This window comes from Sprattus sprattus, assembly GCF_963457725.1.
Source record: "Sprattus sprattus genome assembly, chromosome: 17".
NCBI classification, from domain to species: domain Eukaryota; kingdom Metazoa; phylum Chordata; class Actinopteri; order Clupeiformes; family Clupeidae; genus Sprattus; species Sprattus sprattus.
In genome coordinates this window covers 29,395,244-29,467,332 of record NC_137915.1, presented here as the reverse complement: position 1 = coordinate 29,467,332, position 72,089 = coordinate 29,395,244, and the positions used below count along the sequence as shown (strand labels likewise).

The window sequence follows — 72,089 nt, the reverse complement described above, 5'->3', positions numbered from 1 at the left end:
ATTTGGGAGTCTCCACAAGCCACTACTGAGGAGTTCAAATCAGCAATAACATGTTTAGCTTGATCAGTCACAGCTGTATCTATAGCATCTGCATTTAGAGCATACATCTCTTCTGGAGACCCCTCTGTTGGAGGTACTGACTCATTGGGGCCAGTAGATGATGAAGCTCCTGTCAGAAGAATGTCTGGGCAAGAGGGTAGGCTTGGCTCCTCGGGGTTGGCAGTCCCACTGTCAGTCGGCACTCTTCTCACTTCATCTCCTTCCGTGAGCTCTTCTGGCTGAGGTGAAGGTAAGCGCTTCTGGAGGGCTCCATCCACCAATAAGTATGGGGGTACAGTACTACAGTCTAGCAACCCACTATTAAAGTCAGACACCAGTTTTGCAGTCTCTTCACAATGGGCAATCTTCAAGTCCACTACCGTCCCACTGCGCCTGACCTGTACCTCCTCAGCCTGGAACAGAATGTGGTCTTGGATTATAGTGGTCCGTGGAGTTGCAGAGTCAACAAAGGTGCTGGTGGTCTGCTGCTGTGACGTGGCCTTCACCACTGGCTCAAGGCGCTCAGGAGTCTTCATCTCAGTAGATGAAGCAGAAGATGTGGATGTTGAAGCAGAAGATGTGGATGTTGTGGTTGAGGTCGAGAGGGTGTAGTGTGTACCAGTGCCAGACTCCGAATGAGTTGGGCCATTTGACACACCATTAGAGGTGCTGTGGATGGGCATATGGCCTTGGCCAAGAGTTGGTTCGGTTTGAACTTCTGAGCTGATCATCACCCGTGTGTTGGCATGTTGATAGCGGAAGCGGCGAGCCTGGTATGCCATGGTTGGAGCCATATGTGGGTTCATCATGCGTCTGTAGTCCACCAAGTGTAACTGGGTGTGAGGCATGATGTAGCCTGGGGCATCCACATATGGAGAAGGAGGAAACGGGGGTACCACCATGCCATATCCTGTGTAGGTACAAACACATACAAATTCATTCCAAAAAAAGGCACAGGACATTTTGGCAACTACTAAAAAACAGAACACATCAAATGACATGAAGATAGTTCAAGGTACCTACCCATCCCAGGAAAACCACAGTAGGGGTTGTAGGGCATCTGCCATTGATAAGGCAGGTAAGGCTGTGGAGGTTGCCCATAAGGCGGTGGAGGTTGCGCATAGGGCTGTGGAGGTTGCGCATAGGGCTGTGCAGGTTGCACATAGAAGAAAGGCCGAGTGCGCTGGTGCGGATCCTCTGCATGAGGTCCCCCATACGGCCCAGGGGCAGGATGTCGAGGTGCTTGAGCAGGTGGAGCTGTAGCAGCCATAACTTGGCAGAAAGAGAACAACAAGTCCAATTTAATGTATTATTTAATTTAAATTATGACCACTCAAAATTCAGAACACCAAGAACAAAAAAACAGACCATGAAAAAATATTTAACTAGACACAGTAAGTTTCACAAATGCTAAAACATCATGGAAAATGCTGAAACATGCTAGAGGCCATGATTTATTTTAAAGTCAATGGTTTGCAAAGGCTGAAGAGACACCACGCTTAAGAACAACAGCACTTACTTGCAAAGCAGATGTCAGCAGTTATGGAGACAAACAACTTCTGGTGGTTTACTCTGGTTTTAAACATTTGGTAAAGGTGTATAAAGAACCTGATTCGTTCTCAAAAATATGTAAATTAGGACCCCCGTCCAATCACACCAATCTGCAGGTAGGCAAGACTCTGATCAGCTGCCAATGGTTGCCAATTAGTTAACCCAAACAATACGGTGGTCATTTGCCAATTTTGTAATTCCAAATCTCTCGCAAACAACTTCGTAATCATCAGTATTTTAATTCAGGAAGAGTCCCTAATGAGCCCAAATAAATGATAATCAAATACAAATTCATAATGATTTAATAATACACTTGGCAGATATATTGAATCATCAATTAGTTAAATTAAATTAACAACAGTCCACTACATATATATGAGAGGTTTATTCTTTCCGGCCTGCTCTTCATGCGGAAAGCCATTTGTGGAGAATTTTACTGCATGGCATAAGAGCATGTCAGACAATGTTGAGGAGAAACAAATGAATTATACTGCACTGTGTCCCACTCCTGAAACCACCATTCGCTGAACACACCTGATTGAAATCAGTGGGATTATAATCATCTTGATGACCTAAATCTGGGGCGTTCAGCTGCTCAAATGTGCCACTGATTTAATCAGTCAGGTATGCAGAGGAGTGGCAGGGGAAGGGTTGAGAACCACACTAGCCTCTCCCTCAACATCCAAGACACAGGACCCCCAATATTCCCTGGGCACAGCACTGCCGCTGCCCACAGCTCCTGCTCCTAGAACATGTGTGCTCACTGCTCCTAAGTACTGGATAGGTCAACTGCAGAGATTGTATCTCACTGCACACTGAAAGTGTGAGCCATTTAAAGATAATTTAACTTTAACCTTGCCGTTATCCTGACACATATCTACACGCCATGACAGCACCACAATGTTTATAGAAAAATTCTACTATTTTGCTACCTAACCAGCTTTAAATATGTTAAATATCTTCATGGTGTAGTTCAAGAACAAGGGAGAAAAACCATATGCACAAGTGACAAATGTAATGGGAGTTCCACATGCCAAAACACATGTCTGCTGCAGACACACAACTGGCCTCATCACTCAGGGGTTACGGGTGATTGTGGAAGTCTTCTCTTTAGACCAAGGAGATAAATAGAAGAACACATACCCATGCATAGTTTCAATTGAGAAACACAAAAGGTGGAGCGATGTTCAACACATGTCTGCTGCAGACACACAACTTTACAACAAATTTATAGGACTCCAATCTGTGAGAATTGCAAATATTTTAATGCCATCTTCACTGCAGAGCATTACAGCCAGAGAAATTCAAGAAGACAACAATCAAATAAATCAAAACAACATAAATGTTGAACCAGTCATAATTACCTCATCATGACCTTACACCAAAATCAAATCTCTAGTACAGTGCAAATGATACATACATTCTGTGATGGCACATCAAACTCAAAGATAATTATATATTATTCTGTGCATTTTCAGTGACTACTGCAAACCTCAGTGTAAATTCACCCGTTACCACCAAATCTTTTGTGCATTAATGTGGATTTAACATCCTGTTCCTCCAGTTTGTGGTCCCTAAAAGATGAGAATGGAGTTATTTGCATTTTCTTCTCATTTCTCACATATTAAGGTCATATTCTCTCTGCTGTGTATTTTACCATTCCCATGTGAAACTAAAGCCTCTTCATCTCCTCTCCCTCGTCCTCCTCTTCATCATCGTTGTCTTCAGGGTTTGGTATTTTTAAGTTCTGGCTCAGTTGGGGCTTAGCCAGACATCTCCTTTGGACCCTTTTCACTGAAAATTGTAATAGAAAAAATAAATTGCACACGGGTTTTGTAGGACAGAATCAAGGCTAAATGAGAGGGTACAAAATAAAGCAGGAGTTCCACATAGGCCCTGAGGTAATTAAGCTACTGGGAATGCGGAGATGTGTGTGAGGCACAGAGTATGCCTAAAGTAGGTTTGTGACCGTATGTGTGTGACTGTATTAGTGCAGCATGCCTAAATTATGTGTGTGACTGTATATGTGCAGTATGCCTAAAGTGTGTGTGTGACTATTAGTGCAGTATGCCTAAAGTATGTGTGTGACTGTATTAATGCAGTATGCCTAAAGTATGTGTGTGACAGTAAGTGCAGCACAGAGTATGCCTAAAGTAGCCCACATTCACTTCAATCTAACAGATAAGGCTCTTTGAATAACTTTAACATTTTAAGACCATATTTAATAAAAATGGGATATCAAACAAAAATAACAAGTCATGGTTTTAGTGACTCACTCAGAAAGAAACAGTACCTTGTCTCTGTGGCAAAGGTTGAAATTTTGGGGCTTTAACCAAACCCTTTCCACCTCCAATCTCCCGACAGTACTGATGCAGGCCCTCAGCTTCTCTCCACTGCTTCTCTGAAGGGAGAGACCATAAAGTACAAAGGGTACATATGCCAAATCTTCTAAAAATGCAAGAATACACACTGTTCGTTTAAAGGTGGAAGAGTTCCCATTACCAATCCATATGAATTGATGATTAAACATTACTCTTGAGGACCATGAAAAATAAGGTGACATTTACTGAATAACGATGGAATATGTGTATATATATGTATAGACCACTTTAAAGTACAAAGGGTACATATGCCAAATCTTCTAAAAATGCAAGAATACACACTGTTCGTTTAAAGGTGGAAGAGTTCCCATTACCAATCCATATGAATTGATGATTAAACATTACTCTTGAGGACCATGAAAAATAAGGTGACATTTACTGAATAACGATGGAATATGTGTATATATATGTATAGACCACTTTAAATCCACAGAGGGCAAGAGGGCTGGAGAGAGAAGTCAAGAGGTCAGTAATGAAATGGTTACCCCTGCATGGTCTATGCTGCTCCTCTTTGGGCTCATGCCTGTGGCTCCTCTCGGTCATAGCTGCCAATGCTTCACAGCACTTGTGCCTAGGGTAGTCCCATGATTGACTCTCTGACGGTTCTTGCTGATCCATTTTCCCTCTGCAATACAACCTCCTAGATTTTGGTTTTGCTTGGTGTTGAACACTTGTGGACTTTAAGGTTGTTCGACAGGTAGGGAGCTTCTTCGTACTCTTCCTCAAACAGGACTTGCAGCCTTGTTCTACTTCCTCTTCAGCTATGGCTCCCTCATCAGTGTCAGCCTGGTCATCACAGCAATACGCTCCAGAGACGCATGCCTCTGCTGTAGATACCCTAAGCCCACACGTGTTACATGTATGCTTCCTGTGGCACGTAGAGACACTCTCAATCAGTGTTAGTTTTTGTGCTTCCATCGCAGACACATGTGCCTGCAATCCCCGAGTGTACACATGACCTGGAAACAGATCCATTTCATCAAGGTCGGTGGAAAACATCTCATCCCTGGAGGAAAGCTCATCTAGAGAGGGGCTAAGAACACTGAACCTCTCATGTGCCAGCTGGGGGGCACGGTAGCTATAATAGAAGGGATTCCCAGGTGACAGTGGAGAGACAGAGGGAGCTTTAACAGCACTGTCCTTCTGAATGACTCCAGCAGAAAGCACCTTGCCAAAAGGCAGCCGGACGCTTGCGGCCCTCAGTTCACTCTGAGGGGCTGCCCTGTTGGTGTCTTCTGGACCTTGTCTTGTGCATTCTTCAGGCCCTTGGCTGGAGTCAAGGTGGGAATGAAACCCTCGAAATAAAGAGTTCTTTGTTTCTCCACAACAAACTTGATGATCTTGGGCATGGTCAGATGTAAAGTCTTGCTCGGTATGGTAATGATGAAAATGTGCATTATTGTCATTATCCTCCTCCTCATCATCAAGAAGCACACTCTTCTCATGAACAGATGACGTGTCAAGAGGTGGCTCGCCATCGGAATCCACTGACCAGCCCTCCCTCTGTCTTTGACTGCCATCTGGTTCACACACAGCTGTGCTGGCGTCACTGAACAAAGCGCCAGGAGAAGCTTGGTGGACCCGAATGCGTGTTGGCTCTTGTTTATTAGCCTCCTTTAGCTCCTCTTTCTTTGGCTCTTTTCTTGGGGAACAGACTCCAGACGCCTGAGAAATGACACCAGAGTCTAGTTCCCGTTCCGAGGAGGCCTCACTTGCACGGAGTTTATCCAGGCACTCAATCAGTTTGTTCAAAGCATCACTGGGGTCCGTCTGAGCACCCGAGCAGGTAGTCTCCTTTGACACATTACCATGGTGATGGTGGCGACGGACAGCGTCATATGCAGCAGGATTGAAGTGAGGGTCACACATTTTTCTGTAGTCAAGAAGATGCATTGGCGCATGAGGCATACCATATCCTGGATACTGCATATGGGAGTAGGGAGAGAAGGATGCACGTCCAAAGGCCAAACCTGGTGAAACTAATAACAACAATGTTTTAGTGCCAAAATTCAAAGTCAAAGCATGCCACTAGTCTATCCTGCAGTATTAATATTAAACTTCGGAAGTGGTAACCAAACCTGATCCTGGTAAGCTGTAGTGGTTGTAAGGGTTGTTGTTTGCCTGCCACTGGTACATGTAATAGGGTTGAGAGGGCGGTTGTACATAGAAAAATGGTCTTGGGTGACTGACAGGTCGTTGGGATTGACCGTTTGCCATTGATTGTGAAGATTGATTCGCTTCTGTAAAAAGAAAGTGTGTTGGAATAACAATTTAAACAGTAGCCCATTTCGATTAACATGCCCACATATCATTAAAAAAAAAACATTCGAAATATGTCAAATGTGACTTGAGACTAGAAAATGAGGTACACTTGGACTTGGCAAGCAGCCACGTGTAACCTTGATAGTGGAAATTTCAAATTGAACTTAAATCATATCCGGCTGTAAAGCATTACCGTTCATGTTTTAGTTTCGCCGCAGGTACCATACACTGGGGTCTGCGAAGTTCAGAGAAAGCGGAGCGGAACGGCGATGTTTATATTGATTAAAATACACATAAATATCAGTCTGTTACCACCTTATCATGGTTAGTACAACAAGCCGTGTAAGCTTGATAATAAAACACGGCGCGCCGATATATTAGCTAGAGTTTCAAAACACACAGGGCAATCAGTGACTTTTATAATGCACACCTGTTTCCTGATTGTTCCATGATTAGCACGGCAGTCTTCAGGCGATTTGTTCCCCGCACGATTTTTTTTTATTTAAAAAACGTACTTTTATAAATGGACATTTTAGTGTTATCCACGGAAATATCCTATGGAATCCTTACACGCACAAAAACATATCAATAGGCATATGCAAAATTAAATTACAGATGTATTTTCCAGTAGAGGGCAGGCAATCCTCGATGATGTGCAAACAAATCTTGGGCGCATGCCCAGTATCCTCGTTTAGCCCCTGTTGTCTTGTAAGGCGCTTGCGCGGTTAATCGAGGCTTCTTTCTAGTCGCCTCTCGCCGTAATTGTGTAAATTCGGCTTCCGGAGCTCATACTTTGTCTAACGGCTGGAAGGAACCCAATCACCTACATTTATGGAAACATCTCTTACAGTAAGGGAAATGCCTTTGCAGATAATCAGATAACTAAGTGTACGGTTGATCTATGCAATCGGTGGCTTGAATCACTTGCAAGCCATCAATGTAACGGTTTCCGCCTAGCTGGGGTATCTATCTAGCTATCTATCAAGGTAGCTATCGATCTCCAGCGGTAGCGTCGTAAGTGCAGACAGCTGGCTAGTAACAGCCAGCTATGCTAGCTAATGCTAAAGCATTATCTTAATTCACCCCACGTTCATGCAAGTTAACGTAAATTGTTCAGTTAGCATGACTGCTAACATATGGTTACCTTATTATTTACCTTACTAAATAACAAACCGTTGAAAATGTACTATTAGTAAGTTGCCTTAACAGGCTTTGATCATAAGTTGTAGTTTATTGATGTTACGTCTGCTGGCTAGGTGTATGCGTGGGTGTATGTTAAGTCCTGTCTGTCCGAATAGGGGAGACCCGGAAGGAAAGCAGCAGCAGCCGCCGCATCTGCTGATCTGTCTCTGTAACGCTAGGTCCTATTGAAATATAGCTGGACATTTGTTGTGGTGGAAAATACAGCGGCCGACACCCGACAAAAAAACATCAGAGAAATTGGATAGCTAAAGATTATTAGCGAAAGGTAACGTTTAAAATATTCACCAATACATGTCTAGCCAGCTGGCTGAGGCCTTTCCGACTATCCATGTTTGGGGGAAGGGGTGGGGGTACTGGATGTTTTTGGTGGTGGGTGAAAATGGGGCAGTGACCAGCTAAATAGAAAATGTTAGCTAGCTAGCTAGCTACTTAGCTGAAGAAGCACCCACTAGTAGATTGCTAGCTAGAAGGCTAACTATGGTATGTGGACGAAAGCGTTTTCAGGACACCTGACCGTATAGCTAGCCAATTAGCTTCCTGATGATGTTCATCTTGGGTACATTGTGTTCTTTTGAAGGCAATATACAGAATAAATCACTTATTTTGTGTCAACGATATGACATAATCTAACATTGGATGCCTGGACAAGGTGGCATCCTTGACAATATTGGCTAGCTAGGTAATGCTAACGTTAGCTTAATACTTTGATTCAGCTAGATAGCTATGTTATGCTGGTCAGTTATTTTAGCTACTCACCTAATGCGACCTAGCCCGCTAAAAACATCAGCTGGACTGTTACATTTTGAGACCACCTAAATATTCCACGACAGTTTTAACCATAATGTTAGATAATATCACGTTGCCGAGACCGATAACTCATCATTTAAGAGCGAAATGGAGTCGTCTCGTCTCTATGCAACACACTCGCCTGCTTCTCAAATGTAGGCCTACCTGATCGTAAACATAATCACTATGGACATATTCAGATGAGTCGTGATTAACTATGCATCCGTTGTTCGCCATAATGTTAGCTACCTCTCACTTTCATTGTGAGAAATGCTTTTGTATTTCATGAGTCGTGCTTTAAGTATATTTGCCATCGTAGCTAGCTAACGGTCACACTGGTACCAGCTTGCTTGGCTTGATACTGCCGATAGACGCAAAGATGAGAGACCTTAATCACCTAGCGGGAAACAAAACACCGTATACAACAGCTTTCTTAGGCTCAATTTGTGGTCGGCCTTTTTAGTGGACGACGCAACGGTCATTGGTGAAACATTGGATGTTAACAATTCGCAGCTCTTAGCATAGCATTTGACGCATGCTGTAGAGATGTGGGCAGTCGCCTAGATTCGTGGCGGTATTTAAAACCGGAAGCCTGCAAATTATATGTAGCCTACTACTGACTTGCACTGCAGTACCTTAACCCTTGTATGGTATTCGGGTCTGTGGGACCCGTTTTCCATTTTGATCAAAACAAAAATAATACTTCTAATCATTTTTTTAAACTAATTGGCTTTGGCTCATTTTATGCGAAGAACAGATATCAGTCTATATTTTCATTGAGCGCACACCGTAACCCCCCCCCCCCCCCCCTACACATTTGTGTTACATAGAGGGTATTCGGGTCCACTGGACCCGGGGCAAATAAAAGTGTGGAAATTGTAGGTCCTGTGTACCTAAAGTCAGTTTTCCGCCTGTCTGGGTCTGCTGTAAGTGTGTGTGTGTGTGTGTGTGTGTGTGTGTGTGTGTGTGTGTGTGTGTGTGTTTGCCCCGCGTGTGAGTGTGCCTGCAAGGGTTTGTGTGTGTGTGTGCACGCACACTTGTGTGTGTTTGTGTGTATGTGGACCTTGTTTGTATGTAGGCTAAGTATGTGTTTGTGATTGAGTGAGTGTGTGAGTAAGTTAGAGTAAGAGTTTTGTGTTTCTGCCGCTGATGCCATTTAGGGGCCCCTGCCCCTGTAGACATTAAATACCATCTAAACTTGCAAAATATGGTATAAAGATCTGGGCTGCCTCTGTGATGCGACTTCCTCATATGGTTGAACTTACAAATCTACATAGGGTAACCTGATTAGGACACCCTGAGAAAAATCAAGGAATGAGAGTTGTCCTGGACATGGCTCAGGGACTCAGTGGACACATCACATGCTAATTTTTTTTACATCCTACAAGCTGGGACAGGAGCTGACCAACTGCTGCCTACAAAGAACAGGCCTGTCAGATCTTCTAAATGTATGTACACGGCTGACGCGTCCCTGGTATCCTATGTGCCAAAGAAACGCAAGAATGTTGTACTAATGAGTACACTGCACACGGATGGGAGCATCTCTGGCCTGGAGCATCAAAAAACAGAGATCATCGTGGATTATAATGCCACAAAAGGTGGGGTGGACAACATGGACAAGCTGGTGTCTGCCTACAGCTGCAAAAGGAGGACCCTACACTGGCCACTGCCGTTTTTATTTGACATATTGGACATCTTGGCGTACAATGCCTTTGTCACCTGGATGGCACTGAACCCGGATTGGAAGAGAGGGAAGCTCCAGAGGATAAGCCTTTTTCTCAAGGAAGTGGGAAAGACACTGGGGAAACCTTCAAATCCTGAGAAGACAACATGTTCAAAGAATCTCAGCCTCTGAAGCCACCATCAGGAGGATTCAGGAGGACGATGCTGGTGCCCCAACCACCCATATTGAGCTATGTAAACTGACCTGTTTTCAAATTAAATTCACATAAATCAAAAAGTTATGAAAACCCTTGCTTCATTTGTATATTTGTTGAATTTTGTCCACTGATATATCGATTATAATTGATTTTCTTGATTTTTGTTAAAAAAAACTAAAAAAACGGGTAGCACTTAAATTCATAAATGTGATATAACAAAGCTAAAGGGCCAATATTAACCATATTTGCTGTTCATACTGGTTGCAATTGAGATGAAGTAAACATCTGTTGAGTATTTTACCCAAAAAATTGTTTGATTGTACTGAATTAAACACCCAAAAATCAAGCGGGTCCACCAGACCCGCAATACCTTCTGTGTAACAAAAAAACGAATACCATACAAGGGTTAAACGAGATAATTTAGTTAAGGTCAGGTAAGCCTCAAAAGTTACGCAAAACACATTGGTTAGAGAACCCACTTTCCCACCCTTGTATCAGTGTTCTTGTAATATTTCTTATATGCTGAGTAAGTGTAGATATATTAAAGGCTTGAAATAACCTGAATATAAAAAGATTAACATCTGGCAGATTATATGTTCCCGCGTCTCATTTAATAATGAAAGGAAATAGGTACTTGGTCAGTCCTCAGTCAGTTGGCTGCACCAGCGTCATGCAGTATGCTCTCAAGTGAAGAGTGTTAGGTTGAGATGCAGGTGCCAGTACTCCGTTGGAACAGACCAGCAGTGGCTCCGTGAATGGCTATATGATAAAACTGAATCATGGTGGGAGGCATAATGGCCATAGGAGGATGCCTCATTCTTGTTTTAATGCCCTCTTTCAAAGCACACTCTAGGGCCATTAACAACCTGACGGGTAAACTAGTAGGCTTTTACTAATGATGGTGTGCATTAGTGTGTCATGTACTGCCATACACTCAGGCTCATGCTGGCTAGCTGGCAGGATGGTTTGGCTGAAGGCTCAAACGGCAAGATCCATTGATGTAGGGGGTGGGAGCCTAGCAGATGACCTGCCAACAGCCAAGGACTGTTGAGTATGCACTTTTCTTATGCGGAAGGGAACCCGGATACGTACAGAGTTAACAGTGAGAACGAGATGGGAACAGAGGCAGATCGAGGGCAAGGCTGGAGAAAGGAGGGTTGAAGTGGTCCAAACCCAAAGATCTATTCAGAGTTTTATGAAGTGCATTGCCATGTGTTAGAAAATCAATGGTTTGAGGGGTTTTATTCTCTGTGATATTAAATGTGACTAGCAGAATTGAAATGATTCAAACATGTCACTTTTCAGACATCCTCCATATATTGCTCTGATCTATTAACAAAGAAGCAGAACATTTGATATGTTACTCGAGACCGTGTTGCTAAACTGGTTTTCTGATTGTCCTCTTTGCATGTCCTTTTTCTCCCAGGATCCTGAACGTGTAGACGCACTGATGTAGCAGCATCCCTTCTCCTACTCTCTACCTCCATCTCCTCTGCCCTCTCACCTTCAAGGAAGACAACAGGCCAGATAGCAAGCCGGTCCAGACGGTTTGTTCTGAGCGTGGGAATTATTGCATCGATTAGCACTGCCCTGACTGCTCGCTTTCACTCTGCTCTCTGGCCAAACTGCATCATAGCTGACACGGCAACTGAGGAGGACTGGCACTCCTTCTATTTTTCAATTATTATTATTCCTGTTTTTTGGGCGGGGGAGCAGAACTCTATGCACCTGATGAAGATGTTGACTGAAACTAAACTGGGGGATTAAGTACAGTCCACTGAATGTCTTCACCTTCCTGTCTTTCTGTAGAATTTCCAGCGGACACTTGAAATCCTGCATCATTTTTCACCTTCTTGACCAACTGTGTCAGTGCTGGGGCTTGTCAGATTTGCAGTGTTTGCCCCCCCCCCCCCCCCCCCCCCCAATCAGATCCCCCATTTTTTTGAATCTTTTTTTCCTGTGGGGCTTGGGGTCCGGTTAGGTCCGGCACGCGCTAGACACCTGAAGCTGGGGCGCGGCTCATGGGACACGAGCATGTCGGATCTGGGAGAGCGCCGGCCAGTAAACACAGACTACGCTGTCTCCGTGCTGGAGCAGCTCAAGTTCTTCTACGAACACAAGCTCCTCACTGACATCACACTGCTGGTGGAGGACAATGAGTTCCCCTGCCACAAAATGGTGCTGGCCACCTGTAGTTCCTACTTCAGGTGAGACTGCTGTGGAACTGGAGCTGTGTGAGGGTGTGTGAGACTGCTGTGGAACTGAGTGAGTGTGTGGGAGACTGCTGTGGAACTAAGTGAGTGTGTTTGTGTGCTGGCCACCTGTAGTTCCTACTTCAGGTGAGACTGCTGTGGAACTGGAACTGTGTGAGTGTGCTTGTGTGTTTGCATGCCACCTTTAGTTCCTACTTCAGGTGAGACTGCTGTGGAACTGTGTGAGTTTGTTTGTTTGCATGTAAGGCAGTGAATGAAATACTCCTTGTCTGTGTGCCTGATGAGTCATTCAAAATAATCTCAGATCAAACATCTTGTGTTCATCCTCCTGGATTGGGGCTTTGCCTTTTTAGGCCATAGTGCCATTCACCTTACTTTTGACTTACCATGATCCACTTTGAGCTTTGCCAATATTGTCCATTTGCAATGGTTCTCAAACTGATGGGCTAACATTTTGCCTATGAATGATCCAACAAGGTTTGGCATTCCTCCAAGGAACTTCTTTCCTTCCATCTGCATTACAGTCTAACCACGCAAACTTTCTCAGCTCACACACACACACACACACACACACACACACACAAAGCATTTTGAAATTGCTCCTCACATTCTGATTTAGAAGAAAACTCACAAAATATAATGGGTTTGGGACTCCTACTTTTTTGGCAAAGAGTAATTCATAAAGTCCCTTAGTGCTAAAAAAGTAGCACCTCAGTCTGAGAGAGCTGAAAATTGGCCAGAGGACTCCTAACTCACTAAGACCAACTCCCAAACAAACAGAACACGTCAGTTTCTATCCTTCCACGTTGCAATGTTTTGGAATGCAGATGCACAATTGATCTCTCAATTGCAAGGGAATAATTATAGAGCTTTTTCGTGATGCAATAGGCCTACGTCACCACCCAACCGAAACAACCCACTCAATTCTGAATTGAACGTTTTATTGAACAAATAAACTAGCTCCTGTCTACGCACAGGTGTCATCATATTTTGAAAACTTTGCCTTCGGTCTGTCTGCGATGTTTTTCATAATTATTTAATTTGCAGCTTGTCAATTATTTATGGTTCTTTGCGGTAGGCTATGCAGCGACCTCCTTCTTACCGGCACAGAACTGTCACTCATCAAGCTAGGTCATTGCAAGCAAGCTCGTGCATGAGACTTTACATCAGCCATAGCAACAGAGTCTTTCTCTTAGCTCAGCAGTTTCCACAGAGTCTTTCTCTTATTTAGGAGTTCAAGCTTCTCCTTGGTGAAATTTGGCCTCAGAAGCTTTGTGAAATAGAATTTACAAGAAAACTTTTAATCAAAAGCTTTAGTAGGGCACGATGAAGATTTTTTCCTGAGCCCATTGCTCCTGTCCTCTTGTCACTCTTAGTTCATCCCCTCAGTTTCCTCTCCTCTCCTCCATTTGTCATCTTATTGCGTTCCCTTTTCAATGCATTGGTTCTTCCTTTTTCCATTCTCAAATGAACACATCTCACTATATGTGCTTAAAAGATGAGCAGGAGGGGTCTGGGAGTGGGGATGTCTGACAAATATGCGTGTGTACTGCCCATGGACGTCAGGGATGCGTGGGCATTTGCAAACTTCAGCAGGGCTCTCTGCTGTCTGGTTAGAGTGCGTGTGCGTGTGTGTGTGCGCATTTCAACTGCAGACTATTTATAAAAACATGTAGCCTGGATACCAGCCTGAACTCCGCCCACAAAATGTTTGGTCTGGGAGATTCAGTCTGGACTTGAGCTAGTTGGGAGAGATTCAAGGCGTCGGAAAAGTAATCTGACCAATCAAATTGTAAGGGCGGGCTTTATACGTTGATGGACAGATGACCAACCAACGCTTGAGTTGATTAGATAGATAGATTATACATCGAACAAAGATGGCGCCTCTCGGGAGCTTAGTGGGACATATTTTATATGATTTAAGCTATCTACACGACTTTTTTTTTGTCTACATTGACTCGGTTAGTTGTGTATGTGCAACACGAATGTTGCCGAGGATTGTAGGTCTTAACTGATGCGCTCTAGACCATTATTGATAGCTTATTGCTAATGTTTAGACAAAAAAAACATTGAAACAAATAGTAGCTAGCTATAGCCTTGCTGCTAATATGTACGTGAGCAGGCATATCTCACAGATATTGACAGCGCATTCATTTTGAAAGAGGAACAGAGAAACGCGATCAAGGCATTTGTCGATCGAAAATATGTTTTTGCCGTCCTTCTTACGGGATCCGGTAAAAGTTTTAATGTATCAGATGGTCATACTATGTTGCTCTGATTAGTTGTAAGTATCCAATTGAGTGAAGAGGCATTTTTTTTCCTGGTTCGTTGAAATACGCCCCATAATCACAGCCCAATGGCTCAGCATCAGACTCATATTCTGACTAGAATTATGAGTATGACATCGTCAGGCTAAAAAACACGTCCACCTCCGTTAAATCTCCTGTTGAATGTGAAACCAACGCATGAGCTAGAGGTGTGAATCTTCAATGACCTAAGGGGGAATGGTTCGATTATAAAGCGATTTCTCATCCGTGTGTTTTCAAGATTTGAACAATGTTTTCCCTTTAAACCCTTTAGTTAACGGCTGCTATAAATTAGCAGAAATATAACTTGTTGAAAGATTACCCAGCAGTAATGTCTAAACACTATAGATTTTGAACTGCATTGTGATTACAAATTCCATAAAAATTAAATAGTTTGCACATTGCACAAATTCTGTACTTATAATCGGCCTACAGGATAAATGGTTACTATCCTATGTATCAAAAAATATACAAAAATATATATAACAGCTGTTGCTCATAAGATCGGATATGGTTATCCATATCACACGGTCGTATAAACACAAAATTCTGTATACATTCTTCATTCATTATTACAACTAAACACCACAGTGAAAATAGTTCTTTAAATTCTTTATACTGGCATGCATATTCCTTAACTCATTTTAATTTATTTATTTCAATTATTTTACGTTATTTTAAAAGATGAAACGAGTTCCCCAACCATAATGAGAGCCCACTGATTTGCAGTTTGGGTGATTTGGGAGACATATATATTTTGTTTTTGGTGGGAAATATTTAAGCGCCACCGTGTTATGTGTCCAGGAGACCTGATGTAGGCAAGTGGTGCTGATCAGAGAAATGTTTGCGAAATCCTCATGTCTGTCCTGCAGTGTGTACAGTCCAATTCTGCGAGCAAACAGTGTTTTATTTTAATTTGGTTTTGATTTTCACGTTTCCAGAGCCATGTTCATGAGTGGCCTGAGCGAGAGCAAGCAGACTCACGTCCACCTGCGCAACGTGGACCCCGGCACCCTGCAGACCATCATCACCTACGCTTACACGGGCAACCTGGTCATCAACGACAGCACGGTGGAGCCCCTCTACGAGACTGCATGTTTCCTCCAGGTTAGTGAGCACCTCCCCTGGAACACTCCCCTGCTATGAGAGTCTGTTTCCTCCAGGTTAGTGAGCACCTCCCCTGGAACACTCCCCCTCTATGAGAGTCTGTTTCCTCCAGGTTAGTGAGCACCTCCCCTGGAACACTCCCCTGCTATGAGAGTCTGTTTCCTCCAGGTTAGTGAGCACCTCCCCTGGAACACTCCCCTGCTATGAGAGTCTGTTTCCTCCAGGTTAGTGAGCACCTCCCCTGGAACACTCCCCCTCTATGAGAGTCTGTTTCCTCCAGGTTAGTCAGTACCTCCCCTGGAACACTCCCCCTCTATGAGAGTCTGTTTCCTCCAGGTTAGTGAGCACCTCCCCTGGAACACTCCCCCTCTATGAGAGTCTGTTTCCTCCAGGTTAGTCAGTACCTCCCCTGGAACACTCCCCTGCTATGAGAGTCTGTTTCCTCCAGGTTAGTGAGCACCTCCCCTGGAACACTCCCCCTCTATGAGAGTCTGTTTCCTCCAGGTTAGTGAGCAGCTCCCCTGGAACACTCCCCCTCTAAGAGAGTCTGTTTCCTCCAGGTTAGTCAGCACCTCCCCTGGAACACTCCCCCTCTATGAGAGTCTGTTTCCTCCAGGTTAGTCAGCACCTCCCCTGGAACACTCCCCCTCTATGAGAGTCTGTTTCTTCCAGGTTAGTCAGCACCTCCCCTGGTACACTCCCCCACCCATCTCCAACAAGTGCCCCTCTGGAGTATTATTCCCCCCCCCCAGATCAGCACAGGCCGAACCCGGGCATGTCAAAGCTTCTGGGATGAAAGAGTGAGTTCTACTGAATCTAAACCCCCTAGGAGATGGGGAAGCTCTGCTTCAGACCCTGGTTTGGTCCTAGTTTTTAAATGAGAATATTAATTGTTAGTATATGACCTTTTAACAGTACAATTGTTTACTGATTTTGTCTGTAGTCAAATCCAAATAGTTATTGTGTGGGGGTGTCTGAAGTGCCAGTTTTTACCCAGGAAAGCATAGCTGGAGATTTTCCCCAAAGCGAAGCTGTAGCCACTCACACTCAGCAGTCTGTAACTCCCCATGGTGTTCAGCTGAGCTTGACGGCCTGACACATTTAAAGTGAAAGTGAAAGGGAAAGTCCTCTCTGGCAGAGGTGGTGTAGACACACACACTCTGAAATTAATCTCTGCATTTAACCCATCCAGGGAAGTGACACACACACACACAGTGAAGTGAAGTAACACTAACCCGGAGCAGTGGGCTGCCATTGGCGGCGCCCGGGGAGCAGTGATCGGGGTTAGGTACCTTGCTCAAGGGCACTTCAGCCGTGGATGTGGGCATGGAAGAGCAGTGGTCTACCACTTCCCCCGCCCACATTTTTCCTACTGGTCGGGGATCGAACCGGCCGGCCTGAAACCCTAACCAGTAGGCCACGGCTGCCAATGCCAATGCCAGGGGCTCCCGGGTGAATCGGTGGGTGGGATGCATCCATCTTTCTACCAGTGCTCAGCAAACCTGATGTTTTTTCCTTTCCCCTCTCTGCGGTCTCTCTCTCAGGTGGAGGACGTTCTGCTGCAGTGCCGAGACTACCTGGTGAAGAAGATCAATGCTGATAACTGTGTGCGCATGCTGAGCATCGGCGACATGTTCAGCTGCAGCGAACTCAAGCAGAGCGCCAAGCGCATGGTGGAACACAAGTTCCCGGTGGTCTACCGGCAGGACGCCTTCCTGCAGCTGTCGCACGAGCTGCTGCTGGACGTGCTGAGCAGCGACAACCTCAACGTGGAGAAGGAGGAGACCGTGCGGGAGGCGGCCATGCTGTGGCTGGAATACAACATGGAGGCACGCTCACAGCACCTGTCGTCAGTGCTCAGCCAGATCCGCATCGACGCGCTCTCCGAGGTGACCCAGCGCGCCTGGTTCCAGGGCCTGCCGCCCAACGACAAATCTGTGGTGGTCCAGGGACTCTACAAGTCCATGCCCAAGTTCTTCAAGCCGCGCCTGGGCATGACCAAGGAGGAGATGCTGATCTTCATGGAGGCGGAGCAGCCCAGCAGCAGCGAGGTGATGGTGGGGTCCCAGTATGCTGTGGTGTGCTACAGCTCACAGGCTGAGAAGGTGTACAAGCTGCGCAGTCCACCGGGAGACCTGCAGAAGGTTGGCACGCTGGTCACCTCGGACAACGACGTGTACATCGCCGGGGGTCAGGTGCCCCTGAAGAGCCCGCTGGCGGCGGCGGGCAGCAGCCACAGCCACCATGGCAAGGCGGGCAAACTGCAGGCAGCCTACCGTGCCACCGACAGCTTCTTCTGGTTCGACGCTCAGCAGAATGCCTGGGTGGTGAAAACGCCCATGCTGTGTGCCCGGACCAGACCCGCCCTGGTCTACTGCGAGGGCCACATCTACGCCATCGGCGGGGACAGCGTGGGCGGCGAGCTGAACCGGCGCACGGTGGAGCGCTACGACCGCGAGCGAGACGAGTGGACCATGGTGAGTCCTCTGCCCTGTGCCTGGAGCTGGAGCGCAGCGGTGGCGGCCCGCGAGCGGATTTACGTCATGAGCCACGACCTCACCTACTGTTACTTCCCCCGCGCCGACGCCTGGGCTGAGATGGCCTCTCGCCGCACCAGCCGCTGCTTCGCCTCCGCCGCCGCCCTGGGCGACCAGATCTTCTACGTGGGCGGCCTGCACGTGGTGAGCAACTCGGGCACACGGCCGCAGGCCAGCACGCTGGACGGCTCCGCCGTGACCGTGGAGGTGTACGACGTCGGCAAGAACGAGTGGCGGGCTGCGGCTAGCATCCCGGCACGGCGCTACTCAGATCCGTGCGTGCGGGCCGTGGTACTCTTCAACCAGCTGTGCATCTTCATGCGGGAGACGCATCTCAACGACCGCGCCAAGTACGCGCTCTACCAGTACGATAGCGAGCGAGACTGCTGGTGTCTGCGGCAGCCTGTGTCTGAGCGCGTGCTCTGGGACCTGGGCAAGGACTTCCGCTGCGCCGTGGGCAAGCTCTACCCGTCCTGTCTGGAGGAGTCGCCATGGAAACCCCCTACGTACCTGTTCTCGCCCGACGGCGCAGAAGAGATAGAGATCGATGGGGAGATCGTCTCGCTACCACACGTATAGCTCCAGCGCACACCTCCCCTGATGAACGTGCTTCCCAACAGACACCAAACCCAACCTCTCCTCCACCCTGATAAATGAGTTGGACTGTGCCTCAGGTTGAGGAGGGAGTAGGTACATGGACAGGCCAATACATACATGAATCTTTGGGGGAGCACTTTGGAACAAAAAGAGTGCAAAGGGGAGGCTCTGTTTCATCCGATAACCAGGGTGTATTTTCCGTTTTAGCCAAGCTCTAAAAGGAAACTTTTCTTTGGTGACACGCATACCAAAATGGGACTCCCCTGCCCCCTGATCAGCCCCAAGTATGCAGACCCCCCCCCCCCCCCCCCCCCCCACCCCTCGAGCCACCAGCTCGACCCAGCCCAACTGACCTCCTCCAAGCTCTGGTAATGCTTCTCATGTATCACACCACTTTAACCTGTTTCATCAAAACTCTGCCTTGAGTCAACGAAAAGAAAAACAAAACAACTTGTAATCTCTTAAAGTACTAGTCGTCTCAAAGATAGAAAATGAAACATTTGTTTTTTCTTTGTCAAGTATTATTCCATGTCTGATACTCTCTCTCTTCATGATGTGATAATCTAAAGATAACGATGACTATTATGATAATGACAATGATGCACTTAGTGGCAAACCTCCTCTGAATGACTCTCCTCTCCTTATGGCAACTGTACCAAAACCTCTCCTCCTTCTCTTCTCGCCCTCCTGTTCCACTGAGCTGCAGATGAATCTCTCCTATGCTAACCATGTGTAAGAACAGGGGGTGTGTGTGTCTGTGTGTCTGTGTGTGTGTTAGGAGATGTAGTCTGTCTGGGGTGTTTAAAGGTGGCTGCTGGTCCAGTCCCCCTACTGTCGTTCCCACTCCGGGCCCATCCTCTTCACACCTAGCTGTCCCACCGTAGTCTCTGCCCTCTGCTTTGTCACTGTCTTCTCTCCAAATTGGTCCCCCATCACACATTTGCTGGAGTTCTATCGCTTTTTTTTTTTCTCCACCTTGTTCCTCTTGGGGAGAGTGTGGGTCTCTTCCACACAAGTATGCACCTCCCTGCTCTTCTCTGTTTGACAGCCAAAAAATACACTTGGGCTCATGCATTTTCATTTCAAAGCTGCTGAAATATTATATATATATATTATATATATATATAATTTTTCCATATTTTACAATGAAGAAAAACTGTTAGTGTTGGGAAAATAACCAGGTCTATTTTGTATTAGTCTTTTTTTATTATAAAAAAGTAGTGTGATTTGTGTTTAGACATCCATTTCCCTTTTTTTTTTGGAGTGAAAATATTGAGGAATCTTGCTGCTGATTGGGTCATGAAGAGGCAATGCCCAAAAGCTGTTGCTACGGCGATCGTCCCAGCAACCACTAGCAGTAGCGGGAGAGGTCAGGGAGGAGAGGAGCTTCCTCTTACCTTTATAAAACAGGAGCACGGGTGCTTCATGTCAAACCTTACTAGCATGTTAAGCTGCATCATGTTCCTTTGGCACTGTATTTTGAATGAACATTAATTTATTAAAAAAACATTCATAAATGTGGTCCAGCCTAGTGTCTTTTTTTTTTCGTTAGAATGGTCTGATAATTTGACATTTAAAGTGATAAATACATTCTAATCCTCATCACCGTCAGTCAGCCATGCTGATTATCTGCACTGAAGCATGGGTAATGAATAGTACACAAAGAAGGCAAAGGTATGTCCCTGGCCGACAGGCAGTGTTTTTGCTATTCAGTGGTGGCAGCAAAACAAGCAGCCGCTCACAAAAGCCAGCTAGCAATTCCCCTCCGGCTAATTCATCTCAGTCATGGGAACGGCCACTCGGTTCATCTGGTCAGACTATAGCGCGGCATTGTTGTTGACTGGCACGTGGGCGAGATGTTTTTGTCTGGTCATGTCTGCTCAGTGTCCCACCACCCCCTCTATGCCGGCCTCCGGTTGGGATGACCTACATTTTAACGGAGAGAAGCCAGCCTAGCACTCGTCTGGAATCAAAGAGGAGCGATGACAAACAAAACCAACCCTCTGCAGAACATCTTTTATTTTCATCTTCAATATGAAGATCTATTTTTAAATGTCAGTTTCTCCCCCTATAATTTAGAAATGAAGATGCATCACAAGATTAATAGTTCTTGTTTAATACAGCAGTATAATTACCGTAATTATTTTTTCATCTCTGACTTCAAAAGCATTTTTCAGGAAAATAGGTTGAGAATTATACAACTCTTGCTGGAATAGGAATACATTCATATTTATATACACATGTACATATTTCTATGAGATAAAACAACTAATGCAGATAAGATATCAATATCAATACTGATATTGTCACTAGTCCAGGGAGAACACGATAAAAAGTAAGGAGAGCACTGGGTGTCATCAATTAAATTAAAAGAAAAAACATAACCCTAAGACATCCTCCCAATATGTCAATCTAGGTCTATTCAGCATTCTCACCAAAACAGTTTAGTGCTCCAGCTTCAGTGGGTGTGTTGCAAACCCCTGCAATTCAAAAATGCAAATATAAGAGGTCAATGCATGACATGTCTGAACACTTAGTCTAAGAGGTTCACTGTTTTACACTTTATCCTTCATTAAAGCACAATATTCTGTACAGTAGGCAGAAGATGGGGGAAACATATAAGGGTTAACCCTCTCAGGCACGTGCTAATGCATACACTTGAATGAAAACCAATCTACGGCAGACACCAAAGGTCAAAACTCAACAGCATCAAACAAACCAAAATTTGTTTTCCAAGCTTCCAAAAGGACAATCTATTAGGACAGACTGACTGCAGTGAACACTCAGAACAGACTGAGATCACATCAAGTTGAAGAGACAGCTATTTCAAAGATTGGCATTTTCATGAAAGATGGTTAGATAAATAACTAATTATAACCTAGGATTGAGATCTTATTACTGGGTGAGATCAAGGTTCAACACGACTGAGGATCCATAAACACTGACAATGAGGTGTCTTGAGAACATCCTCTTTTTTCAACAGGTAATACCTGGAGGGAGGGAGCTCCATGAAGCCCCATGCCATCCTTGATTGTGCAATGCTGTCTTAAACTAAGAATGACATCTCTTCCAATGGCCACACTGGAAAGGCCATCCTTGGAGAAGCTACTACGTGCTAGTACTGACCAAAGCCTCAAGGGCCTCAACTGTAGTGAGATGAGACTTCAGTCAACATGCTAGTGCTGTCCAAAGCCCCAAGAGCCTCAACTGTAGTGAGATGAGACCTAAGTCAGCCTCTGTAGCAGGATCTACAAAAGGGCAAGGGAATGTCTCTTAAAACTGAACAGAATTTTCAGCAGCAGAAAATACCCCATTCAATTCAAAAGATGGAAAAACAAAGACAGCTGGTTTCAGACCTACAGCAGTGTTCACTCCCTGCCTCAACAGCCTTGACAACCGCGCGCTCTCACACACACTCATGCGCGCGCTCACACACACACACACACACACACACACACACACACACACACACACACACACACACACAAACACAACATACTTCCAGAACACTTAGACTTTGATCGTTCATGATCCATTGAGGTGGGAAAATAACAGAAATCTCAGGGAGGAAGTCATCAGGAAGATAGCCATTGGTGTACAATGCTTCAACAGTTCTGGTTAGTGGTAAAGAATGGAGAGATACAGATTGGAGATAAAAAAGGACTTAAGTGTGGAGATAGTATTTTTTTCTTGTCTTGATGGTGAGGTCCAGGGCTAACAGTACCTGATATCAAGTTCATCCTAAAGCCCAAGTTCAAGTGAGCAATGGATAGCATGCCAATGCAGCCAATGGCTGGAATACCAATAATCTGTGGTTGGACATCAGTGTTTCTTGACCCATGAATCTGTGGTTGGACATCAGTGCTTCCTGACCCATGAATCTGTGGTTGGACATCAGTGCTTCCTGACCCATGAATCTGTGGTAGTACATCAGTGCTTCCTGACCCATGAGTCAACCAAGGACGTGTGTCAGGAAAGGTGACTAGTGCCCCTGGATTGTCTCTGGGTCTGGGTCTGGGTCTGGTTACAGTTCATGAAGAGGTGTGGGTGTCACTCATTGGTAGCTGGAGTCTCGGGACAGGCTGGGGAAGCCTCAGCAGCAGGCTGGGCCAGGGTGGAGAACCACGATGACATGGCTGACTTGGCACTGGTCAGGGCGTCCCCCACAGACTGACCTGAGGGCAAGGACAAAACCATTAGATGAATCCTGAGAGAAGGATTTTTAAAAATAGAACAGAACAATGTTTAAGAATTTAAGTATCAATAAAATACATTCACATAAAAGTACACAATTTGTAGTACCATACAATCTAAAAGCAATCTCCAGAGAGGTGGGATGTTGTGTCTTTGGGTTAACCATGTCTCTTCCACTCACCTACAGCCTTCCCCGTCTGAACCACGCTCCGGCTGGTGGTCATTACAGCGTTGCCAATCTTTTTCCCACGCTCACTATTTTGCACAGAGCTGGAATACCACAAGGAAAAGAGAGTAAGCGACCACTACCAAGTCTCCAAAAACACACCCACTCTCTCTCACACACACACACACACACACACTCTCTCTCACACACACACACACTCTCTCTCTCACACAAACACAATGACACATAAGTACACCCACTCTCTCACACACACACAGTGAAACATTTCAATCCCTTCCTGGTATGAAGTCTCCCTGTCATTAATTACAGTTTGAGCTGCAATATTACAAATATGATATTAAATATTTAATTAAATGCTGAGAAGCATTAATCTCTCAGATAGCAAAGTAATACACATTTCTTTTTAATCTATTTCTATTTATTTATTTTAAGACTCTCAGTGACTTCCACCTCAATATTCATTTTGTTCATTTATTTCTGGTAAATAAACAAATATGATGGAGAAATCCAACATGAGACCCATAAGGGCATTATTCACCATTCAGTTACAGCCACTGACTTTAGGGGTTTAGCTCAAAAAGGCTATTTAGAAATGCTTCTTGGGATATATACTCGGTCAACAAGGTCCTGGTAAGTATGGCATATTTCTTAGGGTATCAGAAACAAGCATTATTCAAATTTGAATACATTTCTGTAAAAGTGTCTGTAGTTTGATAAATATGATCTCAATGTCTGTAGTTGGTTAAATATGATCTCAATGGGACCGCCCCTTCTGGAAAAGCGACTTCGTTTGTTTGAGAAATATGATCCGAATGGCTGTAATATTTGGGAGTTCTCACTTGACATGAAATGTTACACTCTAATCTTGAAAGTGGAAGCCACCCCTAGTTCACTTTACATGAAACGTTACACTATAATCTTGAAAGTGGAAGACATTCAAGGCTCATTTATGCTCCCTTCACATGTGAAAATAAATATGTCTATTTCAAACGATGTGTCCTTGGCGTGGATGTTAAGCTATACATCCACTAGAGGGCCGCTCCACTTTTACTTCGCTACCATCCAACTCATGTTTGATTCCCGTCCATTTTTTATAATTTCTTTGTTTGGCGTGGATGTTAAGCTATACATCCACTAGAGGGCCGCTCCACTTTTACTTCGCTACCATCCAACTCACGTTTGATTCCCATCCATTTTTTATAATTTCTTTGTTTTGTCTTGCTTGAACTGTTTGCTACACTGCCCCCACGATTTGCGATGGTACTGGTCCGTATCCGTAAGCTTTCAGAAGACAAATACGGACGAAATGAACGCAGAGTCCGGACAGAAGGCTCCGTCCATATACATATACATATACATATACATATACAACACTGAGCATAAATTAGCCTTCACAATATTTATCTAGTCAGTGCATATTCGCAATTTGCAATTTGCTTCGATTCGTCTTTTTTGCTTGAATAGGATTTCCAAACAACCTTCATGGTTGTTGATTCATCCTCAAAAATCAATAGATTTTTGTATTTGACTACTTGGGGCATATGAGGCTATAAAACTGTGTTGCAAACAAGTCTGCTAATACTGGCACAATGCACTTAAAAATGAAAACAATGAGAATGAGCTTAACATCAGTCAAACTACCATGATTGCCACACTGAAATATAATGACTCATTTGTCAGACCATGCCGTTTGTGGAAAGTAGCATGTGACAAAACTGACCTGATAGATTTTTTTGTTTAAGCAAATGAAAATTGAGAGAAATACAAAGCTCATTGCCTTACACATAGTCTTTCCCACAAACATTATCACATTTTATACAGAGTTCTTCATCCTAAGATGTTGAGTCTGTTTCCTGGGAGCACCCAAAGACCTGATACTGATGACTCCAGGTACAGGTCACACTCTAGCCTCTAGAATACCAAGTGGAGAGAAGAGGTCTGCTCTCTGCCTGACAGCAGTGGCCAAGGAGCCATGCCTATGAAACCTGATCAGAGGGCTCTTTGTAACACAATTCCCCTCCTCTGTTTTGACACTCAATACCAGCATTGTTGGTCTCATATCCAATGCTACACACTTTCCACTGAGGGCAACCCAGTGCTGTTGACTGTAGCCATTTCAATTCAAAGGAAGCCAGATTGCCCTTTTCCTGCCTTTTCTGCTCCTTGGCGTTGCCAGGGGGAGTGTTTACTTGCCTTGAGAAGGGATACAGGAAGTGACTGGGGGGGGGGGGGGGGGGGGGGGGGGGGGGCAATGCAGACCGACACAAAGAGTGCAAAAACACACCACCCTCTTTCTTTCTCTGTGTCAGTCATCATCCTACCAAGACTATGGGCATGTACTGATGGTTATAGAGAAAGAGATTATAGAGACAGGGCGACACAAAGTGTGCTTAATATTAGGCATGATTGCTAGTCCAAATACAGAACAATACATTTGATCTATTTGAGAGCTAGATGGAGCTAGACCACGTCTGTTTATTTGTTTACCAAGGCATTACGACAAAGTTCACAGGGTGCCTGACACCCCAGCCAGCACAGGAAGTCAGAGGCCAATATATCAGCAACAAGCAGCCCTGCTGGTGTTCTCACCATAAAGCTATCAATAGATGAGCCCGGATGAAGACACCCTTGCATGAACCCCCATCACACACACACACACACACACACACACACACACACACACACACACACACACACACACACACACACACACACACACACACACACACACACACACACACACACACACACACACGCAGCTGCTCACACACAAGGGGAGCAAATATTCCCTGTGTAATCCTAGAGGCTTTCATTTTAAGGATGGGGCACAGGCAGAAATCCTATACCAGCCCAGATCACCTTCCCACTCTTAACTTCCTGGACTGAAACCAAGTGCACACACACATGTGCACAGACAGATGGACAGATATGCAAGACCTTTTTCTTTTTTTTCTTACTGAACTCTTTTTTTTTTTTTTTAAAGATCTAAGTCCATGAGTATGAGGAAGCCCAGGCTGATTCCTTCTCCATCATGGTCAACAGCAGCACAGCGCTATGTACAGGTGGACATGAAGTCTGGAAGGCTGCAATGTGCTGAAAGTGTGAGTGAATAGCCAGCAGACATTCTAGACGGACCATGTTGACACAGAAAGAGGCACCCAACGGATTATATTCTTCGAATCCATCAAGAGCGTTTTAGAAAGAGGGATTGGGTTGGGAGAGACAATGGCGTATGATGTTTAGGAAAATTTCATATCATAACATAAATGAAGAGTTTTTTTTGCAGAATCTACATAAACACTATTAATTGACCACCTTTGACTTATGGCAAGTTAGATATGTTTTACTTCCTTTGACTGCCACATGGTGGCAGCAAGTGGTCAGCTTTCTCCTTCAACAGGCACTCTTATTTCCTCCACCGTGTCGTGTCCTGTCTGTCTGTCTGTCTGTCTGTCTGTCTGTCTGTCTGTCTGTCTGTCTGTCTGTCTGTCTGTCTGTCTGTCTGTCTGTCTGTCTGTCTGTCTGTCTGTCTGTCTGTCTGTCTGTCTGTCTGTCTGTCTGTCTGTCTGTCAGCAGGATTACACAAAACTCCTGGCCCAATTTTCATGAATCCTGATATTAAAGGTGTAGAATGGGCTACGGAAGAACACAAGACATTTTGGAGTGGATCTAAATCATCGGAGGAACCTCAAATTATTTTTTGCTTTTGTTAACATTGTGAGAGGGCATTTGGCCGTGGTGGAGGTCTGCACTGTCCTATTGGTCCTTCCAGTTAATGTGGTGCATCTGCCTGCAGCTCTTCATATTTACAGAATCGCATTAACGGATCACGATACTCGTTTGAAGGATCTATATTAAATTTTTCCGTTTACGATCAAGGTCTTAATTCTCCAAGGAATAGCCAGGAAGGGGACGGACATGGGCTAGAACTGGGTCAAAGCGCTAAACCTATGCTAGTGACTCCAGCTGATCCAGTAGCAGGAGTATTCACTGAGAGACTAAAGCTATGCTAGTGACTCCAGCTGATCCAGTAGCAGGAGTACTCACTGAGAGACTAAAGCTATGCTAGTGACTACAGGTGATCTAGTAGCAGGAGTACTCACTGAGAGACTAAAGCTATGCTAGTGACTACAGGTGTTCTAGTAGCGGGAGTACTCACTGTGAGACTAAAGCTATGCTAGTGACTACAGGTGTTCTAGTAGCGGGAGTACTCACTGAGAGACTTAAGCTATGCTAGTGACTTCAGGTGATCTAGTAGCGGGAGTACTCACTCTGTGAGGCTAAAGCTATGCTAGTGACTACAGGTGATGTGGTAGCGGGAGTACTCACTGTGAGACTAAAGCTATGCTAGTGACTATAAGTGATGCAGTAGCAGGAGTACTCACTGTGAGAGGCGCAGCTTCATGTCAGTCACACTGTACTGGCCAAAGCAAGGATGGCTATGGGAGCAAGAGACACAGATAATGGTGAAGGCAGTGGAAGGCGTCACAGACACAAAAAGCAAATTATTCTGTTTGTAAACAGTACTAAACACCACTCTGAACTCTAGCAGGTGTACAAACAAATGTTACTTTTAATAATAGTTTTGCCCCTCCACCTAGGCCCCAGCCTTACCCAGGGGTGATCTCAGCCATGGCCGGGTGCTTGTTGCTGTACCACACTCGGAAGTTATGCGTGATCTTCCAGGCAGAGACGAATGGAGCTCCATAATCAGCCAACATCTTCTCATTATCTAGACAGGGCAGAGGGCCAAGCTTCATTACACACACTAGCCCCTTATACATGCGTCAATGTAAAGCTGTTACATCGCTTCTACCACGATAGAAACTCGCGAACGTGTTACAATTGCCTCATGTATAAGGGGTCTAGATGTAAACCGTTAGTTTTTCCGCTGATCGTCTGAAGCTTTCGAGAGAGGTGGTTTACCACGTTCGTTCGGCTTAGAAAAGGGCGTGTCAAATCAGGCCGATGTGTCATGGGGGAGGCCGTGCGTGACTGGGGGGAGACGGTGACAGGAGGCTAGAAAGTTAGAGGCTAGAAAGTTCACTCCATCATCTCTTTGAAATTCCTTATTCCATGAGTGGTAGGCTACAATGTGACTGGCTGTTTTAAAATATAACTAATAGCCTAACGAAACAAAATAACCCAGGAAGTTTCATCTTCGAGACGTTAAGGCTTCTTCCAATACTGACAGCTGACTCATAGCTTGCAGGTTTGCGGGAGACGCGACATTTGAGGGATGTCACTTAATTTAAACCTTTTTTGCTTCCGTTAGTGTGTGTGTGTGTGTGTGTGTGTGTGTGTGTGTGTGTGTGTGTGTGCTAGAGACAGAGAGGACTCAGTAAAACATCGGAAACACCGTGTCTCGTAAGCCTTAAGCTATCAATCACCCCCACAATGAAATATGCCATTACAGTCGCGACAAACTTCTTGGCATTGTGGTGCGCCCAAAACGCAAGCTATAAACATAGCCATCCTAATGTAACCAAAATATACCTCTGCTGATATGCCTAACCTTCGTTCTATTTAGAATTTGTCTTAGCACTATGCAGGAATAAAATAGCATCTACAGTGTCAGGATTCAGGCGAGAGCGCCTGGCTTCTATAACGCGCCCTGCTGCACTGAAGGAGCGCTCACTCGCAGCACTTGTTGCTGGAACGCATATAATTCGTTTTGCAAGGTGCTGTAGTCGTGGGAACGACTGGCCTGGTTTCTCCCAAAAGGAAAGTAGATTTTCCTCTGCTGATCCCGCGTCTATATGGAAGTTTGTAGAGAGATTGCCGGGGAGTAAAATGCTCCCTTTCCTTTACGTCTGCTGCTGGCTAGTAATACAGACAGCCGGAAAGGTTAATAAACGGAATGAAATAGCTACACATTACACACGCTATGTTTTAATAAAAACCCTGGTTACTCACATACTGGTTAACACTGTTTGTTACAGCACATAAATGTTTGTCGCTACATCCAAACTGCGTCACCGTTGTCCCTCCCTGTGCTCCAGCCTCACCATTTTGCTTGCAATGTGAATCATTTAATTTAAATATGCTTATTGGCATTTGTTGCACCTTAATCATTTTCTACAAACATGATATGCTATGTATGGTGTAGTAGACTGAGACTCTATTCACTACTGCACAAAAACTAGACACGTTTGAAAAACTAGACGTTTGCAATGAAGTAGGTTAAACAACTTTCGCCAATATCTCCGTAAGGGAGATGGGTTATGTGCTCAAATTTCCTGGGATCAAAGAAGACGTTATTATTCATGTGCAAACTAAAAATCACGTCTCAGGATTGCTGCGCATGCAAGTTATTTCGGGTGTCTCAACTGTAACTAATACCACTGTCATATAATTATGAGTCCAGTAAAAGACGGAGCAAACACAGTTTTCTACCGTTGTTGAAACACATCCACGCGTAGACTCGTTTTCTTTCCATCCGAGAGTGGTTATTCAAAGAAAATATTAAGAACTATATGCTGATAGAAAGAAGGGAACTTTAAGCCACTACACTGCCTGTGCCCGATGCGGATCCACGTTGATGTTGTTAGTAAACAAACCAGGTGGGAGCACATCTCCGTGGTCTTTGCGCATGCCCGAGGCAATGTAACAGCTTCACATTTTGCACATGTATACAGGTAACGACAAGAGCCGTTTCCCTTGAAAATCTTCACACCTACACGCGAATACGATACGATAAACTGATCTGATCTCAGTGGCACATGTATAAGGCCCTACTCATTCATTAAGATGACCAATTAATCAGCTAATATCAGTGAAACATGTATTTCCACAGCATTTGCCAGAACAGCTAACAGCTATGTCAGTGTGAGCTATGACTGTACAGCTGTGTGCGTGTGTGTTTGTGTGTGTGTGTGTGTGTGTCTGTGTGCCTTTGTGTGTGTGTCTGTGTCTGTGTGTCTGTGTGTCTGTGTGTCTGTGTGTCTGTGTGTCTGTGTGTCTGTGTGTCTGTGTGTCTGTGTGTCTGTGTGTCTGTGTGTCTGTGTGTCTGTGTGTCTGTGTGTCTGTGTGTCTGTGTGTCTGTGTCTGTGTGTCTGTGTGTCTGTGTGTCTGTGTGCGCAAGGTACCATCATCCTGAAGTGTGGGGCAGAAAAGTGAGAGAAAGGGTGTGTTCCATTCTCTCTAGTTTAGTGATTTGTTAATAAGTTAATGAATAGCAGTTTAGAGCAGCGGGTACAAATACCAATGCTCTCTGAAAGTTAATAGCCAACATTTCAAGCCATTCTAAGCCTTATGTAGACAGCACTACAACAAAAACAGCTAAATGCAGTTAAATTAGTGAAATACATTTACATCTGCTTTAAATGTACTTAATAGGTCTGTGTGTGTCTGTGTGTCTGTGTGTCTGTGTGTCTGTCTGTCTGTCTGTCTGTCTGTCTGTCTGTCTTTTAGTACCCTGCTGTAGCGTGGAAGACAGCAGTGAGAGCACATAAAGGTTGAACTGTGCTCTGATCCACTCATCGCCCCCCTCCCAGCCGGTGCCGTCCAGGAAGACGTCCTCACGGTTCTCCGTCACATGCTTGACCAGGTAGTCTGCGAAGCGCAGGTCAGCTGTGGTCAGGCTCAGCAGCCGCCGCAGCTCAGGGTCCTGGATCTGGATCCGGGCCTCCTCCACCTGGACACACACATCATGGGCTCAAATCAGTGTCAAAACAAGCATCTGCTGCACAACAATATAACTGGTGTATATAGACTAAACACTTAAAATAGTAGACAAGCCAGGGAGATGGAGAGATAGAGAAATGAGGGAAAGCTGAAGGACCAAAGCAAGGAGAAGAGCGATGTTGGGCAGTGAGAATGTGAAGAGATGAGAAGGGAGGAGAAGAAAATGACCTTTGGAGTAAGGAGAAGAGCGGTGTTGGCCAGTAAGTCAGTGGGAATGTGAAGAGATGAGAAGGGAGGAGAAGAAAATGACCTTTGGAGTAAGGAGAAGAGCGGTGTTGGCCAGTAAGTCAGTGGGAATGTGAAGAGATGAGAAGGGAGGAGAAGAAAATGACCTTTGGAGTAAGGAGAAGAGCGGTGTTGGCCAGTAAGTCAGTGGGAATGTGAAGAGATGAGAAGGGAGGAGAAGAAAATGACCTTTGGAGTAAGGAGAAGAGCGGTGTTGGGCAGTAAGTCAGTGGGAATGTGAAGAGATGAGATGGAAAGAGAAGAGAATGACTCACGTCTACTATGGCATCACTCAGGTGCCTCTGCTGACGGAAGAGGATGTTGGTTGCCCCGGCAACAAAGCCACGCACTGTCACATCTGACAGCAGGTGGTGCTGCTGCAGGGCCATGTACGGCATACACAGGTAACCCTGGCAACACATTTCAGAGTAAACTATTTAGAGTAAACAATTGCAATATCTGAAATATCTGAAATAGCATATACTACAGTGACAAGTTGTGTAACCTTTGTGAATCAAGTTATTAAACCACAAAAAGCAAAGAAGTTGTTGTATTTGTTAATGGATGGTAATCTGTACACTGTGTTCCGAGTGTTTAATATTGTATCACATGTAAAAACACTTCCAATGCACTGGTTGAATTTCATTTCCCAATACTCCAAATACCTGTTCACATAAGTGATAACCTTGGCAGCCTGAATTGTGTATACCGTCTACCAGAATGTGTGGATGGCTCAGAGTTTGATCGAGCACGCAAGTATGTGCCCCCCTACCTTAGTAAAGATGGCGAGAGGCAGGCCATATTGGTCCTCCTCCAAGCCAGACACCAGCCCCTGGGTGAGGACGCCCTGACCGCCTGCATTGGACTGAGGCTGCACCGTGATGGGCTGGCCTGAGGCGGGCTCAAAGGCCTCACTATCCTGCTCCCCTTGGCATGGTCCTGACCCCGACCCTCCACCGGCCTCCTCCTCCTCCTCCTTCTGCTGCTGCACCTCCTCCAGCACGCTGGGGTCCAGGGTCTCCCAGTCGCTCTCAGAGGAGTCCGGCGAGGCGCGCTGGGGGGGCTTGAGGAGGTGGCCGTCCTCCCTGAGGGGGCTGCAGGGAGGGGACAGGGCTTTTGGGGTATCAGTGGCCCCCTCCAGCTCACGGGTGGCATTGGCAATGTCTGTGACAGACACAGACACAAACTCCTCAGCGCCTGGCACACTTTCGATGACCGGGCTCAGCTCTTCAGACACGCTGCTCCTGGGCTTGTAGTGGGAGGAGTCAGCGAGGCCATGCTCCATCATGCCTGAGGCAAAACACAAAGAAGGCCAGACTGTGAGTGAGGGAAAACACATCGCTGTCTCCTTTTCTGCACTTTAAAATAAGAGCAATCTTCTACAAGCTAAGGGTTAAAGATTCTGCCCCGACCCAGCCACAATGACATATGACAAGACTAGTGCTGTCAGTTTAACGCGTTATTAACGGTGTTAACGCAAGCCCATTTTAACGGCGTAAATGTTTTTATTGCGCGATTAACGCGTTAAAAAAAAAAAGACTTTTAGACTAACGTTCTTTTTGCTCTCCCAAACTGTGTAGTAGGCTAACGTTACTGTAAAACTGACTAAACTGATTGTAAAGGACTGTAAAGGTTGTAGGGTAGATGTGGTAGTGTCGCCCTGGTGTGTCGGTAAGAACACAGTCAGAATGCAGTCTCAAGGATCTCTATCTTTGTCTTTATCTGTTTGTGTTGTGTTTATGTTCGTGGTCTATCAAAAGAAATAAGGTACAAATAATACATTAGTATAAACTAGGGCTGTAACGATATTGTATCGAACCGAGAAATCACGACACTCTGGGCCAAGAACCTGCATCGCGATGCGAGGAGGCAGAACCGCGACATGCCCTCAGCGGTCACTTGATACAAAAAGTTTGGTTCGCTAGTAAAGGCAGCTGCTTGCTTCAGCGTTGGGGTTAATTGTTGCGCAAAATTTACTCAGTGCAGTTCATGCTCCCAAAGGTTGCGCGTGTTGTCATGAGCCTGCCATTTGCTTGGCAGATAGAAAGCTGTTTCCCTAACAGAAAGTCTGAAGTTTGAAGTTCTTTTCAAACCTTTGCTTGGGTAGCACTGCTAAACTGAGCAGACATGCAGACTACATTTTAGTAATCTCATCACGTAACATTCGTTTTCTAAAAACAATCACAAAGTATTGCATGTTTTACTGTGGTAGAAAATATGTTAGCTTAATGCTAACGTATATGGGAAATCCTACAGAGACCGCGCTAGGTATTAGCATCAATTAATTCACGTTAATGTTTTTGTATGAGCCTGACATTTGCTCTGCAGATAGATAACAGGTTCCGAAGTTTGCTGAATGTTTTTCAACAGCATTGCTTTGAGTTATAAAAACCTCAATATTTGGTTATAAATTGTTTCTTCATTTTTTTATAGCTCATACTTATTCTAATGTGAATTAGAAAATATATTTTAAAAATCGCGAGGTAAAAAAATTAAATAATAATAATAATAATAATAATATCGTGGGGTGTATCGAACCGTGGGTCAAGAATCGTGATACGAATCGAATCGTGAGGTAGGTGTATCGTTATAGCCCTAGTATAAACATATCTCTGACACACACAGCAAATAAGTTATGACAGTAAATAGTGGTGATTACACTATCAGATTATACCGCCATCTAGTGGTCATTTAAATTCGCTTTAGTAATCTAATTATAGCTTAACTGCCATTAACGGGCATTCTCACGGTAGGAATAGAAAACCAAATTTCTCACACATAATAATACAAGAAACCTTACACATATTACACATGTCTAGACCAGACATCTCCACATACAATAACACCTAATCTTAACTGCTAACTAAACTAACGTTATTAAACTATAGAATTACACATTATACATTATATAATAGGAAATAAAACACAGACTTACAGTTCGTCAGTGACGCACAAACATGTCCGGAATATGAAACAGATCTTACTTTTACTAATTAAACTGTACAGCCAAACGAACACCGTGCAGACTCTTCAGGTTTTTTGCCGCAAACTAATTCAAAACACAGGAGGTTGCTGGGCAACGGATTTCTGCGCATGCACAATCTGCTTAAGTCTCTGGCCTTTCTGACGGTTACGTTTGAGTGAATGGTGACCGCAATACGGCGAAATGGATGATAAAAAGCTTCTGAATAGAAAGTTTACGTTTAAAAGTTGTGTTGTGCAAAAAAAGCGAGCTTCACTGTTGTCTGAAAATGTCAACAGGCAGCTGGCTGAAAGCACAGAAGTAGTAGGCTTACCTTTTATTGGTAACCTAACTGTTACGGTTAATTGTTTTTGAAATAAGAGGCCTGACTTCTATGTTCACAGCAAACTTGAAAAAAAGAAAATATTAAGTCATGGTTTAACTGCACTATAGGCTGAGTCCTTGTTTACCTGAAAAGTGCATTTTATAATTTTATTTTGTACCCTGTTTGGCAATGTTGTTTTTCAATAAAATAAAACATTGCATAAAGCAAGCCAATCCACTTTTCCATGTTGATAAAAAAATGATTGAAGGGAAATTTAGAATAGATAAAAATTTGCGATTAATACATTTACGATTAATCGTGATTCATTTTGAGTTAACTATGACAAAAATGCGATTAATCGCGATTAAATATTTTAATCGCTTGACAGCACTAGACAAGACACATTTTTATTAGCTGTATCAGGATCCAACAATTCTGCAAATTAGTAGTTATCTGCCTTCACTCAGAACAGTCTTGCGTATACTTCATACAGCTGACATGAACTTTTGGACATCAGATCTTGAAATTCCGAAAAGTATATCGCAATCTCCGGCTCAATCGAGAGATCACCAAGACAACGTAAGCTGACAACGTAAGCTACCAACCCAGCTATGCTGACCGGAAGTGTTCACAGGTTGCGTTGATGACTCTGGTTAGACCAGACGTGGGGGACTGTGCATCTATGTGAACAAAGCTTGGTGCACGGACACTGCTTTCATCGAGAGTCACTGCTCTGCTAACCTAGAGTGTCTCATGGTTAAGTGTAGACCTTTCTATATACCCAGAAAGTTCTACTGTTCTACTGTTGTGACTCCAGATGCTAATGCCAACCTTGCAATGAAAGAACTGCATGCTGCCATTAGTAAACAACATACTTTACACCCAGAGACAGCTTTTATTGTTGTAGGTGACTTCAACCACTCCAACTTGAAGACAGCAAAATTCCACCAACATCTGTCCTGCCCCATGAGAGGATACAAGACTTTGGACCATGTTTACACCAACATGGCTGATGAATACAAAGCCATCCCCTTACCCCACTTAGGACAGTCTGACCACCTTTCTCTGTTCCTACTCCCCAAGTACACACCACTCATCAAGTGTGTGAAACCTACAGTGAGGACAGTTAAAGTGTGGCCAGAGGGAGCAGACTCTGCACTCCAGTAACGGTTTGGACACACAGAATGGAGTTTGTTTGCCATTCAGGCCACACTGGACTCCCACATGGATCTTATTATCTTACGGAACATAGATTCTTATGCCTGCTCCGTTCTAGACTTTATCAACACCAACATCAACAGTGTCACCACCCTCAAAATGATCACTATATTCCCTAATCAGAAGCCATTGATGAACAAAGAGGTCCGCCTACTGCTGAAGGCACGCTTTCAGATCAGGTGACACCCAGGCCTACAGTTCATACAGGGCTGACCTGAAGAGGGGTCTCAAGAAGGCCAAGCACAGCTACAAGCTAAGGATTGAGGAGCACTTCAAGAACAACTCCGACCCCCGACGCATGTGACAAGGCATCCAGGCCAAACTGATTACAAACCCACCAACCCCACCACCCCAACCAGTGACGCCTTCTTCCCTGATGAGTTGAACAGCTTTTATGCCCGCTTTGACAGGGACAACCATGAGGCAGCCATCAAGGCTGTGCTCTCTGCGGACCACCAGCCCCTCACACTCTCCTCCACTGATGTGTGTGCTGCACTGAGCAAGATTAATGCACGTAAGGCTGCTGGCCCTGATGGCACCCCCCTGACGTGTGCTCAGGGCCTGTGCTGGGCAGCTGACTGAGGTCTTGACTGACATCTTCAACCTGTCACTGGCCCAAACAGTATCCCCATGTGCTTTGAAACCACCTCCATCGTGCCGGTGCTAAAACACTCCACTGCAGTAAGCCTAAATGACTTCCGCCGTTGCACTCACCCCCACCATCACAAAGTACTCCGAGAGGATGGTCCTGGTTCACCTCAAAACCTGTCTACCACCCACACTGGACCCCCTCCAATTCGTCTACCGCCAGAATAAGAGTACAGAGGATGCCATCTCCACGGCACTACACTCTGCCTTTTCCCACCTGGACAACAACGTCACCTACGTGAGAATGTTTTTCATTGACTTCAGTTTGGAGCGAATAATGGTGTTGAACGCTGAACTGATCACCAAACTGATGACCTGGGCATCAACACCCTGCCTCTGCAACTGGATACTGGACTTCCTACCAACAGACCCCAGTCTGTCAGGGTAGACAACAACACCTCCTCAACCCTCATCATGAACACAGGCGTACCACGGGGCTGTGTGCTGAGTCCTCTCCTCTACTTCCTCTTCACCTACGACTGCAAACCTGTCCATGGTAATACAGAATACAGGGAGGAGGTCCAGCACCTGGTGGCGTGGTGTGCCGACAATAACATGGCTCTCAACACCAATAAGACCAAGGAGCTCATTGTGGACTTCAGGTAGACCAAAGGTGGCACACGCACCCTCATCCGTATCAATGGGATAGAGGTTTAGCGTGTCTCCAGCCTTAAGTTCCTGGGTGTCCACATCTCTGAGGTCCTGTCCTTGACCCTCAACCATGGTTAAGAAGGCTCACCAGCGTCTCTTATTCCTGAGGAAAATGAAGAAGGTCCATCTGTCTCCTCAGATTCTGGTGTGCTTCTTCCGCTGCACCATCGAGAGCATCCTTACCAACTGCATCACAGTGTGGTATAACAGCTGCTCTGTTGCGGACCGAAAAGCACTACAGAGGGTGGTGAAAACTGCCCAACGCATCACCGATGCTTAACCCATTTAAGCCGGGAAAGCATTACCGCTGTTCTACCATTAAAGCCGGGAGCGCTGTTGCGTCATTCTACCTTTAAGGCCGGGAAAGCATATACGTCGTTTTCCGGTATAAGGGTTTTTTTTGCCCAAATTGTCGGCCTCTGGGCCAATGAAATGCATCAAAATAGACACGTGATAGTGCCCCAAATGTTTTGCCATTAGTAGCTTAAAAAAAAATTCGTTGGCTTTCTCGGTTTGCTAAGTAACGTCTCATCCACGACAGCCAGGATTATAGCTCAAAGTAAATTAGGCAAGGAGTGAGTTGTGAGTACTGGTAGTTACAGAATATGGTTATCTGTAGTTGTTAACGATTGTTACTTGCTTAAATGTAGGTTTACTTGAGGTAAATGAAAGGGAATATGGTATCATAGAGGGCTATATTAACACTAAGCTAGCTTGCTATGTTGTTAAAACGTTCTCCAGTGAGCAAGAGTGTGAACGAGCGAATTATATCGACATCTCTCTATTCTTTGCATTATTATATATTCTAGTATTTCGAAACAATAATCAGTCCCTATAGAATGCTGTTTATAATCAGTTAATGCTACTGAATCCTCGTTTGACTTTATTATAGTGAATGCTTTGGTTGCCTTCCATTTCAGCCCAGCATACAGTATTTATCAGTTGATAAATAAGATGTACTCGAAATCTGTTTTTTATTTGAATTATTCCTGTTTTTTCCCTTTGAATGGAATATTTGACACTAAACTAGTTAATCTGTATCTCAGTGATAGTATCCAAATGAGCATAAAAATATCACTGGTATGTAAAAACTACATAGACAACAAAATAGTTATAATTGTTGATCAAATTCTTATTCCCTTCTGCTCATAATACAACAAGTAAACAACTCAGAGGTTGACACTGTCAGATCCATTCTCCATCCATAGTGTCCAAATGAGCATAAAAAATCCCTGGTATGTAAAAACTACACGGACAACAAAATAGATGTTAATCGTATTCCCTTCTGCTCATAATAAAACAAGTAAACAACTCAAAAGTTAAAACTTTCCCTTTAAGAATTATATACTTATAATTATATAGTTATATACTTAATTCACTTTGTTATATACTTTGTCATATAGCCAATTATTTTTTTTTTCTACTGTTTTGTGCTGATCCTGCACTTTTACATATTTTTTTTACTTTTGAGAAGGTGTATGTAAATATTGTAAATATTTGTAAATAAAAATTCAAATTCCCATGAAAGCCACAGGTGTAAGCTCTCAAATACTTTTTGAATTGTGTTCCTATCTGTTACAGGGGCTGAGAAATCAGTAATTTAGTAGGCGTTGACACAATTGCTGAATTTCTAGAAAAACTTCAGGTTTTGGGGTCTTTTCTGAAATCGCCTAGGTTTTACAGGCATTTTTTTCAGGCGCTTTAGGCCTAAATGGGTTAACTGCATTTCGTTGTCTCAGTACTTGTACCCTGTGCAATGGCAGTATAGTTGAATATAATCTAATGACACAGTGGCTATTTGGTCTAGCAGCTTACCAGGGAAAAGCGACAGCAGAGTCATTAGGGCCCCAACCAGTCTGTTCACTGGAGACACATAGAACAGGACCTGCAGGAGGAGATAGGTCATTAATAACCAGCCTGTTTGGGCTATTTCACAACCTGGTAATTGTTTCTGTGGAAAAGGAATTGTTTCTGTGGAGGAATCTACTTCCACACAACAAATGACGAGTATGTAAGGCCTTTGGAAATGGCATAATGAAAAATATTTACTATGTTGTTATACTTATTATAGAAACCTTAATTGATAAATATAACTATTGTGTCTTACCTTCTTCTCTAGCAGAATCAGTTTAAAGAGAATGAGGACCTGAGAAACCAAAAGAGAGAGAGAGAGAGAGAGAGAGAGAGAGAGAGCGAGAGTGAGATGGCGGTTGTTTTAGACTGGTGGGATTTACAAAACAGATTCACTCAGTTTACTCTTTGTGACATGAGAAGGCAGACAAACTCAATTGTGTCAGAGGCGTGAGGATTACCTTATGTCGAAAGTGCAATATTAAATCTCTGGGAGACAGTCCTGTAGCAGCGAGACAGAAAAGACAGGACATTATGAACACATCAGACTTCTCCTGGCAGGACTATCTAAGCTTGGCAAGTCAATGCAATCCTGAGGTTTCATGTTGTTGGGTAGCATGTTGATAGTTTCTAAGCGGAATTTTGCCTAAAAATAATTGTGCTTAGACAGTACTTTAAAAGCAAAATGATTTACCAAGTATGATCCGTTCAATCTATTTAAGTACTGGACAGTCACTTTTAAAGACCGGCACCAGAAGAAAATAGGGACATAGAAATGCAAATCTTCCCAGGTTATTCTCCCAACTTTGTACAATCCCAATAAAGCTCGAAAGGCAGCTGATTGGTCTACAGGTTCTAAAAACCAGCTGATTGGTCTACAGGTTCTAAAAACCTCTTTCTTCAAAAGAAATCATGTTGCAACAAGAAACAATATCATCAAATTATTATTATTTCTAATTGTGTGACCCTTGCACGTATAAAAGATGTTGGCAGGGCCACCCTGCAGCACCTGCTCACCTCGTTCCTGCCCCTGAATGTTTTACAACAAAGGCCTCTTGCCCCCAGGCTGAACCATGACCTAGAGGCTCCCAACCTCGCCCGGAGCAGGACCACAGAACAAAGCTTGCATAACACAGTAACCTGACAGGGAAACTGTTAGAGGTGACGATCTTATCACTCCGTCATTCATCCAGAGCCACAGAGACTTTGCTGCTTATCTAGGCGGAGAAATGACTTTAAAACAGCTCTTGGACATGAGGGGTCTATCAGCATTTAACGGGCTCTCATCCCCTGGGTGGGTGGCTGCGTGGTGCTGGGGTCAAATGAGGCCTGTGGAGTAGACTTACCCAAGTACACCTGGGATCCATCCAGAGCCGTGCCCCGTAAAGAGCCATTCATGTGTTCATACAGTTCCTGCAGAGACAGACAGAGATAGCAACAGAGAGAGACAGAGAGCAGAAAATATATGTTAAAGACATAAAAATAAAGACAACAAAAATATATAATAACGAACTAAAATATATATTTACCTTTAAAATGGATATCTGGGAGAAGTCTTTTTCCTCAAAATAAGCGTGTGTAATGAGCTGTAACTTGGCCTGGAGGAGGCCATACAGAGGCTAGCAGAGAGATTGGGGAACAACAATTAAACAATGACCAGTGGTGCCAAACATATAATAACCAACAGTCACTTTAATCCAAGCAATGCACAACACACACAAACAAAATGTCTAGAGTAAAACATGTGTCTTGTTCTCTGTAAGATCAGACGCTACATAGACACAAATGCAGCAACCCAGCCCTGATACAGATCCTTTCTCAACCCAGCCCTGATCCAGATCCTTTCTCAACCCAGCCCTGATCCAGATCCTTTCTCAACCCAGCCCTGATCCAGATCCTTTCTCAAGCCAGCCCCACCATAGGGAGTAAACAGGTATGACCATACCAACACGTTTAACACCTAACACACCCTATTTACTGATTGATGAGTGCAAATTCAGGTAGCATACATACTGTACATACATAAGTACATACATACATATATTCAAGTATGTCCATCCTGTGGCTATTGATATACAGAGTGAACAAAACATGTGGGGAGGCTGATTTATGTACAATATACATTATTGCCTCCACCGAATTGTTTCTCTGTCCCTACATCCCCTACCCCTGTAACAGTAACCCTATTGCCACAGTAATCTGGCCTTGTCTGTATCATGTATTTACCACCAGATGTATGTACACATATGTCCAGTGACCAAATGCTGGCTGTGTATTGCCCCTATTGCTTCCTTTCCGCTTCTGCCAAACTACCCTTCCCCTTCCCCCCGTCCCACCTTCCTGTCTCCACCCGGCCGACCTCAAGCAGATGGGTCCCCCCTTATGTGCCGTGGTTCTGCTTAAGGTTTCTTCCTGCCCAACAGGGAGTTTTTCCTTGCCCCTGTTGCCGTTGTGCATGCATTAAGGGGGTTCAGGCTCTGGGCTCTGTTAAGCGCCGAGAGGCAATTGTATTGTTATGGCGCTATACAAATAAAATTGAATTGAATTTACTTTACTGTGAGAAAAGGACTACAAAACCAGAACTTTACTTCTGTGAAAAAAGGATTACAAAACTAGAACTTGAGCTGAAACTCAGCGATTTGTAAGCAACAGAATCACTTTCGCAAACCTGTCAACCATCACATCAGCTGTTCCTTCACTATGAATTATGGCCATTCTTTCTATAGTGCCACACATGTTTGGGGCAATCCTGGGTGAAACGTTTCTCACATTCATGAACAGAGAAACCCATCCAAACATGAGGCGCAACCGCAAATTTCATTTGGAATAAGCTGAATATATATATTATTATGTATACTGTATATCATTAAAGCTGTACATATACAGCTTTTAACCTTTATAAGTGTTTATATATATATATATATATATATATATATATACCCCAAATATATGCTGTTGTTATCCTCTCTGAACTTAGTGTATGACTTGGTCACAAACAGGTAACTTTAGATTTTCAGAAAATGATGCCAGGAGATACGCCCATTTGTTTTCGCCATGACAGTTCCTTATGCGCCATCACCACAAACAAACATGGGATTCTCCATGACTGATATGGCCTTGAGAGCAACAGCCAAATACAGCCAGGGCATGGTGACTAATGAAGACTCACAGTTCAAAATGCCTTTTATGGATTAAAAATAAATAAATGTTAGCTACATGAACCACAGATGAATTTTATCATTGTGTTTTGTGCCTGCGCGCACACACACACACACACACACACACACACACACACACCAGTTGCCATGTGGCTGTCTGTCAGCTGACTCACCACTCGACTGAGGACACACACACTCTTCTGCACCGTTTCCCTGGTAACATCAGCCAGCCGCACTTTGAGAGCCTAGAACAGGAAGGAGCTTTATAAGTAGTGCTGTCTTTCCTGATCAGATCAGATCACCATCCAATGAACACATCTATTCAAATTCAAACACTAGTATTCTTAAAAAAGCCATAAGATACTGCAAATATGATTGGCCGCATAGTACTTTTACCTTTGCCTCTATCTGCCTGTAACAGGAAACCCCATAGACACACTTCATCTCTCCTTCTAGGGGTGGTAGATGGAAGTAAACTGTGTCTGAAAGAGCAAAAACACATTGGAATGTACATTACAGCACAACAGCACAACAACAATGAGAAATCAAAGTTCCAAAGAGAACTTTAGTCAAGTCATGTTTATGGCATCAACTGCACTCCTAAACAGTACAAAAGGCTGACTGAACACAGCTTAAAGGGAAAAGAGCAGAGTTAAGCAGTCATTCAAACACAAAGGTCTCAAACATAGGATCCATTTTCATGAGGCCAAGGTATGTTGTTTACCAATCAGCCAAGATTGTGCAGTGAGCACTTTTCAGGCCCACATCTGAGTGTCAACAAGGAACGAGAATGGCCTTCACATTCTTCACAAACACAGATCGACCGGCAGACTGTACACTTTTTGAAACACAGACCGACCGGCAGACTGTACACTTACTGAAACAAAGACCGAACGGCAGACTGACCACTTACTGAAACACAGACCGACGAGCAGACTGACCACTTACTGATTGGGCAGAGCAGCTGACCAAGCACAGGCTAGCAGCTGGACTGACACAGTATAGCAGCAGGGAGAGACATTTTTAAATGTTGTAAACACACATATTTGAGAGCAGACTAAACAGACAGCAGAAATAAAAGAATGATAAGATACACGTAGAAGAGACTCAGCTGCACAGAATAGGACATGGGCACATTTATTCAGAGTGTTTCATGTGTGCGCATTCACTCATGTGTTCATTTTCATCTTTTTCCAAATCACTGAATAGAGTCTTATTTTTAGCAGGGAGAATAAACACATGACACAGCGACAGCTGAGGTCAAACACAGTGAGGAAGACCTAGCACAAGATGCGGCATCACTCAGGAACCACTGCAGGGTGCGTAGGCTATGTGTAAAACATGCATCTATACATCAATCTTCTACCGTGAGTGTGAATGGAATGGTACAAAACATTCTAGATCATTCACATGTAAATCGGCCTCTGTCCTCAAAGCAAAACCACAAATGCCTGTATCCTTATTTAGCCTAATGTGAACAAATGCTCTGTCAGATACTAGTTCCACCAGCCTGCCCACAGCCCAGTGAAGAACCACCCACAGAAGAAGGCTTCTCTGCACAGTTCTCCAGAGCATGTCATGGGGCTCACAGCTTTTTTTGTCTTTGAGTAAACCACTTCAAATCATCTTCTGGACATGTTCATCAGTACGACTCACTTTCAGGTTTTGCAGCAGCCGTTTGCAGTTTAAGTCTTAAACTACTGACCTACATAAAGGGAACCACAAGCCATACAAACATCAACCACAACAACACAGTTGGCACCGACAGAAGCATGCTAACATAGCCGATATAGTTTGTGCCATTCCCAGACCACATACCTGCATAGTACATAGCTTGGATGGCTAGTGAGAATGACAGGCGTGTTTATCTGTCCTTCACATGACCATACACCACAGCTACAATTCTGTATAAAAACATACCTCAAGTACTGGCAAACTGCTGCATAATGGTGCTTTCAAAAATCAATAATAGAAAGAAGCACTGATCATACATACACTCTAAGCTACTTCCAGACCTGGCTCTCAAAGCTAAAGCACAGACCCTAATACTCACAAGTTCCCAATACACCTGTACATGTGCATTGAGATATTTTGGTAGGCCTGAACACAGACCCATGAAGTCAAACTTATCTAGGTCCTGATCAGTTTGAATCAAACTACACCCAGGAAGAGGGAAACATACAGAGATTTGAGGCCTTGGGGTGAATATTCCATAGCGTGTCCAATGGAGAGAAACAGTGATGGCACTATGAGGGAGTAACAGTGTGACGCTGGTGAGTAATCTACAGTGAATAGTTACTTGCAAACCACTATTTATATTTAAAGCCACATACGCAAAAGCGCTAATCTATAGACTGACGACTGGCAGTACTCCCTCCTCTGATTAATGCACACGTAGCGGTGAGACTTAAGGCCTCAATATACTTCTGCATCCCTCTCTGTCCTCGAAAAAAAATGGGCGGGCGGTGGATTCAGAAAATTTTTGAAAAATGTTAACGTACTAGTCGGCCCTACATACTACTCTGACGGCTATCCGTGCTGAAACCTATTCAGCGCCGGACCACTGGGTGGGGTAACGACTGTTTGTCGAGGCCGTAGCTACCCCATTACCTCTTTGTTGGAAGTCATTGATTGTTTCTCCTCCCTCCTCCCATCTGTCACTGACATGACATGACATGTGGGCTCCCTCTGGACCTGTCGTGCAAGTGTCGTTACATGGGCATTGGAGACATGTAGCTCAGTCATAACTAGCATGTCTAATGCTATATATTCACTTGAGAAGGCAAATGTATCTCCATCGTGGTGGTCATTTTTTTGTGAAAAACATAGTAGCGATTTATAACAAAACGATATGCTTATCAATAGAGAAACTATTATAAAACGATTCAATAAAATGAATAGTGTTCTTATTTTCTTTGGTATTTTTGTCACATTCAGATTTGCAATGATTGCTGGGTAACCTTTATATCACTACAACGCTATGACAACGCACTCACTGTTGGCCACGAGACGGTTGCCTTTGTCAAAAAGTGGTAACATGAATGTGTCACTATGAAACAAAGCATGCACACTTCGAACAAAATTACCCCCCAAACTCTGAGAAAAGGGCCAGAAAAATAAACCCACAGTAATCATCATACCAATCAACATGCAGTTTTATCAGCCACACAGCAAGAGCATGCATACCTCAACATACAGTTGTGGGACTGCCTTTTCAACCATGAATAAGTTGAAAAACACATACAGGAGCACACTTACTTATGATCCTCTCCCTGGACACCTTTAATGCCCAATTTTCAAGAAGACGATCTTAGAAAAATCGTTGTGTGTGTGGTAGTCGTTTATTGTATAAATACCTCCTCCCGGATATCCTCACATCAGCGTTTCCATTGTCCGGTAATTGCCGGTGTAACAGACCCAACTTCTACCTCTACATTCTACAGTGATTGTTGTGTTTGTGCCTATTGTTATTAATTGATTTGCCGTATTGTACTGTTATTGTTTAAATGAGTTCCTTGCTCGCGCAAGATCAATGACCTATATATATAGCCTACATAGAATGTTACTATTAACGGTAGAAGGAAACGAAATGATACATTGTTTAGCACCTCCGATGAAGGCACAAGTTTTTACGGTGTTTAATGTCTGTTTGTACCAATGAATTTATGAAATACCAATAAACGCATTATCATCAGTTCATGACTGGACCATACATCGGGGGGAAGCTACAGTAAAAACTTTACCTACACCTGCTTCTTCAAGCTGATTGCAATCCAAAGACGGTACGGGGAGAGCACAGTGAGTCGTAGCAAGTCACGGTCAACGGAGACGGTAAGAAAAGCTTACCGCTGAATTAATTGATAAAGGAAGCAAATGGAAAGGAAAGGAAAAGGACACTTAGGCCTACTGAACCAATGCTACTGTGAAAACATGTCTAGGCAGGAATCAGAAGAGCTAACTGCAAGTACGGATAATCAACTATCTGATTTTAAAGATGTAATAGATGATGACGATAAGGAGGAGAAAAAGGTAGCATACCAGATGGAGGAATTAAGTAAAACGGAAAGACGTTTGCTCAACATATATGAACAATGGAAAATTAAAATCAGAGCCGCCAGACAAAACCTAAAGAAAGACGTATCCGAGTGTGAACTGTGTGCTATGGTAGACTAAACGAAATTCTGAAACTTTATGATGATCTAAGAAAGAGAGTGACACCATCCGCTTTACTTAGAAGGACAATCCTTGCGTGTGAGGCTGTATCGAAAGACATTGTACAAACTATTGCAGAGCGTATAATAGGAATAGACGGAGAATTCAACGAGGACAATGAAAGGCACCGTCTTCATCTGCTACCACCAGCCCATGACGCGCAGTCTGGCAATATTGTCTCTCAGTCGCAAGCCAGTCAACATTCTGAAAACCTAAGCATCGCGGCAAAACGAACTGAGGCAGCCGCAGATGACGAGCCCTATACCATTCGTACGGATTTAGGATGGAGTATTGTAAGCTGCTCAACAACAAACCCAGACAGAACAGACACCAGCCTGCACAAAGTCTCTGTAAAGGAACTCCCTCTAGTAACTCCCATGGATTTAATCAGTGCCCTAGAGTCAGACTTCAAGGACATTAAAGGAGATGACAAGTCAGCAGCACAAGAAGATCTAACTTTCCTGAACAATCTGAAAGAAGGCATAACACTAAATGGACAGGGACATTATAAGATGCCATTACCCTTTATGCAACGCCCACACTTACATGACAACAGGAGAAAGAAGTCTAACAGAGAAAAGAAATATAAAAAAGTTTACACAAGATACATGAAGGAAATCATAGAGAGAGGTGAAGTGAAGGTGGGAGGAAAATTCTGCCATTCGTCTGTCTCAGAGTCTCTGAAACATCCTATTTCCATCCAAAAGGAGCATTATGTCACAAGGCGGATAATAGCTCACAACCATGACACCGTCAACGTGAACACCTTATTCAGCCCCGACAGTCTGGATCCTCTGACCCCCAATCACCTCATCCAAATGAAGACAGACCCAGCACTGCCTCTGCCTGGCACATTTCAGAGGAAGGATTTGTACAGAAGAAAGAGACGGCGAAAGCTGAAACATCTAGCAGGGGAGTTCTGGAGCCGCTGGAAACAGAAGTATCTTCACTCCATCATGGCCAGACAGAAATGGCTCTCACCAAAAAGAAACCTGAAAGCAGGTGACGTTGTAATGGACATTGATGAACTGTCACCTAGAGGTGAGTGGAAACTTGCAAGGGTCATAGAAACTGTCGAAGGGAAAGATGGACTTGTAAGAAGAGTCAAAATCTCCATGGGAGATAAAAGACTGAACAGAAAGAGTGAGCGCTTGGGTAGGCCCTCCTTATTAGAGTGCCCTGTACAGAAACTAGTCCTTTTGTTAAAGGCTTCTTAATCATATATTGTGTTTTAAGGTGAAAAGTTCATATTTATTGCCATATCTATAGGCCTATAGAAAATTATTCGTAGTGAATATCGAGTTAACATCGACGTGTATTATTATATTATTTGTATATAATATGTTTTAAATGTAGCCATGAAATGTTTGAAAAATGTGTGTTAATACTGTGGATAATTCTTAATCATATATTGTGTTTTAGGTGAAAAGATTCTATGTAGAAAATTATTCGTAGTAAATACGCGTTAACCCCAATATGTGTATTATATTATTTGTTTATAATATGTATTAAATATAGCCACGACATGTTTGAAAAATGTGTGTTAACACTGTTATATAATACTCATAATTTTGGTGGGAGTGTAACAGACCCAACTTCTACCTCTACATTCTACAGTGATTGTTGTGTTTGTGCCTATTGTTATTAATTGATTTGCCGTATTGTACTGTTCTTGTTTAAATTAGTTCTTTGCTCGCGCAAGATCAATGACCTATATATGTAGCCTACATAGAATGTTACTATTAACGGTAGGAGGAAACTAAATGATACATTGTTTAGCACCTCCGATGAAGGCACAAGTTTTTACGGTGTTTAATGTCTGTTTGTACCAATGAATTTATGGATTACCAATAAACGGATTATCATCAGTTCATGACTGGACCATACATTGGGGGGAAGCTACAGCGGTCTTTGTCCGAAAAAAAAATGAAATGTCCGAAAATATTAGAGCTCACCGGTCAAATTGTCTGATTGGAATTTCTTAAAAATCCCGTCTCGTAAACACAATCTGAATTAGAAATCAATCCTAATATTTAGGCCTATAAAGCAAACGTGCACTGCCCTTATTATGTTTGAAGGAACAGGCTAATCTGCCGTTAGAAAGTAATTAAACAACACGCATATGCTGCATTTTAAATAAAGCGCAAACCGTCGGTTTCAAACAAGGAGCGAACTGAGTGAGAAGGATCAAACATGGCCAAGCAGACTAGCCTTAAAAGCTTTTTTCAGAGGCCAAATGCAACTGATGAGGGTGAACAGTCTGATGAGGATGAATCTGTAATACCTGCAGTGTTGCGTCTGAACGCGTTTCATTTCTGTCTATGCCCGTGCGTGAGCGCGCAAACATTGGAGCCGAAAGCGGTATTGCAGACAGATAGAGATTTTGAAAAGTTATAGCTCGCAGCATATTGAAAAAACAAACTGAACTAGTTCATGTAGAAAGTGAACTTTCCAGACACTGAATACCTGAAGCCCTAGATGTTCGAACAGCTTCACCAGAGAAAAATCCGAAATGTCGGGCGTTTATGTCGTTATGGAGTAACAAGTTCCGGTGCGAGGTAATTGATAGTCACATTAAAATGTTCTGTTAGCACTGCGAAAAGGCAGGACGACGCAACGGATTCACAAGAGGGTCGAATCATTTTAAAATCTCTACTCTCATTGAACATAGTCAGAGCAATGACCATGTTGCGGCGCTCAATTTATCGCCACAGCAGGTTGCGATTAAAGGCCACTTATTGACGCGCATCAGACATTAATGTTTTTTTTCCCATTGTAAACTTTGGCAAATAAACATGTTGCATTCTAAACTACCTGATTATGTTATGATTTAAGCTACGCATGCCGTCAGTTTTCTTCAATAGGCTAATTTAGAAGCAGAAATAGATATTTGGCCGGCTTATCATTAAAATGTCCGACAAATGAAAACTCTGCCGGTCATTTTGACCGGCAACATTTTTCTCTAGCAGAACCTCTGCCTCACATACAGCGAACGATGGCAACTAGACAATGGTTGATGGTGGAGCTGGACTAGTTTGAGTTATTAGCAGAGGACGTGCTTGTAGCGATTTTTTGGGGGCGACAACTACAACAACAACAGAACAGGAGACAGAGGCGCAGGTGGTATGTACGTTTACTAGATTTTCTGCTAAATCAAGCGTTAGCGTATTCTCAATAACACTCAAAAGTGTGCTGCTAATGCTTAGACCAAAAACCCATTGAAACACATAGTAGCTAGCCTCGCTGCTAACAAGTACAACGTTATCGTGCTGATATGCTCTCACACGCCACCCTCATTGAGGCAAAAGTAATGTTTGCCTCAAATGTCTTTCACATGCCGTTTTATGTAAAGTCAGACATTCTAAATAGGTTCTACACCTAGATGAAATACATTTCCTATTTAATGGATGCAGCATGCTGCCAGCATTACTACGTAGCAAATTACGTTAGATGTCAGTTCAAGCTGGTTGGAGAAGGCACTTTCAACACCGAGCCACCAGCCAAGAGACCAACAGTGGTCGGGAGCAATGTACTTTTCGAGGGTTTATATAAAATACCGTAGCCGTAATGCCGCAAGCGGTGAGGCTTTGTAGTTTACCAAAGTCGTACTAAAACATTTTGACAGAAAACAGGAAATGTGAGGTCCTGACATGTGTGATTCCGGAAATGATGTAGTTTGGAAATGATGCCGTAAGCTGGCCAATCACAGCCAAGGGGGTATCCGACTCTCTACGACTCTTTAAGAAAAGTTAGAAAAAAGCGTTCCTCTCCGACCAGCTCTCCGAGGGCTCTCCGAGGGCTCGGATGGGCGTTAACACCTGGGTGAAGGTGTTGCCAAGGCGTGCCAAAGTGTCCCTCTACGACCGAATCGGAGAGAATCGTAGAAGTAAAAAACGGCCTTTAGGCAGAGAAATGGTTCTTGCCATATATAAGTTTATAATCATCATCTCCCATGACACACTACAGACGGACAAAGCAGAGGATATCTCTTGACAAATACTCAACAGCTACATGCACTGCTCCCAGCAGTCAAGCAGTAGGACATCTGGTTATATTAAAACCACTGTAGACTCTAAAAACAGACATAACCAAATCACCACTGAAATTGAATATGTATTTGTTTTGTGCCGCAAACAATTCTAGATCTCTGATTGTGGACTGAGCTTACCTTCTTGGAAGTTGTGTGCCCCGTCAGGCAAGGCCAGGAAGGGGAGGTACTTCCACTCCTCAGGGAGGGCACTGCTGTCATGGCCCTCATTAGGCATGATGGGAGGATATGAATACTCCACCTAGCAAAAAAAGAAATAAAATCACAATAAGAAAGATTCTAGCGAATTTTTAATAGCTTCCCCTGTTACTGTGCGTGGTTAAAACATGCCATATCAGCAATTTGTGCCTTTTTGCCTTTCAGAGTCATAACTACATGTAAGTACATTTCTTTAGTTGGCCCTGTTAATTTATGCTTTACTTTAAACAATGAGTTGAACTTTGAATATTGACTAAATCTATTTGGACAAAAGATGCCTATTGTGCTTGCTGTGGGTTGGGGGTAGAACTCAGACAACAAATCCTACTTCACAAATGATGCCAAAATAAGGTTGTGACCAACACACTAAAATGACTCTGCACAATAGCACATTATAGATGAGGTGGCAGGTTTCCAATATCTTGACCACCATATGGACAAAAGACCCTGAACCTGAACATCACTCACTACATGAAATGCCTCAAGCCCAATCTGTTGACTCAGGCAGTGACTCCCACTTTACAAACAGTAGTCTACAGGCAGGTGAGAAGTTCAGAGCCGCCCTCTTACATTGCACTTAGATTCTAAATGAGACATCTGGACAGGTGTCAATAGCAATAATAATAACCATGGATTATCCTGCTGACCCCTTCTCTTCAGCCAAAACAGTAGAGAGAGAGAGAAATAGAAGACATAATAGAGCAAGCAAAATGGGCTTAAGTAAAGGAAGACACTGTTAGATTGAAAGGGATCGAGAGAGGGAGAAAGAAACAGAGTCTAACCGGGAGACAAACCTAATCTCTTGATACTCTGAGGGAGGCCAGTAACCCCTATCAGGTGGCGAGCGGCTAATACCTCCCTCTCTCTCTCTCTCTCTCTCTCCCTCTCTCTCTCTCTCTCCCCCTTTATATATCTCTCTCTCTCTCTCTCCTTCTCTGAAACAAGGCCAGATGAAACAAATGCACTCCTTCTAGTCAGCAGGTCTAATCAGATACAACAGAGGGTGTAGATGATCAGCAGGGGGTCAGACCACCTCCATGGCAAGACTTACTACCGTTATTAAGGTAAGTGGTCTACAGCTGTGCGCCCCCCTCCATGACCCAATGTAAAACACACCCAGTGCAAAACTTTAACCTAAGCCACATTTACAGAAGAAAGGAACAGATGGCAAACAACAACAGCTGAGAACACTCACACATCCATGCATTTGTAACTTTCCAAAAATGAAACAACAAAGGCCTATGACCATGTCCAGGTCCATCTCCACTGGGTGACTCTAAAGTGAGCTATTGGTGAATTTAATGACCCAAAAGTAAAATATCCAGAGTTCACTCAGAGCAAAGGCATTTTGCCTACTTACTGGGTCTACAATATAGTTGACAAACTAAATACAAATTGATATAGCCAAAGGAAACATGCTCACGCAGGGCCCGTCTCCTTGACGACAACCAAACTTCACTGCCATTGGCTCATTTTGCTCACGCTGTGATGGCTTATATTTACAATATGGGTAGCTACATGAGAGATATTCCTTCCATTACATAATCCTGACGAGTGCAAATCTTGCTAAAAGAAGAGAGTGACGAAAGTCTAACGTGTAAACCACCCCACCGCTTTCTCTGTGATGCAAACTCGGGGTTTGTGCCACTTTGCGACAAAACAAAGTTTTCTGTTTTATGTTGTCTAAACTGCGCTTTACAAAGGGGTTTTTAATTATGGGACGATGTAACAAAATAGATGTGATGATGTGTCACTTTTCTATAGCCTACCAAAATCTACCAGTTGCAATTTATACTACGATCAATTCAGAACGTAAACTGCGCCGACCTCAACCCTAGCACGGAATGGTACTCTGCGGAACAAAACACCAGGAAATACAGATATTTTGAAGGATGCATGACATTGTGCAAAGGGGGCATGGTTATCATAATTCAAGAAATTGTATTCATTAGTTACACTACTCGGCTAACCTAGCTGTCGTCAGTTTTGTGCACTGTAATTTGTTATTATCTCACTTAACGATGTTGTAACTCAATAAGCCATACTCTTGTGCCACAGCTGCATGGAACTACACAGTTACATTCCCCCTTTATAATCTGATCAAAAGTTTAACTGACAGATACCTGGACAAGCTAACAGTTAATGAGCTAACGATAGTGTCATGCTGCACGAGTTTAACGTAACCCATATTACCTGACAACCCTTCTTGTGATGAAATCCAACCACCACGATATGTAGCACGGGCCCTTTGAGTTCATCTTTGCCATGCGATTCCATGGCGCCGGTTATGTGAGTTGTCTTTATCTTGTTATTCTGCGAAGTGCCAAGTGTAAACAGAACAACAGTGACAGTCCTCTACTAGGCTCGCTGGGCTGTTTTCAAGCTCGCAGTCACAAGAAAGCGGATTGCGCTTCCGCTTCGTGTGGCTGATGGGTTCTACATGACGTCACTCAATACGTCGTCCGTGCAGCGCCGCCCCTCGCCTCGAACCCGATATGAATGGCAGCTGTTGTATAATGATGCGGCTCCTTTAAGAGCAGCACGTACGGCGAGGGAAAAAGTGTGTGAGAGAACGGGAATGTGTATGATTCGTTTGGATGAAGCCACCGGAGAAAAGCTGAACCTGTGTGGAGAATAAATCCTCAGAAATAATCGGTTGCCATTTATTTATTTATCAACTGTATGACTATATCGATACAACACTTTGGCCCTGGAGCAGTGAACGAAGTATCCCCTCCCCTGTAATCTCCAACTACAGTCAGAAACAGACAGAGCAAGAAAGGTTAACACTGGCGACCACAAAGGGACAGAAAAATACAACGATATCTGCTGTGGTGAGCACACTGTGGAAATAACCGGTGAGATAAACCGGAGCAGTAAGCATGACGGTGCCAACGTTAGAGCGTTAGCCAAGATGGCGGCCTCAGCTACAAGTGTAGCGCCTTGTGACTGAACGTTACAGGGATTAAAGTATTCCGGCACCGTGCCGGATTTCCGGCGTGCAGCGTTTGGCTGCGGGAAAAAAGTCTAATATAATTTTTTTTTATATTGAAAACTCGTTATCATCACCATTACTTTCGAGTTTATGAGTTCGTCTGCCAATGATATGAAAAAAGCACAACTCTCAGGCTGTTAAAAAGAACATAATTAGCCAATCAGAAGTAGATTAGGGCGGGTCTTGGGAAAATGTGCTTTCACCACCGACTTTTCTGTATCGCTCTGCCTACGTAGATGCCAAAGTAGAGATACTGTCAGACCGAAGCAGAGTAAGTTCAAGAATCCTTGGGAAGATGCCCTCCTAGTTGATGAAGGGTTGAAAAAGAAATGGCGCTGGGCATGAATAGAAGAGATAGGGAAGGACGGTAAGACTTTTGGTAGCCGGTGTAAGAAGTTAAGAGAAGCAGGTGCTCTCTTGTTGTGCTCAAGAAAGCTACTGTATGCAACTAGCGGGAAAAAGGTGCTTCCAGTGCTTCCACTTATTCGTAGAGCAGCTGTTCGTGCTATCCAACACACAACGCTTTTACCGGGAGCAACAACCACATCTGATGTTCCGGCATCAATAACTGACCGTTAATGTGCCCTGAAAATATGCGTGTGTACGTTCATCGCAGAACACAATCCAGGCAAGCTCGCCCAACCCCTGGTGAATTTATGCCAAAAAATAGCTGAATACAAAATTGCTTTGACTAAACTGTCAATATCCAATCAGCATGCCAGCTATTTTAACACACACGGCATAACACCAGAGTTTAAAAGACGTATTTCGGAAAAGCTAAAGCTTTCCTTAAATGTCGACGAAGCCACCAACAAGAACCTGGACAATGTCCTCGTTCGTTTTTTTGTTGAAGATACAACGCAGTAAAAACGCAACACTTGCCAGGCAGGAACATGAATATAGCCAATGCCTCAGCAATTAGGCTACTGTATGCTAGAATAAAAGATATATATATTTTAGGGATGCACCGATATGGAAATTCTTGGCCGATACCGATACCGATGTTCAAAACAACAATCTAGCCGATACCGATACCGATACCGATATTTGTTTATTTTGTTTTTGTTGTTATTCATTCACCCTTTTGTGCCAGGAAAATAATGAAATCATTATCTAAAAAGCAATGTGTTAAATCATGTCAGCCCTTTATCACTCTTAACTTTGACTGATCACAAATTCAATCAGATTTATGAATCAATCTTTAGTTTAACTAAACTTTATTTAATATAATATCACCAGGCATCAAGACATCATTTCAACTGTAAACAGATGCTTGCAATGCAGCCTTACAAAACACCAGCATAAACCCTTAGGGAATGCCATATAAATTCAAGATTAAAATGAATATAATACAATATTTTTCTTTAAAAACTGCCTGCCATAAACATCGGCCAGTACCATCGGTGAAAGTCAAGTTTATTACCGATAGGCCGATAACATTAAAAGAGGCAAACATCGGCCGATACCGATGTACGGCCGATGCATCGGTGCATCCCTAATATATTTTATTATACGATTATTTCTTCTGAACGAAGTAATAATGGAAATGTTGCAATATAAAACATTCTACAGCTCACTGTTGCTCTTTAACGGTTTAAAAAGTGAATCACTGTCCTTTTTCATATATCCTCAATGAAATGGTTGCAAATCCAATCTTCTTTCACTGACTGAATTTCACATACCCTTATAACATGTCACCTTGTGGTTGTAGGTCATCTTGAAATCTTCCTAGGACAAAGCTTTGCAGCAAAACTTGCCATCAATCTGCCATCATTCATTTCTAAATGTTTTTTTGTTTGATTGTTTGTTTTTTTGACCCTGTAAATGTTCCCTCGCCACAGGACGCCCCCCTGCCCCCCCCCCCCCCCCCGGCACACGGTGCCTCGCCACAGGACTGGCGGACTTTGCACTTGACTGGCTCGTTAACCTTTTCTCATGTTAAATCTGCTCATCCATTACACCAATATGATAATGCAGCAACGCCATTACAGCCCCCTCTCTTTGAGCCACTTAAGTCATGTGTATGCCAGCCCTGTTCCATACGCCACCAGGCTTCTTCTGAGAGAGGATGAATATGACTCCAGGGAGTCCTGGCCAGTATGGTGTTACCACCCCGTTGAGAGAGTTCCTGCATCGGTTTGAGAGCCCTGGCGAACCGCTGGACTAGACCATGAGCATTCAGTTAGCAGCATGGGCCATTGTCCACAGGATTACAGGATTATATTTTCAATCTTTTCTAGGGGCACCATAATTTTTGCCCAGGCCAGTTTATTTATTTTTTTTAATTATTATTATTCTGTTGAACCACAATTAAAAAGCAATGTCTGATTTTCATTAGTTCATTTTTATGTATTATTACTTTTGTCAGTTTCAAGTTATTTCAGTGACCATTGAAGCTAAATCTTCATTTAACGGAAGGCTACCAACAATTTTGTCCAAGTCTGTACATCAGCATTTGGAACATGCTATAAGAGAAAGAAACACTTAAGAATAAGTTAAGTGTTAACAATAAGTAACAATAAGGAATAAGGTAATTTTATCAGTATCAATATAGGCATTAGCAATTTGATATAAAAGAAGAGGGAGAGAGAGAGGCTGCCTGGGCAAGTGTATGGGAATTGTATTATTATTGTTATGGTTTGTTCAGTTATGGTTGGCTGACATGGTGCATGCAGATTTGAGTTAGGATGGGAGGATACCCAGCAGTGCCTGACTGGCTGGAGACAGCCGCAGCACGCGCTGTATCCGGGATCTGTAAAGGCCCTCCTTCACGTTACAACATGCTCTGTCTCTAGCCCAGTTTTATTGATTTGGGGGATTTTGTATGTGTTTAGTTGTGAAGAGATATGTTTAGTTATGTTGGTTGGCTTGGTGCATGGGGAGTTTTAGTCATAAAAGCATACTGGGGTGGCAGGATACACAATACTGCCCAATTGGCTGGTGACAGTCACAACACGTGCCATATGTGGTCCCTGAAATCCGTAAAAGGCCCTCCTTCACAGTACAACACACTGTCTGTAGCCCAGTAATAAAAGAGTCTGTTTGTTGACCAGAGTCAAAAGAGCCAAATTAAATTGACCTTGATTCAATGTTGTAAAACAATACAATGCCTGAATCCTTTTATAGGCACAGTATGCCCTACTTGTTATGGAACATCATTATCTCAAGTTGAGTTTAATGTTATACGTACCGTTTTGTCTGTTTCTAGATCAGCTCTCCAGCAGCATTTTTTGGTGACTGGTTTTGGCACCATACAATAGACAATGTCCAGCCTAGAGATGCAGCCAGTGCCAGGCTTATTGGGTGCACTGGATTTGTTCAGTCCATCCAGAGCCTCTCCATACCTCATGTAGTCCTAGAACCACTCACTGTGGTTATGGTCAGGTGTGACCACCGTCTCAGGATAAGGGAAGGACCAGCCGAGAAATTCAAATCTCTGACCCTCAGAAGATGTTGACTGATGTGACACAACATCAGGACCACTAAAGGAGCCATGATGATCTCCATCATATGAGAGGTTGTGTTGGGGAGGAGGACTGTGGGTTTCTATTTCTTCATCTTCCTCAGGATAGACATTGACAAAATAAATTGTGTTGGTGTCACCCACTGACCAAAATGTATATCTTAGACTCTCATCTATTCAGAAAAAAAGTGCAGAAAGGCAAAGAGGCTGCCTAGTGCCTAATAAATTATGTGAAATGAAAAGTTAATCTACAGAACACCACACGTCTTTATGAACACTAATGGTTACAAAGTAATCTGTAATGATTACAATGCTTATACCAGCTAGCAGTGTCCAGCTTACTAACTTCTTACTGGTAGCAAGCATCACAGGCTATGTCTATCAATATTGTATGAACGAGTGGGTAATTGTTGGTCATTGCTGACCAAACAATTGTGCAAAACATAACACAAGAAAAATCTGCTTTTCCATCTTTCCATTTTGAAAATACAGGCCAACATTTTGTATGCCATTAACATTAAGACTTTGAAAAGTTTTATTATGAAACTTAAATGTTCCCATCCTTCCCACCCATCTCCCATTCACAATAACATCAATTCAAGCCTCACTTCAGTTATTAGTAATCTTCTGTAAATAATGAACTAAAATGTCTTAACTGTGAGCTTAATCACTGTGACATCATTCCAATAATATGACTTTGGCAGAGGTATTACTGGCTGTAATGAGCTCATCACTGTTAGGTAAAAACGCAATGTCATACTGCGCACTTTTCAGTAGGCTACATACTGTTATTTTATTACTTGTCCTACTTTGCATTAAGTGTCATTATATAAATATAATATAGAATAAATATTACTCAATTCAGTACATATTTTAAAATGTTACTAAACCTAACAATAATCCTACTGTAAATTGCTTTGGATAAATGTATCGGCCGCATTAATAAATATCAATACAAAACGACGGGAGACTTTTCTTTATTACCAAAAGAAAGTTTAATGATAATTCAAAATGTACCAAATTTGGGGGTGTGGGCTTAGTTCTATTTTCTTTGATGACGATACAGGCACTGTTCACATGTCGTTTCCTTGATGTTTGGTCACCAGTTATGGATACTTGTGGATACAACTGCACCGCTTTGCCCTCTTGACCCTAAAGTATTTTCGAGTTAGCAAGAAGTCTCTTGAGTCAGCCATTTTGGATGAGTTTACATATTTAGCCAATGCACTTAATGGTAAGAATGAATATATTGGCTATTCTATCTTTGCACATAAAGGATAGTTGAATGAGGTGACAGCCATATCACATCATCCTGTAAAATCATTAATGATTGTACTCATTTGTGTGTTATTTAACCACCAAGGGCATACAAAAGCATAGGGTGTTCATACACAAATGATCAAGTCTTCTCTGGCTGTCACAATGTTTGTCTTGTAAGGGAAACCCCACAATTCACACCTGCCTATAAACTATGCAGTCGCCAAGATCATTGGCTCCCTTGTTTTTGGACGATTTTTGGATCGATTTGAATACACTGACAGGAGGTTGCAGATGCTGATGAAAATGTTAATAAATCTATTTGAAGTTGAAGCCTCCATTTAGGCTGAGGTATTGTGCAAGTGTTCAATGAAAACATCACACTGTTTTTAAACATGTTTTTTTCAAAGTACTAAGATGAACAGAATGGGTAGGCAATATAAGAGTACAATGGGTAGGCAATGTTTAAGTACAATATATGAGTAAAGTGACTATAACGGATGGGTGAAGAAGAGAGGACCTTATCATTTCCTTCCATTTTGTAGCTGTACAACTCTTTCCCGCTGGTGATGAGACTCTTGCCTGTACCTCACCAGACAGTCTTAAAGAACTGGAACACTGAAAGATTTCCTGAGGGTACAAATTGAGCAACACAAGAAAGACTGGACCCAGGGAAGCCCAGGGATTACATCGACTGCTACCTGAGTGAGATTGAAAAGGTGAGAAGTGTGTATGCGAGTTGGCCTATATACTGTATATCTAATTTTTTTTTTTTTTCCCGGAATAACACTTGCTCACTTTTTCATTGGAATGACACAAAGGTGTCATCCTAATGTCACTCTCTTTTTTTTCCTTTTCTGTTTTGGTGTAATCGCTCAAGAACAAGGACGACACAGCTTCTGGCTTCCAAGAGGAGAATCTGATCATGAGCAGCCTGGATCTGTTTGTGTCCTGCTGAGAGACCACGTCCACCACCCTTTGTTGGAGCTTCCTCTACATGGCCAAATATCTGGAGGTCCAAGGTGCGGTGAGATTGCACCGGGCATGCTTTTAATGTGTCTCCCATTTTTGAGGTTTGATCCTGCTGACGCCACAGTTTCTGGCTGGGCCTCGCTGGGGCAATCGAGGCATGAAACAGATTTTGGACTGTACCCCAATCTGAATTAGACATCTGATCAAAGTTGTATTTCATCCACAATCAGATGAACATTGTTGTCTTTTCTCCAAACAAAGCAGTTTTATTGTGACCAAATAATAATAGACGCATGTACATTTACCCCAGATGCTGCCAGAGAGGCCTGCTACTCTTAAGAGGTGATGTGTGGGTTGGCTTTTACCTGATTTATTATGACCGCCGCGCGAGAGCGCTGTGGCGGTCATATAGGTTTAGTCGTTTTTTTTTTTTTTTCAGTTTGCCGATTTTCTGTCAACGATTCCCGGGACACTGAAACACCGGGGTGCACGACATTTGGTGGGCATGTAGCCCCACTAGATTAGCGTGGAACCATTGGTTTTCGTTTTGATCCGTCGGACTGGAGCCCTTTTAAAGAGGGTGGGGCGATTCAGTTTTTCTAAGACTAAGTCGAAAACCGTAGGGCTTAAGAGGCCACGTCAACCATTCCACTACCACTTATTTCATGTATAGCGCCAGCTAGTTACAAATGAAAAAGCAAAAATGGAGTGTTGTAAAAAATGGAAGGAAGCTTCAGTAGTAGGGATGCACGATATTATCGGCAAGACATCGGTATCGGCAGTTATCGGCTTAAAAACTTAATTATCGGTATCTGCAGATATGAAAAATTTCTGCCGATGTACCTGGCCGATAAGGTGACGTGTAAATTATGCGCACGCAAAGCAAATGTTTATGAGCGTCGGCTGTGTGGCAGTATCCTACTTCACAGTATCAGAGGATGATGACAAAATGCCTATTTGTCCGAAAACTTTTCAGGAGAAGGAGGAGGAGATGCAGCTTGGCCATAATGTAGGTTGCATGCATAGATGCAGACCACCCGCGTGTCACGCTTTACAACATTACCTGTCGCGCTAATTGACGTTAATAAGTCACGGAGTTAGTTAGACAACACTAGCTTGTTAGCTTGCATGCTACGTGACACCAGAGAAGTTGATACCTCATTTCACGGGATGTGAAACGTTATGTCTCAAGCCCACGCTATCTGTACATGGCTCACTTTTGCATTTATGGAATTTATACAGCTAACTTGGCAATAGCGTTACATTGCTTAGTCTAGAAATCCTAGAAGGGACGTTACTAAACTGTAAATCAGTTAACCAAGGTTAGCTTGCAAAGTTAGCCAAGCATGCTACGCGACACCAGAGAAGTTTATGATACCTCATTTCACAGGATGTGAAACGTTATGTCACAAGCCAACGCTGTCTGTACATGGCTCACTTTTGCATTTATGGAATTTATACAGCTAACTTGGCAATAACATTACATAGATTAGTCTAGAAATCCTAGAATGGACATTGTTAAACTGTAAGTCAGTCAACCAAGGTTAGCTTGCAAAGTTAGCCAAGCATGCTACGTGACACCAGAGAAGTTGATGATGCCTCATTTGACCCGATGTGAAACGTTATGTCACGAGCCCACGCGATCTACATGGCTTACTTTTCCATATGTGGAATTTAAACAGCTAACTTGGCAATAACGTTACATAGATTAGTCTAGAAATCCTAGAAGAGACGTTATTAAACTGTAAGTCAGTTAACCAACGTTAGCTTGCCAAGTAAGCCAAGCTGCATTTCCAGAGTGTAGTTGTTCAAGGTCAAGGAGGTACTGTTCAAGTATGAAAATTGTGACGTGAAAATATAAATAAATCTGCCATATTTGAAACCATTTCAGTTTCATGAGTGAATGTCTATTTCTAAATTGATACACATCAAGTCTGTAATGTCCTGTATTTACAGCAATACCCTAGCATAATAACAGATTTATTCTAGTACAGGAGAGACTTTTCAATAATTAAAAAGCTGAGGTGTATATATCGGTATCGGCATCGGCAATCGGCCAAAATGAGCTTGTAAATATCGGATATCGGCTAAAATTCAATATCGTGCATCCCTATTCAGTAGGACATAGTAGGTTTCTCACTGACGGAATTGAAGATGGAAAGTTGTCAGCTTACAAGTGGTGGTGTTTGTATAGGTGGTCTGACATTACAGTCTGTAGTCTATAGTAGTCTGACATTAGATCCATTACTACCCTCTATCCCGAACCAAGATCAACTGCCACACACCCCTCTATGCCTGTTTATACATTGAATGCTAAACAGTATCCTTTCAGAAAATCACAGAGACACCAAATCTTAATACCCCATCTAACAGGTTTCTTAGGCATATACTGTTTCCAAAGTAACATGCCGTCAGATTTAATCATGGCCTCACCCACTGAAAGATTTTTACATGGTCAAAGAAGTTTAAGGACGTAGTTGCACAGCATTTTGCTGGTGGTGAACATTGACTGAGACAGGTATCCATGAATTTTGGAAGTGGTCATTGACTGCATTTTGTATCTAAGCAATGGAAAAGTATCCCATTTAGTTGGTCTGCTGGATGTGTTTTGAGAAAGAGTACATGGTATTGAACCAAGTGTGAAAATGATTGGAAAAAACTGTAATGGTCTCACTTTCTGAAGCTTGTCACCAGAGTCTGCTATCGTTGGGTTTGAACAGGGTAGGTATCTGCATAACTCCTCATACTTAATTCATGGCATTGGTGTCTGCCACATAGGTCACTTGTAAGGCTGGATCAGATGAACAGTAGTCAAGAAAAGAGGGTATATGATGGATATCCATGAGGATGTTTATCCTCACAAACACCTTCACCTCCTCCACAAATGTATTGCACCAGGATGCTTTTGAAGAGGCATAGTTAGGTGTTTTCCACCAAATTAGCAAAAATGTTGGTAATCTGTATGGTTAAGTTAAGTAGTGTTAATATTTTAATATTTATTCATTTATTTACAAAATATATAACAAATACTAATTAAATACATTAAGAATATATTAAATATAATAACTACATCTGCTGTACGGTTCAAAACTTATGAATTTGAACTTTAGGGTGTATGTAATGATTTGTATTTTAATATTTGTAGAAGTCACTAATACATATTTGATATCATATTAACAAAGAATGTATGCCCTTTCAAACAAAACAAACTTGTAATTGTAATTTTTCTTTTTTTTTCTAACTGTAACTGTTTGTTTACAGAATAACAAAAAATGAAGGAATTCTCTGTTTTTCGTGGGATTTTCCTGGAGTGTTCTAGAATTCTATTGGGGTATAGAGGGTGAAAGATATTGTGCAATTAAGAGGCCAAAGTATTCTCTCATTTGAAATCCTTAGCTGCATATTAAGCCCACTAGAACAAAGTTGCTTAGATGCAGCTGGGTCAATCAAATTTTCCAGTCTACATTCTCCAGTAGTGCTCGTGGTGTGGCTATTCTTATTAGCCAAACTATCCCATTTAGACATGTTTCCATCATGTGTGACCCAAATGGTAGGTATATTGTGGTGACGGGCCACATTTATGTAAGGTCTTCAATTTACTGCCTAGCCTCTCAGATACACATGTGATCATAGGTGGTGATTTCAATTGTGTGCTTGATGATTTTCAGTCCAGTTTAAGGTTATGCATAGACTCCACTATTCGAAAACTAAACTGCATCGAATATATCCTACAGTCTCTCCTTTGTGTGATCGATGTAAATCTGCTGAAGGATCCTTAACCCACCTTTTCTGGACACGTTCAAAGCTGTACAACTTCTGGTGTGGACTATTCAAATGGTTTTCTGAAATGTACAACTGTGTATTCAAGCCTGAGCCAGAGGTGGCGCTGTTTGGTTACTCCCTGGCCGAATCTCGATTCTTCTCCTTGCCCCTTTTGCTTAATCTTGTCTTAGTCTTAACCCTAGCACTTGCAAGTGTAAAGGCCAAGGGCTGAGATCTTTCCCCTATGAAATGAGACGCCACTAGGTTTCGGGTACGTCATGCGTGACTGTATGAGCTATGAAACTAGCGATTTAAAAAAAAGTCTAATGAAGAACATGGTTGCAAATATATATGTATACAACTGTGTAGAGCACGAAACAAGACTGTCGTCATTTTTAAATTAATTATAAGCCAAAAATACTTACATGTAATGTATTTAGCATGATAGCTGGCAAGCTACCATATAAGCCAATGGAGTGGTGGTATACACGCTAAATGTATCCTAAAACTACCGTTTGAAAGCTTCAGTTAAGACCTAAAATACTATACATCGTTCGAGTAGCACATTTCAGATCAAACCGAGTCATTATAAACATATAAAAAGTTGTGTAGATAGCTTTATTCATGTAAAATATTCATCGCTTCAAGCAGCCATGTTTTTTTGAAAATTCCCGAGCTGGTTTCGCGGTGTGCTCTGGGATAGCCCTTGGAGTTAAGGTAGCCCTCCGATCATCTCAAAAACGAGGGCCATACACCCCTTAACCTTACCCCTTAATCTTGATCAAGTTGGGTATTGAGACACCACTAGCTCTCACATGAACGCGCAATTTCAAGGGTAAGGGGTAAGATAAGGGGTAAGGGGAAGTATTGAGATTGGGCCCCTGTCTCTATTGCCTCAAAGTATCCCAGTACAGCACACCATCATGTATGGAATGTTAATTGCAAAGAAACTGATTCTAAGGCTGTGGAAGTCAGATACAGTGCCACTCTTCAAGACGTGGCTAACAGAGCTTACTTCTCTATTACATATGGAGAAAATCCGATACAGTTTGACAAACAATCTTACACAATTCTACAGGATTTGGCAGCCATTCTTAGACCATCTTGCTCAATTTGATGGCGATCTTGAGCAGCTATGAGACTCACAATAGGCCACTCACCTCTCCTTTGATGTATCTTGTGTTCATTTACTAGTGATGCATCATACATTTCATTGTCTTGAGTAGTACGCCCTGTTATTTTTGTGTGTCTGTGTGTTTGATATATTTTATTTATTTTATAATTTTATTTTATTTCAATTGACGTATTTTATGTCTGGTTGTACTTTAATACCTGAAAAAAACGTAATAAACATACAAAGCAAAAAAATTTGCCAGGGACATCAAGCCTGTAACCGTCCATCTTCGTTAGAGTTTTTGTCCATAGATGGAGCAAAATGGCTCTGTAGCGCCCCCTAGAACATTGCAAAAAAACCTGCGCATTGGGGTTATTTTGGCGTAGCTTGACGGAATTCGGTACACTTCTTCATCATGCTTGGACGCACCAAAAAGTCTCTTGACGCCATGGTGGCAGGTCCACAGGAAGTAGGCCATTTGAGTGGAAGATGCGTTTTGACGGCGTTGCACACCTTGCATCTGATCGAACTCCTCTGACAGATTTAATGGTAACGCCTTGAAATGTGGTCATTTTGCAATGTTGCATGGAATTGTTTGTGTATCATCTAAGCCTATGATTTCTCATAGTTAAGATCACCTTAGCTGACGTAGGAAGTACAGTCTTTGCCTTGATTTCTTCGGTGGGTGTTCACAGTCCATGCAAGATCCACAGTAATGGGTATTCCCATGTATGTTAAACTTGATGTCAATGACTTAACATAAAAATAACATTATCGTATATTTGCCTCATTGTTATTCTTGGACGCGGCTATCTATACAGCACTAATTAGAATTAATTTAGCCCACTTTTGAGGATGTTCGGATGTTTTCCTCTATCTTTAACGATGTTTCTAACCACACGGGAGCCGCCATTTTTCCATTCTGTTGACAAATGCAGCCTTCTCATTGGTGTAGCATGATCACGTGTCGAACCGTGGCACGGCTCCCGACAAAAATCTTATTACGCTCTGAAGTCTCTAGTTCTGCATGAAACAAAGCCATATAGACAATCGACTGGAAAATCAGCGACGAACTTTTTTTTGGTAACTAACCACTACTCGTTCTTTTTTATAAGCTAAAGATTGTGTAGATGCCAGTGAGTGGAACGGGCTGAAACGAAAACCGTGTTCACCTTACGGCCTACTAGTGGAATTGTAACCCCTCTACAAAATATCACGTCCGAGAATGTAAGCATCTTACATTATTTCAGCCAATCAGGGCAAGCAATGGAAAATGTAAGCCTTTTGCATTATTTTAGCCAATCAGGGCGATGTAAAATATCGTTTCTCACGAGATTTTCTTCTGAAGGCGCGGAAAGAGCATTGCGGCTGTCAAATTACCATTGATTTTTAAGTAAGTATTTAGTTTACATGGGCGTTATTATTATTTTTGTTGAAAATATCATCCACCTATGCTATAGTAACTGTAAATGCCTGCTGTACAGCCCGAAAGTTTACAGTTGTTAAACTGCCACCTCATAATCTATAATTTGTTAGAAAAGAAAAGAAAAGATAGCATGCTATAACGAAGCTAGCTAAGCTAGTGATTGTACAAGTTTAAAGATATGTATCATTAGCATGTATTTAGCAGTCAGTAATTGATTCTCTAGTGAACAAGATTAACCATTATCTATGGTTTAATTGGTAATATTTCTAGCATGAGTGAATCAGCCCAGTTATGTTAGGAAGATTGTCATAGAAGTTGCAATTATTCCACTCGCACAGGTACAACTGACCGGTGAGAGACTGTTCCTAGTAGTTATGGCAGGTAAGATAAGAATGTCTGGAAATCATTCACAACATTTCTTTTATTACCTTGTCATAGAATGTGTAATCGAAATTAGTGGTCATGCATTGCTTGTTAAAATGTCAGCACATTAAATTCTGAGTCAATGCTATAATACACTTGACAGTAATGCAGGGTTGGTTAATCTGAATAGGTTGGTTTTGATAGCCTGCTTGAGGGACGATATTGATGGGGTGAGGGCAGGGAAGTCAGTGTCAACCCAGGTCCAGCTTGTTCCTAGATGTCACACAGGAGTTTGCGAGACGTCACCAGCCCGGGCACTATGAAAGCAGCTGCCCAACTGTTGTTACCCAGAACGCGCCTTCTCCAACTTTACTCCTGTATCGTTGAACTTTGATGTGTCTCTACATTAAACTCTTGTATACTTATCCAATTTGATCTCTGACTCCTAACTCCGATACCTCCAGCTGACTGAATACGAAAATTCCTTACATCCCTCACACCAGGGTCAACCTATCCTGGGGGTCCCTCATACGGCTCACACATTGGGTAAACTTCCGATGACCTCACAGCAAGCCATCTCACATCTGACACCATTTGTAGCAAAGGGACAGAGCAGTGACACCACCCTTTGTGACACCACCCGTTGGTATGGCAGTCATAGCGCATACTCAACTGTAGTGACGGTACTCCGTCACAAGGACTGTTATCCTCAGTAGCTATGATCCCCAGCAGCTATGATCCCCCCACCCACATCAACCATCAGATTGCTCACATGACTATATTCCCTAAATCATAGAAAATCAGGGACTCGATCCCCCCCACACACACACACATATTTGTATTTACTACTGTCTTGAGGTTGCACCACATTACTTTTTCTTAGCATTCTGTCTAAGTTGTCTATGGCTGAGGCTTGACCAACTACAGTATTGTGCTAAGAGAACAAAGGACAACTTCATCATGTATAAAGGAAATTAAGTACATAATAATACACACTCACAGACCACTTTATAAATATGTTATATAAATATGAGTTTGTGTGATGGCTTTTACTGATAGCAATTAGTCATAATCACATGAATATTCTCTGCTGACATATCTGCAGAACTTGAGTTATGCAAACATGTCTACATTATGAACAACATAAACAACAGCTAGATTACAGTCTGTAGCTTGAATGTTATTCTCCCGGTATGTCGCTTTGGATAAAAGCATCTGCTAAATTACTAAATGTAAAGTACAGTGTTCATTTAAACATTGCCACAAACCTCACAGTGGCAGAAAAGATTCTGCTGTCCAGACAGATCTTATGCGAGCTGAAGTTCACGGGCCTATGGTGTTAGGTTGTAGCCTGTGTACACCCACTTGAACAAAACAAAGCTCTGATGGTGTGTGTCCCTGAGGATCTGTTGACCTCTCTACCTGAGATCTGTGCGTTCCTCCTTCAGCGTTCGGTTGTTGATGTCCATGGAAGGGAAGTCAAGTCTATAACCCTGATGATGTAACAGTGTCCTGAATGTTAGTAAATGGATAAAAAGTCAAAGACACTGCATTCATAACTCTGAAAAAGTAGAAGAACATAAAGTTATATCTTACTTCAGTCAAAGGATTTGACGCTGGCTTGCTCACCTTACATACCAAGGCATTTATCAAAATTCGTTATGACCCCACCCAGTCCTCTTTTGCACTTTTTTGCTTGTACACATATAACCCTGCACAACCAAAGTTGACAACCCCTTTCCTCCAAAGTATTGCTCTGAAAATGTTATTATTTGTCTTTTCATGTCTTGGTGCTCTCAACAGAGTTATTTGGACAGTATTCCATAGTACTGGATTGAATTGTGACCTTTTGACCTCCTACACTATTGTCGTAGAAACCACTGACACTTTCAGCTTTTGAATTTGAATATAGAAAATCTTCTTGCAGAAATGTCTGACTTCCAGAAGGCTCTTCAAGCTAGCAAGCATCTAATTGCTAAATTTGATGCAACCGCTGTGAGTATAGATTTGTTTAAACATGTGGCTATTTGTAAATAAAACAATTAATGGAAACTCCCTTACTTTAGAAAAAATGTCATGCTATGCCAGTTCAATGGCAGCCACGGGACAGCAATGGCGAAATGCTATTTAAAAGACCTGGTCAAGCACCACGTGATCAAATTCCTGCCAAAAAAGGTATGAGTTATTATTAGAATGTGTGCAATAGTGGTAGTTCACTTTACCATAGCACTTTATGATAGTCAATACATTACAGGGGCAGTCCCTACCAGACCTTTGCAATCACTTCCCATGCTCTTTACTTTTCACACATCTGTGAGTGATTTTTTTATGTAGGTGACATATGTATGTGTGCTGTGTCATGGTTGTGTAAGCTACTACATTCTTAAAAGATCCCTTGGGATAAATAAAGCATCTATCTATATGTCTGTCTATCTATCTATCTAAGAACAAATGAAAGCATCATATTTCCTATTACAGCAACAAGCAGCATTCCTGGACCGGTTTCATTTGACGTCCTAGGTATGCCTTTGCTTTGGTTGTGGTTGTGCAGTTTCTGTTATCGCTCTTTTACCTTGTAATCAGGCTCTCATAATGATTATTATATTCTCTGTGATAAGATACAAATTTCCAGGCCTACTCCGTCGACCCGAACCCTGGAACAAACCCTGGAACATCCCAGCAAAATGTCAGCTGGGGTGAGAGACAGGCTCTAAGCTCGGAGAGATGGAGCTCAATTAGGGAATCCTTAGTTCAGGCATTGATGTCCTCCGAGGTCTTAGAGCCTGCCTGCAAAATTTGTAACAACAGGGCAGTAATTCACTGCAAGGAATGCATGCCCAAGGAGTTCCTTTGTAGTGAGTGTGATGTGAAGGTTCATGCACTTCATGTACTGCATGACAGGAGTGCCATTTTTGAGGGGTTTCATCACCCCTTGTCACCCACTACAATTGTCCAGCCTGAGGGTGACGGATACAATCTGATGGAAACAGGTGTGTTCATAATTACACAAATGATGTAACGTTATTGTGACAAATTAGCCTATTTAGCTATATGTTAAATATATATTATATATATTTTCTTTAGTGCGATTTCTACCGGTCAGCCTGCCAAAACTATGTGGTTGCTGTCCAAGTGCTCTGTCAATGACAGCAGCCAGAGGAGTCATCCTGGTTGGGATGAATGGTAAGATGGATATGTTTTATGGATGTCATATCCCTATTCTTGCTTGAGTTAACACTGTACAAACAATTATTTCAGGGCGTTACAACCTGTCCATCCCCTCTGTAACCTGTGGCCTGTGCCAAGAGAGTTGGACAGCTGGGTTGGAGGACCTGGTCAAGTGTGGTTACTGGCCTGCCACGCTGAATCACCACACCTTGTACCAGGTCACAATGCTGAAATCTTTTCAAGAGTTGAAGTTACTTGCCCCGGGCCTCTCACGTCAGGCATTCCTCGGAATGTTGGAGGAGAGGAGTAAAGCCTGTGGGAGGGTAAATATCTTTCCTTTCTCTTTTTCTTAATAATTCTCATCACATAATATATAATAATATCTTTCCATATTTATCATTACTATTTAGGCCAGCAACATCTGTGGAGATGCCTTCCAGAGGGCATTCATTGAATGGTCCCACGCAGAGCATGAGTTGGAGAGGGCCATGGGGATGGACCCATTCCTCTGCTCTGCGTGTACTCCACAGATGCACGCCATTGCCGTGGATGGTAATCGAAAGCATTACCGCTTTCAAAATGCCACAGGGTATTACATTTTCCTTTATAAACTGTTCTATGAAGAAATGTATAATGTATGAGCTGTAATTCATAGACTTTGTTTCTGTACATCATTTCTAAAGGTCTCATGTAGGTGTATTTGATGGAACATTCTTTGCAAAGGATGAAGAGGTGGCCAGCTTTGTGGAATGTATTCATAGCAACACAAAGCATGTAAGTTAGTTATCAAAGTTCTATTTGAGCAGAGTGCAATGTTGTTGTCATGAACTTGCTTCATTCTGAATGATTCTGCGTTTTATCAGACATCAGGCAGTGGCAGGTGTGGGTCAAGCCAGTGGCAGGCAGCGAAAGAGACCAGTCGACCCTCCTCCTCAAAAATTGATGAGGAGGGTTTGGAAATAGCCGTCTGCAGGCACGGCGTTCTCCTGAAGGCCTAATTGCGTCAAGCTCTGGAGAGGCCTACAAGGAGACATGGAGCCTTGCCAGTGGTTGTGCAGGTAACGAACGCCTTGCGTTTTTTGGCTAAGGGTGACTTCCAGACTGAGGTTGCCAGCCTATCTTCCGTTTCGCAGCCTTGTATTTCGCGCAACCTCATGGAAGTCACCAATGCCATCTGCAATCTTGCGCACCAATATATTAAGTTTCCTCGTGGAGAAGAGCTGCAGCACATTAAGGAGGAGTTTTTAAGACAGGGTGGAATGCCAGGGGTAATTGGGCTTATTGATGGGTCACTTTTCCCCATCAAAGCTCCAAGTGGCCCAACTGAGCCGGCATACGTATGCCGTAAGGGATACCATGCCATCAATGTCCAGGCCATAGGGGACCATAATATGGTTATACGGCATTTGTTGGCAAAGTGGCCTGGATCCATCCATGACTCTTTTATATTGAACACCAGGTGGGTCCTTCATAGACAGTAACATCAATAATTGTTTTACTTACTTTACTTGAAACTGTATTTAAAATATGCACTGTATGCATTCACAGTGGTGTCAATGTGTACCTGAGTGAGGGCAGGGTAAGTGGATGGCTTTTGGGGGACTCTGGATACCCCTTGAAACCCTACCTGATGACACCAGTCATGAACGAAAATACAGAGGCAGAGAGGAGGTACAATGTGTCACACAAAAGGTGCCGTAGTCGTCAGGAGAGGTTGTATGGTGTATGGAAAGGAAGGTGAGACATACTGCTTTGGTGCATTCGATAGCATAGTTAAGAAGTGTGTGTTAGGAGTGTAACCTTGAAGAAGAGGGTATAGTGTAACACTATGTACACTTAAAAAGAGAAGTGTATGTTATAATGGCAATACAAACAACCTGCTTAATTGGTTCACTGCTGGTTCATTTGTGTTGTTGTAGATGGAGATGTCATGATATGAGTGGGGGATATCTTCAGTATTCCCCTGAAAAGGCAGTGATGTTTGTAAAGGCCACTGCTGTGTTGCACAACATATGCAGGATGGCTAATCTCCCAGACCCTGAGAACATCCCAGCCATAATTGAAGATGTGGAGGAAGGCCATGATGGCATACATGATGGTGCACAGACTGGCAGAATCGCCAGAAACAACCTAATTGCGCATTATTTTACAAGATAATTAAAGCTTTATTAAAAACAAAACATTGCAGTTTGATTTTCAATATTTAATTCAACAATAAGAATAACAACTAAAAATGTACAATGTAAATATGAATAAATAAATTGGTGTATAAATACTGTATGTAAATGTGAATAGATATGTATGTAGTGCAATCAAATTTAAATAAGTGTGCAAATTATTAAATTTTATACTTCCTAGAGATCTAAGTACCTTCCAAATTTAACATTTTCTTTCATAAATTTAAATTTGTCCTTTTCTAATTGTAGCCTCTCCTTCTTAATCTTTAATGTTTCCCGCATTATTGTCAGCTTCTCCTTCTCCAACTCCAGGATCTCCTCCTGTAGGCCTGTGCATTTCTTTTTAGCTGTAGAGAAAAATTTAAAACTGTGAAACAGTAGCCAAGACCAAGGGTGTAGTTCTGTATCAAAAAGTGGTAGGGATATCCCCCCCCCCCCCCCTGCAACCTTGCCTTATTGTACAGATGAAGGTTCATGGTATGCCTATGGATTCACTTTTTTTGGAATGTAGCCTATTTGTCTCTGAGTAATTCAACCGAGAAGAATTGATGTGACTTCAATATGCGCACCACGATTTAAACGCAATGAAGTGCAGTTAAGTATATATCAGAGAAAGTGGTGGGGACAATTTCAAGCTTTCAGCAAAAGTGGGTGTGGACATGTCCCTACCGTCCATAACATAAACAACGCTCTTGGCCTAGATTAACAGATACATTACAAACTTCAACTGGTCATGATGGAGATAGCTTTGTAAAAATGCACATTTAGTACATTTATTTCAATATTTAAATAGCAAAAATAAACTTACCAGGCGATGGGATGACTCTTGCAGGTGGCAGAGTTCTGCTGTCACACTCTGAACTCATTAATGTTAGCATGACCTGAGTTGAGGCGGGAAGCTCGACACTTTCGTGTTCCACCTCCTCATTCAGGCCCACTTCTGTGCCGGTTGAAATGCCTATATAAT

At 43.0% G+C, this 72,089-nt stretch overlaps 2 protein-coding genes across 3 annotated transcripts; one reads left to right on the top strand and one right to left on the bottom strand.

The window, feature by feature from the left end:
• Window positions 1-12,008: 12,008 nt before the first annotated feature.
• kbtbd2 (kelch repeat and BTB (POZ) domain containing 2) lies at window positions 12,009-19,130 on the top strand. Its single transcript, XM_080855707.1, has 3 exons — window positions 12,009-12,309; window positions 15,563-15,728; window positions 17,273-19,130. The coding sequence occupies exons 1-3, from the start codon at window positions 12,137-12,139 to the stop codon at window positions 18,842-18,844; spliced, it is 1,911 nt and encodes a 636-aa protein (XP_080711833.1). The 5' UTR covers window positions 12,009-12,136; the 3' UTR covers window positions 18,845-19,130.
• A 1,912-nt stretch (window positions 19,131-21,042) lies between these two features.
• avl9 (AVL9 homolog (S. cerevisiase)) lies at window positions 21,043-53,327 on the bottom strand. Of its 2 annotated transcripts, none has more exons than XM_080855653.1 (16): window positions 52,619-53,327; window positions 50,348-50,468; window positions 42,364-42,449; window positions 42,141-42,212; window positions 40,339-40,428; window positions 40,156-40,222; window positions 39,271-39,311; window positions 39,066-39,104; window positions 38,774-38,843; window positions 31,927-32,444; window positions 31,430-31,564; window positions 30,660-30,879; window positions 27,858-27,975; window positions 27,629-27,682; window positions 23,238-23,326; window positions 21,043-23,037 (listed from the first exon to the last, which is right to left on the bottom strand). In XM_080855653.1, exons 1-16 carry the CDS (start codon window positions 52,700-52,702, stop codon window positions 22,913-22,915), a joined length of 1,929 nt encoding a protein of 642 aa, XP_080711779.1. In that variant the 5' UTR covers window positions 52,703-53,327; the 3' UTR covers window positions 21,043-22,912. The 2 variants fall into 2 exon arrangements, with proteins under 2 accessions (XP_080711779.1, XP_080711780.1); XM_080855654.1 differs by lacking the exon at window positions 52,619-53,327 and adding an exon at window positions 52,195-52,247.
• Between the last annotated feature and the right edge of the window lie 18,762 nt (window positions 53,328-72,089).

Bases quoted from the DNA above. Each gene is read 5' to 3' on its own strand.
- kbtbd2 (XM_080855707.1), top strand. From the start codon at position 12,137: ATGTCGGATCTGGGAGAGCGCCGGCCAGTAAACACAGACTACGCTGTC. The intron at 12,310-15,562 runs GTGAGACTGCTG...TCACGTTTCCAG, and splicing joins ACCTGTAGTTCCTACTTCAG to AGCCATGTTCATGAGTGGCC. The intron at 15,729-17,272 runs GTTAGTGAGCAC...TCTCTCTCTCAG, and splicing joins AGACTGCATGTTTCCTCCAG to GTGGAGGACGTTCTGCTGCA.
- avl9 (XM_080855653.1), bottom strand. From the start codon at position 52,702: ATGGAATCGCATGGCAAAGATGAACTCAAAGGGCCCGTGCTACATATC. The intron at 39,312-40,155 runs GTAAGTCTACTC...TCGCTGCTACAG, and splicing joins TGGATCCCAGGTGTACTTGG to GACTGTCTCCCAGAGATTTA. The intron at 31,565-31,926 runs GTAGGGGGGCAC...ATGTGTTGCCAG, and splicing joins CTCTCGCCATCTTTACTAAG to GGTTACCTGTGTATGCCGTA.